Source organism: Emys orbicularis, chromosome 5 (assembly GCF_028017835.1).
Source record: "Emys orbicularis isolate rEmyOrb1 chromosome 5, rEmyOrb1.hap1, whole genome shotgun sequence".
NCBI lineage: Eukaryota > Metazoa > Chordata > Testudines > Emydidae > Emys > Emys orbicularis.
The window spans coordinates 28038798-28104197 of NC_088687.1; the positions used below are offsets into that span (position 1 = coordinate 28038798).

The following is a 65400-nucleotide window of genomic DNA, read 5'->3' on the forward strand; positions in this document are numbered from 1 at the left end:
TGGCGGGTACCAGCCTCCATCCCCAGCTCCTCTTTGGCCATTAGAACAGGTGCAGCAACTTCTTTGCATCCCCCATAAGAGAGTTTGTGGTCACGGTTTCAGCATGATTGTTGACTCAGTGGGCGGGATCCAGTTTGCTCCCCAGCTCTGCACACTTATGCTGAGTTCCGCGCCCAGTTCCACCATGCACTGGGTATGTAGAGTTCCCTTAAGTATCCTCTCCATAGTCACCCAGAACCATGCCAAAGAACCACCATGGTTCTGCTGCAGTAGGCAAGGGGAGGGGAAAATCTTCCATAGTCCTTAATCTGATGGGCAAATTTTACCCACAAAAAGCAAGGAATAATATAGCCTCTACATGGGAAGGGTGAGAAGGACTGCAGGGTGTCTGATTAAGAGTAGGTGTGTGAGGGAAATGTATCTATGAGGGGATATAGAAGAGAGTGGGTCTGTGTATTTCCTGTAAAATAATGGTGTGTATGTTGCATCCACAGCTCTAAAAAACAGAGCCTCAGTCTAAAAAGTAAAATTCAACTGAGCACATTGGGCCAGTAAGAAACAGGCCTGGACCCTAATGATTACTAAATAAGGACATAATTAATTATTTCTTCAACTGAATAGTCCTGAATCCTACCGCAAATCAATCAGCTCTTCTAGCCTAAGAAGCTCTGACTCTATTTTAGCTCAATGAAAACAAAATCAATGAAGACCAATTATAGCCCATCTCGTTAGAGTATGCAAATCATGCACCATACAAATGAGCAGCTATTGCCTTGGGGACTGCTGCAGCCAATATCACCAGTCAGATACAAACATGAGCTGGTGCTGGCCTCTAGCTGTGTGAGCTGTATAATGCCAGCTCAGTTTGGATTTATTTAAAGTGGATAAACAAGAAGCAGGTGATAGTTTGTCTTTGGAATCACATCTATTCTCAGGAGCAGTTGTTCTTGAACTTCATCGGGGGTGATGCAGTGGCTTGGTCCCTCAAACACATTTCAGGATACAGATTTAACATAGGTATACAAAAAATGTATATGCTAATGTACACACCAGAGAAAACAAACCAATCCTGTTGGAACAGCCAAAGCCTCCCTGCCATCGTGCTAGAATCTGGCAAGAGGGCACTTTAAGATGCACAGAATGACATGGCAAGCAAGGGATTTCAGCCAATTAGTGCCTAACCAATAGGCCTCAAAATGTAATTGTAAATGGGGAATCATTGAGCAGCTGTGTTTCTACTGGGGTTCCACAGGAATCTGTTTTTGTTCCCATATTATTTAATATTTTTAGTGATGACCTGAAAGAAAACATAAAATCATCACCGATAAAGTTTGCAAATGACACAAAAATTGGGGGAGTGGTAAATAATGAAGAGGACAGGTCACTAATACAGAGTGATCTGGATCGCTTAGTAAACTGGGTGCAAGCAAACTATGCAGTTTAATACAGCTAAATGTAAATGTATACATCTAGTAACGAAGAATGTAGGCCATACTGACATGATGGGGAACTCTATCTTGGGAAGCAGTGACTCTGAAAAAGATTTGGGGATCTTGGTAGATAATCAGCTGAACATGAGCTCCCATTACGAAGCTGTGGTCAAATGGGCTAATGCGATCCTTGGATATGTAAACAGGGGAATCTTGAATAGGAGTAGAGAGATTATTTGGCACTGGTGCTACCACTGCTGGAATGCCGTGTTCAGCTTTGGTGTCCACGATTTGGGAAGGATGCTGAAAATTGGGAGAGAGTTTAGAGAAGAGCCACAAGATTTATTAAAGCATTAGAAAACCTTCCTTACAATGGCAGACTCCAGGAGCTCAATCTATTTATTAATCTGACAACAATCTATAAATACCTACATGAGGAACAAATATTTAATCATTGGCTCTCCAGTCTAGCAGAGAAAGGTATAATATGATTCAATGGCTAGAAGTTGCAGCTAGACTAATTCAGACTGGAAATAAGGAATAAATTTGCGACAGTGAGAGTAATTAACAATTGGAACCATTTACCATGGGTCATGGTGGATTCTCCATCACTGACAATTTTTAAAGCAAGATTGGATGATTTTCTAAAAAATCTGCTCTAGGAATTATCTGGGGGGCAGGGGGGAGTTCTCTGGCCTGTGTTATATAGGAGATCAGACTAGGTGATCACAATGGTCCCATCTAGCCTTGGAATCTATGACACTATATGTGCACATTTTTCAGAGAGGAAGACTGGCCTTGTCATTTAGACATTGGACTGGGACTCAAGAGATCAGGATTCTTGGCTGTACCACAGTCTTCCTGTGGCACCTTGGGTATGTTACTTAACAAATCCAGAGAAGAGCAACAAAAATGATTAAAGATCTAGAACAGGGGTTCTCAAACTGGGGGTCGGGACCCCTCAGGGGGGTCACAAGGTTATTACATGGAGGGTTGTGAGATGTCAGCCTCCACCCCAAACACTGCTTTGCCTCCAGCATTTATAATGGTGTTAAATATGTACAAAAGTGTTTTTAATTTTTAAGGGGGGGCGCACACAGAGGCTTGATATGTGAAAGGGGTCACCAGTACAAAAGTTTGAGAACCACTGATCTAGAAAACATGACCTATGAGGAAAGATTGAAAAAACTGGGTTTGTTCAGTCTGGAGAAGAGAAGACTGAGAGGGGACATGACAACAGTTTTCAAGTACATAAAAAGTTGTTACAAGGAGGAGAGAGAAAAATTGTTCTCCTTAACCTCTGAGGCTAGGACAAGAAGCAATGGGCTTAAATTGCAGCAAAGGTGGTTTAGGATGGACATTAGGAAAAACTTCCTAACTGTCAGGGTAGTTAAGCACTGGAACAAATTGCCTGGGGAGGTTGTGGAATCTCCATTACTGGAGATTTTTAAGAGCAAGTTAGACAAACACCTGTCAGGGATGGTCTAGATAATACTTACCCCTGCCATGAGTGCAGGGCACTGGACTAGATGACCTCTCGAGGTCCCTTCCAGTCCTACGATTAGAATCATAGAATCATAGAAGATTAGGGTTGGAAGAAACCTCAGGAGGTCATCTAGTCCAACCCCCTGCTCAAAGCAGCACCAGCACCAACACCAACTAAATCATCCTAGCCAGGGCTTTGTCAAGCCGGCCTTAAAAACCTCTAAGGAAGGAGATTTCACCACCTCCCTAGGTAACCCATTCCAGTGCTTCACCACCCTCCTAGTGAAATAGTGTTTCCTAATATCCAACCTAGACCTCCCCACTGCAACTTGAGACCATTGCTCCTTGTTCTGTCATCTGCCACCACTGAGAACAGCCAAGCTCCATCCTCTTTAGAACCCCCTTTCAGGTAGTTGAAGGCTGCTATCAAATCCCCCCTCACTCTTCTCTTCTGCAGACTAAATAAGCCCAGTTCCCTCAGCCTCTCCTCATAAGTCATGTGCCCCAGCCCTCTAAATCATTTTAGTTGCCCTCCGCTGAATTCTCTCCAATTTGTCCACATCCTTTCTGTAGTGGGGGGCCCAAAACTGGATGCAATACTGGTGTGGCCTCACCAGTGCTGAATAGAGGGGAAGAATCACTTCCCTCGATCTGCTGGCAATGCTCCTACTAATGCAGCCCAGTACGCCATTAGCCTTCTTGGCAACAAGCAGGACCGGCTCCAGGTTTTTTGCCGCCCCAAGCAAGAAAAAAATAAAATAAAAAAAAAGCCGGAGTGCTGCCGCCCAAGCAAAAAAAACCCACCCAAACAAAAACAAAATGGAGTGCCGCCCCTTGAAAAGAACCGCCCCCAAAGGGCCGGAATGCCGCCCCTTGAGAAGTGCCGTCCCAAGCACTGGCAACAAGGGCACACTGTTGACTCATATCCAGCTTCTCATCCACTGTAATCCCCAGGTCCTTTTCTGCAGAACTGCCTCTTAGCCAGTTGGTCCCCAGCCTGTAGCGGTGCATGGGATTCTTCCATCCTAAGTGCAGGACTCTACACTTGTCCTTGTTGAACCTCATCAGATTTCTTTTGGCCCAATCCTCCAATTTGTCTAGGTCACTCTGGACCCTATCCCTACCCTCCAGCTTATCTACCTCTCCCCCCAGCTTAGTGTCATCTGAAAACTTGCTGAGGGTGCAATTCATCCCATCATCCAGATCATTAATGAAGATGTTGAACAAAACCGGCCCCAGGACTGACCCCTGGGGCACTCCGCTTGATTCTGGCTGCCAACTAGACATCGAGCCGTTGATCACTACCCATTGAGCCCGACAATCTAGCCAGCTTTCTATCCACCTTATAGTCCATTCATCCAATCCATACTTTTTTAACTTGCTGGCAAGAATACTGTGGGAGACCGTATCAAAAGCTTTGCTATGATTCTATATCAGGCCCTGATCCTCAAAGGTGTTTAGACACCTAACTCTCACTGATGGTGCTTAAATACCTGTGAGGATTTGGACCTCAGTGTCTTAGATTCCCATCTGTAAAAGGGGGATAATAGTCTTCCTGTTCTCCCACCTTTTGTCTGATTTGTCTATTTAGGCCTTGATACTGCAATTTGCTGCTTGTGAGTGCACCACTCTGTGTGCACCGAGCCCAGCTGGAGTTCGCAAAATGGCACAATCAGGACCTTAGACAGCAAGCAATTGGCAGCAAAGTCTGTCTGTTACTATGTGTATGTACAGCATCTAGCATAATGGGGTACCCATGTGCCAATATAATAATAACCAAAACCCTGAATCTGAACTCCAACCCCTTCCAATGTTGGAGTGCTCAAAATCTGGAGTCACCCCCAATTTAATCCTTTATTATTTTTTTTTATTGTGGTTTGTTTTTAAATCTTTTTAATAGGAATTATGCTGTTCTATATTCAGTAATGGAGTGAGGAGGACAAACTGTTACTGCTTGAAACAGTAAGAATACCTGATATGTGTACAGTAGAGATGGGACTAAAGCAAAACCCTGGATCCAAATGCACCTAACACACCAGACCCCAGATCCCACTATGAATTTGTAAATGGCCTCTAGTCCATCTTCATAAAGAACTAAACAAGCCAGGAAACTTACATTTATCTATTTACATCTCTGTTTAGCACTTTTCTCTGTGACATTATTCAAAATGCTATGCTACAAATAAAGGGCCAGAATATGATACTATTCAAGGTGAATAAGCAGTGCTTAATTTGTGCCAGGGCTGATCCCCAGCACCTCTAGGTGCTTGGCAGTTCATAGCCGCAGCACCTCTGGGCTTGCTGCATCAGTTATGAATGTAAAAAAATTGCTTGAGCCCTGGCACATCTTTCATTACAAATTAAGCACTGTGATTAAAGGCTACCTTACTCATGCATAGTCCTATTGAAGTCAATGGCTCTATTTGTGGAGGAAGGTATTGCTCATTGTGGGAGAGACCTTGTCTAGAGAAGTGCACCAGTTAAACTACATTGATATGGTTAGCCTACTTAAAACAGTACAACCCCAAAGTGGAGGCATTTAACCCTTGCTTATATCAATTTATTTTAAATTGATAATTTACAAATGCAAGATAACCAATTTAAGCATGGGATAATCTAGTGTAAGGTCCCAATTCAGCAAATATTTATATTCACCAAAGCTCTTATGCACCTGCCTAACTTTAAGCACATGATTAAATCTCATGCTTACCTGCTTTGCTGAACTAGGGCCTAAGTATAGAATACCAGGGTTAGAAGGGACCTCAGGAGGTCATCTAGTCCAACCCCCTACTCAAAGCAGGACCAATCCCCAGACAGATTTTTGTCCCAGATCCCTAAATGGCCCCCTCAAGGATTGAACTCACAACCTTGGGTTTAGCAGGCCAATGCTCAAACCACTGAGCTATCCCTCCCCCCTATGTATGTCAGTATAAGGAGTTTGCCCTGGTTTAACTACATCAAATTTTAAATAGAGTTAGCTAAATGGTGCCCTTTCCAGAAGAGGAAAGGCCTAAGAGTATCACAATCTGTTCCTAAAATTAAAAGTCTGTATCATGATTGACAGGAACCCATTGCACCATTGCTGCAAATCAAGGCCCTATTCCAGCAATGAGTTCCCACAGGAGAACTTCTTTGCCTGTGCAGAGATCACTGCAAGATGAGGGCTAAACATATACAGCTAACTACCAGGTATATAGTATAGACAGACAGATTTAAATAAATACATTAAAAATAGTCTAATATCTAGAGCTGGGATTTTCAAAGGCCTCTAAGGGAATTTGGCACACAAATCCTATTGAAATTTAATGGGATTTGGGCACCAAACTTCTTAATACGTTTTTGAAAACCCCAGCCTGTTTTTTTTGTTTTTTGGGGTTTTTTGCTGGACTCCCATTGAATCCTTCTCATTTATTATTTCTTTGTATTGTGATAGCTCTTAAAAGCCCCCTTCACAGACCACAACCCCATTGTGCCAGGCACTGTACAAATACAAAACTAAAAGTCAGTCCTTGTCCCAAAGACCTTGCCATCTAGGTATGTTTTCAATCTATCTTTCCCTTCATATTGATTACCAGGATATCTTTCTGTACACAAAAGCCATCTCCTTTGTCCTGAGCTTTTTCTTCATCCCCAATTCATACAATGATGCGGCAGTCTAGCATTTGTGAGATTGCAGTTTCTTACCATGGAAATTAATCTGATTACAACATTACAAAAGATGAATAGTGGTACCCTCCATCTCTGAATGAATTGGGTCAAGAAAAATAAGACAAATTTTATTGACATACAGTAACTGAACTCAGGGAAATATTTTCAGCTTTCATTGCAAAAATAGGGGAGTTTGGGTTGTTGAGTGTATTTGCATAAAAGGAGCTTAAATTGTGAATTATATATAAATCTCATGTTTTACAGGTCCCTCTCTCCTCCCAGCTCAATATTGGATTTTAAAAATATCTGTGGTTTATATTATTTTAAAGCCCAATAATCTGTGGTTTAACTGCTGAGCATTTTCTTGCATAGAAAGAATACTATGGCTGAAGAAACTTCTGGCTTTGGCTTAAACACTGTTTCACAGGAGTACCAGCATTCTTATTTACCATTACATATGCTAACCATGTTATACATACAATACAGCATATACAAAACAGTGTTATCTGTGAAAGAAAAACTGGTACTCTGGTTCTGTGAGCTAGATCTCAGTTTTTGCACAGTATCTACTCAGAGTTTTCTCTCCCCACCACTCAGCATGATTTTTAACATGTTTCTTTGTACTGCTTTAATTACTGCCAGAGAAACATAAAATTCCTTTTAGGTTTCCATTGTCCTTTCTAACTCCTCCAGTTTTTGTCTGTTTCTGTTTCCTGGGTCATAGTGAGCTCCTTGAAGTGGACCCATTAATGTAGTGGTAATAAAATGAGAGACGTGCCTTGAAAAGATTTGAGATGTGTAGGTTGGGGGAGGGGGCCTCACCATTGTATTTAATCGAATCCTAATTCTTTATTTTAAATACTTTGTTACCCCCTATTTCAAAGGCCTGGAAAAGCTCTCGCATGAAGAGAGATTTAAAAGATTGGGATTGTTCACCTTAGAAAGAAGATGAATAAGAAGGGACATGATAAAATAATGAGTGGCCTACAGAAGACAGATTGGGAGTGTTTGTTCTCCCTGGCCCATAACAGATGAACAAGGTGACATGCAGTGAAATTAACTGGTTGGAAGTTCAAAACTGATAAAAATACATACTTTTTCAATACAATGGATAATTCAACTATGGAACTAATTGCTACAGGAAGTTGTTGAGGCCAAAAAATTAATAAGATTCAAAAAGAGATTGGTTATTTATATGGATACCAAGAATATCCATCATTATCACAATTAATTACTTCAAATTTTGTTGAAGGAATATTAAACCTCATGTATCAAGTCTTGTACCAATCTCTAACTATTAGAGATCAGGATGAGTTCAAATGTGGGGAACAGATTATCCCACATCTGCTTACTGCAGGGTTTCTACACCTTCCTCTGAAGCATCTAGTAGTGTCCACTGTCAGAGACAGGATAATGGACTAGGTGGACCTTGGATCTGATCTAGTATGGCAGTTCCCCTATTCCTATTGTTCTTTCCTGCTTCAATAGGCTTTGAGATGGTATAGGTGGCTTGAAGAATAAATGCAACAGTGCTAAAATCGCACATGGCACTGAAGGATCATTGTGTAATGAAAGTCCCAACTTCAGGACACTCTTATTATACATTTCATTTATGATCCCTGCCTTGTGCACATGTCCTGATGAGATCCTGAACATTTATCAGTGTGGGGTTTTTTGGTTGGTTGGTTCGTTGGGGATTTTTTGTTAGAAATCTGAAAGACATGGTAACCCCAGGTATTAAAGTCTGAATTGTGTTTATTACAAAACAAAACAAAAGGTTCTTAGTTAAAAATAAATTCTGCTTTCATACCGTGTAACAATCGGAAGAACCTCACAGTGAAACATTGATGCTTAAAGCTTAAGTTCTATGACCTGTGTTATACAGGAGGTCAAACTATATGATCAGAATGGTTCCTTCTGGTCTTGGAATCTATGAATCTGAGTGGTAAAGGTCTTTCTTTTCTTTTTCTTTTTTTAAGAAAAGAACCAACATGCAAAGGAAACTTGCAATCTCTCTTCCACTGGGGCCCCATAGTGCCAGTGTCATAATGTCATCACTTTTTAGCAAAAGCCTGTGAGAATGAGTCATCTCTTTGGGAATAAGAAAATGAAGGCAGAACAGGAGTTAAAAGTATTACTACTACTTATAAACTAAAAATTAGGAAAATACAGCAAGTAGATATCAGGTAAAAAATGGCCACTCTAGGCCTGCAGCTGTTCCCCTTTTCCAAATTTAAAGGGCCAGTCCTAGAAAGGCATATTGGGAAAAAGTTCATTTCAACAAGCAATCCTAGTCTGAGAAGCATTAGTAAGGATCAGGCAGTTACAATGGAAAGTGGCTTTGGACGTCTGACTGTGCATCATAAAGCAATATTTTCAGATAAAACACAGAGCTTTGACTTACTGTAGAATGAATTTTTTCTCCGCACTGTTTCCTGTTGTGCTCTGGAGTAGAAGAAGTTCATTCAAATAATCCATCAGCTTTTCAAGAGGAGCTGTAAAGGTTAAAGACACATTTGTAAGATTTCAAGAGGAGGAAAAATGAACATGATTGTCCTTTACAAATGTTAGTGATGCATTATAATCACTTCAATGAAATCCTGAGAAAACTGATCTAAAGACTTCCTGGTTTCCTTGCCAGACCAAGTGGCATCACAGTAATATTAATAACCAAAGGGCTGAAAGGAGTTTAGAACAGGATGGTCTATTAAAACCAGGAAGTCTATAGCCACTACACAACCTAAATCCTCCAGATCAGAGACCTACAAGAGACCTGGCTGATCCTCTAGCCAGCTGGCTGTTGTGGTAGCAGCTGAGTAGCCTAACGGCAACCTCATACTAAGTAGCTGTGGTATGTCAAAGGGAGAATTTCTTCATCCAAACTGCCCCCAAATCCGCCTTGCAAAGCCTGTTGCTATAGGGCAGAGAGCAGCATTTGACTTTTTATGCTGGTGTCAGTCTCACAAGAAAGGGCAGCTCTCTCAAAATATTAACTTTCAGTAGCAAAAGGAGTGCAGTTCTCTTTAACCAGTACCATGTAAATACTGCTTGTGGAGATTATTGCCAGCCTGCCTGTACTCCATACAGCATGGGGTTAGACAGCAATATCTAGACATAAAAGGTTCTAGTTTTGTCTTTATCGATATTTCCCTGTTTGGCCTCAGTTTGTTTTGAGATATGTAGTTTACTTGCAGCATTTCTCAAAGTCTTACCCTCAAAATTAACTGAAATTGGCTGGAATATGAGCAGCGTTACCTGTACTGAAAACTGTCTGCAGAACATAATAACTGTTACTGCACAGGTTGGGGAGAGCCATCTAGTGGGGTACTACTGGGATCTGACTCTGATCTCATCTTAATTTCATTAATGATCTAGAATGGAGAGTAAACAGCACTTTAATTAGAATAGCATTTATTAAAATTCTCTCTCTGTCTTAGGTACTTATTTGGCCCCATCTACAATAATATCTGAGTGTCTCACAATCTTAAATGTATTTATCCTCACAACATACCTCCGGTGTAGGATAGTACAATTATCTCCCCACCTCTTCACTTTTTAAGTAGATGGGGGAACTGAGGCACAGAGAAACTAAGACCAGGTCTACACTGGGTGGGGGTGGGGGAGATTGATCTAAGATACGCAACTTCAGCTACGAGAATAGCATAGCTGAAGTTGACGTATCTTAGATCGAATTAAAATCTGCCTCTCGCACTGCTTGAGTTCAGCAGTTGACGGGAGAGCAATCGGGGATCTATTTATTGCGTCTACACTACACGCGATAAATTGATACCCGATAGATCAATCGCTACCCGCCGATCCGGCGGGTAGTGTAGACGTACCTTACGTCCCCAAGGAAGGCTGTGATGGAGCAATGAATTGAATCTGGGTCTCCTAAGTCTTAGACAAGCACCTTAATCACTGGACACACTTCCCCTTTATTATAAATAGTCCTTTCTCCCAGGATTGCCTTCTGCACCAAGAGCCGGGCGAGGCAGTGGCATAGGGGTTCTGTGCCATTCAGGGAGTTTTATTACACAACGGGAATCCTCAGCTTCCCAACTGCTGTGTGCTAGAGGAGTGGAAAGCAGCCAGAGCAGACTCAAGAATTGGGCCGAGTAATTTTACACCACTGTACAGGACTTTTCTGTATGTTGGCATGTTTGTTTCTCCCACGAACAAGGGAGGATTTAAAGCAGTAAAAATTCTGCCTTGTACTTCCTGGTCTGAGAATGTGCCAATCGATTTGACTTGTTAACCAGCTTTTTTTTTTTTTTTTTTTTGTTCATATGCACTCTAGGCTGCCTGGTGATGCTTCTTCATATGACATGGTTTATAACATTGCAATAATGTAAAAATCAATAAATAGCATTTGCAACTTTAAAAAAAAGGATGTAGGGAGCTCTCAACTTGCCAAGGTCCAGCTGGGAGATGCAATGTCTGATAAAGACCTTAAATGAGGGATATATGAAGTTTAAAATGATGTGGAATTAATTTAACAGAAATAATTTTTATAACCTCAGATTCAGCCTCTGGCATAAATACAGTAATTTACACTAATAAAAGGGAGTAACAGCAGGCCTTAGCTCAGCTAGTTTAGCAGGTGTTAAAGACAGTGCCCCTTGTCTACACAAGACTTCTAAAAATCATGTTAGGTAGCACGTTAGCTAACACATACTAACATCACACCTTTAATCCTAGTCTAAACAAGGCTTTTGTGTCACAATATGATAACAATATAGGTTTGAGTCTGTCTAACTTGAACCCATGATCTTCAGTTTAGTTCAACTGATGTGTGTGTATGTATCTTTTGCCAAGCCATTTTTTCAGTCCCACTTGTGTGAGCCACAAAAATGCTAGTCCCTATGATGTTCATATAGCTTCAGGACCAGGAACCAATACACCCACTGAAACCATAATAATAAATCCTAGTTCTTTATATAGCACTTTTCATCTGTAGATCTCAAAGCATTTTACAAAGGGCTCATTGCTTCACAAACTCATTCTGAATTTGGTTTTATTGGAGGATAGTACGACAGTCAGATCTTGAGTGTGGATGAAAAGTTGATCCTGCTTCTGTTGAAGCTCATAGCAAATCTTGCATTGACTTCAATGGGACTAGGATTGAGGACTGCCTGAAAGACATCAAGAAGAAGGAGGGTGAGCACAAAGTAAGCCTCATAACAAAGCACTAGGGCAGGGGTCAGCAACCTGCGGCTCCCTAGGCTGGCACCTGGCTGAGCGGGGCCGGCGGCCGCGACCCCGGCTGCCTGGAGCTGGTGGACGGAACCCCAGACCCGCAGTGGCCTGAGCCGCTCAGCCTGCCGCCGGTCTGGGGTTCAGTCCGCCGGCCCCACTCAGCCAGCTGACGGTCTGGAGTTCCGGCCGCCGGCCCCTTGCCAGCTGGGGTCCCGGCTGCCGGCCCCGCTCAGCCCACTGCCGGCCTGAGTGAACGGAACCCCTGGCTAGCAGCAGGCTGAGTGGGGCCAGCGGCCGGAACCCCAGACCAGCAGCGGGTGAGCCGCTGCCAGTCTGGGGTTCTGTCCTCCACCCCGCTCAGCCTGCTGACGGTCTGAGGTTCCAGCTGCCCGGCCCCCTGCCAGCCGGGGTCTGGGCCTCTGGCCCTGCTCAGCCCACTGCCGTCCTGGGGTACCAGCAGCCAGCCCAGGGCTCTGCTCCTGGCCGGGGCCCAGTGCTCTGCAGCCGCCCCCAGCTTCTAAAAAAATCTCGCATGTCTCACACCCCCCAGAAAGGGCATCTCGCACCCCCAGGGGGTGCGTGCACCCCAGATTAAGAACCACTGCACTAAACTGATAAGATCTGCATTTTAATTTAATTTTAATTGAAGCTTCTTAAACATTTTTAAAACCTTGTTTACTTTACATACAACAATAGTTTAGTTATATAATATAGACTTAGAGAGAGAGATCTTCTAAAAACGTTAAAATGTATTACTGGCACGCGAAACCTTAAATCAGAGTGAATAAATGAAGACTCGGCACACCACTTCTGAAAGGTTGCCGACCCCTGCACTAGGGTTTTTTCTGTACTTATGCAGGTGAGGGAAAGAGGAGCAAGTAGTGACATTGCTCCATGCTCTTCTGGAAGGTGCTGAGATACCACAGGGCTGGGTGCAATATAAGAAGTTGAATTGACTAGAATACTAGATCCGAAGAAGTGGGCTGTAGCCCACGAAAGCTTATGATCTAATAAATTTGTTAGTCTCTAAGGTGCCGCAAGTACTCCTGTTCTTTTTGTAGAATACTAGGAGATCTTTCAATTAGCAGTAGAATTCAGCAATGAACACTCCACCCTACCGATCATTAATTATTTTCTGACACAAGTGTGTGTTTGGGGCAGTTTTACATGTTTAGTTTTATTCTGCGTTCTCAAGAACCATATGAGATTGAAGAATTGTTAATGTTGAAAGCAATTTGAACTCCAGCCAATATCTTTCCAAAGATGCCTAAAGATGCAGATAGGTGCCTTGTGGGATTTTCAAAAATGTCAAAGCACCTAACTCACACAAGGCTCCTATCTGCATCTTAGTTATGTGCCTCGGTGCTTTTGAAAAAGCCACTAGGCACCTATCTACACATTAAAGTGTCCAAATAACTTTGAAATTCTGGCCCTAGCTCCAGCCTTAACTTTGACAGTAACTCAGCCAAGACAGATAGAACAGTTTGGCCTGGACCTACTGAATTTACTGCTGGCTTCTTTGCATATGACTAACTTGAGGGCTAATTAATACCTGTTGCTAAAGCCTTTTGAATGAGATTCTCTATTTCTCTGTCTCACTGACACGGTATAGTTCTTATTGTTAAGTGTGACATGGAGGAGATTTCTGTTGCCAATAGGAGTTCATGCTTCTGAATTCTTTTCCTCTCTCTTGAGCACAAACATAGCATTAAGAGCTGTGAGTACAAGTGCAAGTTTGATCATGGCTTGATCATTTGGAGAGGATTAAACTCTGCCCAGGCCGCTGACTTTACTGGGTGCAGAAATTAAGTGTAACCGTTGCATGCAGTGGAGCAAAAGAAAACAAATTACAGTACATTTGTACAAGAGCAGTTCTGTGTTAAAGCGATCCCAATATTGGTTTATATGCCATCATGTTCACTTTATGCTGTGGTGCTGTCAACCATCTAGTCTAATGCATTATCTGGGGATGAAGTGAGGATGACACACTGTTAACCTTCCTATTGTTCTGCTACCACACAATGAAACAAACTATAGGAGACAGTGCCTGGCTGGTCTATAGGAGAAATCCAGGCAGTATTAAATAAACCACACAATAGGCATAATTATTTATCAAGAAGGGTTGGACCTTATTTTTGAAAGATGTCAGGTTGTATACATCAATGTGTTTATTGAATTGCAAAGGCAATTGGGCATTTCTGAAAACGCTACACAAACATAAAAAGCACAATGAAACCGTATTAAATGGTCTGAGGCCCTGATTCAACCTAGCAGTTATTTAAGTCCATTCCCCTTCAGCAAAACACTTACTCATGCAACCAAGTCCCACTGAAGTAGAAAATGTTTAACATGCTTTAGTGTTTTGCTGAATTGGGGCTATAATCGATAGCTGACATGGGCAGTTTGATGCAAACCCAAATGCCATAGAGACTCTCTTATCTGAAAACCCTACTATCACAAATTGGGTTATGTCCCCTCATGTGCATAAGATATGAATTACTCCTCTTCTTCTATGAACTCCTGTTTATCTATCAAACATTCTCTGTCCCATGTTCCATTCAGATGAAGAAGGTTTTAGTGTCATGAAGGTGACTATTTAAAAACAGCCAGTGCAGCATATTTCACGTTGGATGTATTTGCAAAAAAGTTACAGATCGTGTGTTTTTTCTTTTCCTTTAATGCTATAAACAACAAAAATGTGCCACTATTTGGAAGACCAGTTGGCCTATTTTCCCACTAGGTGGTCAAAAAGCATGTGGAGTGAAATCCTGCCCTCACTGATTTCAGAGGGCAGAGTTTTCTCATAGACTTCAGTGGGGTCAGAGAGGTCACTCAAGATTCTGTAGAATCTTTGGAAACATCAGGTGCTTAACACTTCTCACAGTATTCAGCACTGACATCCCCAACTGTTCAAAATTATGAATCAGGCCCCTATAAGTCATGTGACTAGCTGAAAAATCATGTTGAGAAGTCAGGAATGTTATATTTTTCTAAAGCCATCAGTTACAAAAAAGGAACAAGGCAGTAGCCTTTGGAATGGAAATATTATGGTCACAAAAACATTCTGTCACAATCACGTCCACCATGGCCAGTTTTGTTTTGTTTTTAAAGAAAACCTTCCCACACAGAACGTAAACCTCTTAAACGTGTTTAAGATATAATATCAGTACATAGCTAACAAGACAGACAGGCCCTCTGCACTGAAGGTTCATCCCTTGAAATTGAATGTTACAATAAATGAGTGTTACAGTGATTCTCAATCTGTAACCAGGGTATAGGCAAGACCTCCCATCCCATTTAGCTGTATGGGAAGCGAACCCTGACACCTGTTTGCAACCCCAGCTTGAGAACTCCTGATCTGTTAAAAGATCTAAAAAGGCTTTATTTCATTGAATCACAGCCTATCATTGCAAGAAATGGTATAACCCATTAAATGTAGAACATAGGAGGGAGAGGGCCACAGTTAAAGTGAAAAACAAATAAGATCCCCAGCATGTGCAGTCATCCCTTGGAACAGTAATAGAATGTAAATTAAACGCTATCAGTGTAATTTTAGCAATGTATTGTGCACATGTTTAAAAAAAATCAATTTTTCTTAAGAGCCAAAGGGTAAGCAGAGGTCGCGTGCACAATCAGAGAGCCTAAAAGCCAGATATTATTTTTGAGAGACTGTAATAGCTTGGTGATCAGTTCAAGAAAATCACCGTCATTCAAGATGATGTCTAACATGTACTGGCTTCTCTGTAAAATGAATTTACCTTTTCATTATTATTTACTGAGTGAGCCTGTATTTCATTTGTATGGATTTTATCCAGCAAATAGAAAAAAAGAAAAACACAGAAAATCTAATAAAAATATGGAGACAGTGAACAATCATGGGAGTCTGTATCCTGCCTCTTGAGGTCACATTTCTGCCTTTTTTATTATGTTCATTTAGGGGGAAACAAAAAAATATTCAAGATGGTATCCGATTGAATCTGATAAAGGTGCAGACACATCGATCAGAGATGGCAGCGCCAAGCAGCACAACTGTGATAAAACCAGCATGGTAGCTTAAGTGTCTGGGGACAGTTTGTCATTTGAGTCATTCATAAGCCCAGTGGTCTGGTACAACCATTTAAACTTGGGTGTAGATGCATCACACAGGCTCTATGTAGTGTGCTGTGCCCCATATGAAAGGTTTAACCCTTCTCTGGCAGGTCATAAGCCTGGATTCCTTCTGTTCCGGAGAGCAGCAGCATGGATCTTTAGGCCATGATCCTGCAATGGAGTGATCTGTTGGCAAGTGGACCCTTAACTGCACACCCTATAGGGTCTGTGGGGGATGGAAGAATTGGGTTGAGGAGCGAGAGGACTTGGTGAAGAACTGGAAGAGGGATGGAGAAGAGTTCAGAAATTAATATTTAGCCTAGTGAAGGCTCTAAACCTCCTGAAAATTGTGCACACCCTTTCCCACCCTTGAACTGGGAGCTTGCTGTAGTTTTAGTGGTTGTGATTGGATTTATAGATAGTCCTGTGAAGAACTAGGCAAACAAAACAAAGCCCATCACACCATCTGCCTGCAAAGGAGGTTAACACCACATGTGAGATATTTAAAGGGGGATGGACTTGGTCAGAGACCTCTGTGGATCTGTTGAGTACTGAGGGCAAGTCTAACCGCAGTGACACTTAGACCCTGTCCTAGAGGCTTCTGCAGCACTACTGGATTATTCATAACAAATTTCTAAGGAGACTCTATTGTTTCAAGGATTTCCACAGTTCTGTTCATGCTGACTGAGTAAGTCAACTAGATGGCAATGGCCCAAGTTTATCTAGCAGTTGTCTGAATTTCATATACCCAGGACAAACCACATTAAGGGTCAAACTCCTTTAAATCTAGGACAAATTAATTAAAAACCCCCAAAGACCAACATTTTCAGCAATACTTACAGTGCACTAAGTAGTTGATTGAGAAGCTTTCATGTGACATGAAAATAATTACAGAACCCAATTTGACTGTCACTAAAGCAGGAGTATAAAGGCCCTTTGTCCAAAGCAAACTCAAAGCAATCCTCTGTTAGGTGCGTGTGGGGATGGCCCTGTGGTAAAACTATTGGCTGGGGATTCAGAAGATCTGGGTTAATTTCCTGGCTCTGCCAAAGTCACTAGCATTTGAGATGTTTAGGTACAGTGGTGAGAGAGGCTATAGAAGCAGTTAGAATGGAAAAGCTGAAACAATGAGAGAAGAAAAACCTCAAACATATGCGCCTTTAGACATCTAGATTCCAGCTGGACCCAGAGCCAGAAGTGTGAAATGCCATCCCAGTAGGGAGACCGTCCGTCTCCAGAAAACAGGCAGGATGTTGCCAGGGTCTGCCCCCAGATCATGCCATCTGTACAAAAATTAATGTTTTATCCTAGTTTCTACTGCTCCTTCTACCACCCCTGCAAAAGTTCTCAAGCCAGCTCCCCAGCCTGTATTAAAAAGAAGGAAGAGGGTTGAGCTAGGGAGGGGAAAAGGAGAAGTTGGGACCTTTCTCTCTATCCTACTTCAAAAACCCTCCTGTGCAAACCTCCCAACTGCAAGTGGTGGGTCCATCACAAGAGATGTCTTATATTTATGCTTTGAATTGGCCATGCTACAGGACAGGCACTTCTCACAGTATTCAGCACTGACATCCCCAACTGTTCAAAATTATGAATCAGGCCCCTATAAATCATGTGATTAGCTGAAAAATCATGTATTTTAACAAAATAAGTTTGTGGTACTTATTTGCCTTCTGGATTTTGAGCCGTTTGGGTTCACATTTTGAGCTTTTCCTCCACATCTATAGGGGCTAAAAAGATTGTTTTAAAGTGACTGCTGATATTCACATAATCATTCGAGTCCAGGAGCTAGGCCTGAGGCTTTAAATCCAAATATTGTACTGTTTGAGAGCTGACAGGACTGTTTCAAGCCCGATCAGATGCAGAATCACCTGAGACAGACTATTAGTTTGAGGAATGATGATATTGAATGGAAAGTTTCCTCAGAAGAATGAGTAGTTTACTAATAATGAGTTGAGGCATTTTACATTTACTGAAATAACACCCTCCAGAGAGTGCAGAGTACTTCCTACTAAAACCCCTGCCATTTATAAGATGACCACGCACATTTATCCTGCACAGACCTTTCTAGTAGGTGGTAGGCCTGGCCCTGACCATTCAACAGATCTTATCCCAATGCCACTACAGTATTAGATTTTGGACCCATAACCAGAGAATAAGAGAGTCTATGCATGTACACACACGCTTCCCCTCCCCTGGTAGTTCTTATAAGAGAAAGAAAAGGAGTTGATGGGTGTAGTATCAAGCATTCATTGCAACTCTTACCCTGCACAGTGAAAGAAAGAAAGAGAAAAAAGAAATTTAGTTTTAGAAAGGGGTTCTTGGGGGTGCTTCTAGCTCTGCATTATCTGCTTCCTAGTAGTGTCCTGCAGCCTTTGGTTCCTGGGTAGCAATAAAGAGCTGATTGCCACCTAGTGGCAAATAAGATACTTACATATTTTCAGTCTTTGCTATGGGGAGGTCTAATTTATATGTTTAATAAATGTGCTACTCTTGGCAAACTGTCTGATCAAGTACATTTCATGGAGGAAAAGAAAGAAAATGATTCAAACAGCAACTAGTTTACCCTAGAGGCTTTTCATGTTATAAATAGCAAAAAAAAAAAAAAAAAAAAACAACTGTATCAGGAGCCCTTGGTTTACCCCACATTCCTTCTGTACAATGTTCAGTTAAATTAGACATTAATGGACAAGGTATTTTTCCTTAGGAAAAATGTTAAGCTCCACAAAAAAGTCATACAAAAAATTTTCAGTAGCTTGTTTTCAGAGGCTCATAAATGCAGTTCTGTCCCATTTAATTGGTGTGTTGGCCAAGATGGAAGCCATCACAAACACTTACACATAGGAGCACTGCCATTGACTTCAGCAGGACTACTCACTCACATAAAGCTAGACAAATTTATGAGAGCAGGAGGGTGCAGAGGTGTAACTAGCCCCATAACCACAACAAAAATCACAGCCAGTTTCTCTCCAGGATTCTTAAATTTAACCCTCCTCTACCAGGACTACATCAATGCTAAATTTGAACTCTTAGCCCAACTTCCCTCTACAGCTGCAGCGATAGCATTTCTTTATTAAATAGAAGTTATTATCCCACCCCTCTTCCTCCACCCCCCCCCAAAAAAAAATCTACAAATTAAGAATGATCTTCAAGTAGATACCAAACCAGGAAAATTTCAGCCCATACAACATAAACGGCAGAAAGTTAGTAGCAAGAAGATAGGGGTTTACAAGGGACGCTATTATACAACCTTGGAGTGGTTGCTGCTTCTGCTGTCCTTGTAATAACAAAGCTTCAGGTTTACCAAACTGAGTTTTAAGATTCAAAATTGTTTAACAGTAATTACCACAACCTCAAAGATTTTCCTTTGCATCCCACATCCCCAAGTCAGCTCTCATTTATTGCTCCCTCTTTTTTCATATGCACCTAAGCTTTCCCGAGCACACTGCTTTTTGGGCTGATTTTTTTTTTTTTTTTTTTAAATGCTTGGTCTCTGCCCAAAGGTTCTTTTTACCTCAAGAGTTTGATTCAAATTTCTCTGCTGTTTTTGAGTTGAAATACCACATTCCTCCACTCAAAAAGACAAAAGCAACTTTTCCCATTCTGTTAATAAAGTCTATCAGCCATGTTTATTCCATATCCTAGGACCCACTCAGCCAAGTCTTAGGCCTAAATTTTCAAAGTTGATTAAGGAGTTTGGGTGCCAATTTAAGACACTTAGATTTTCAGCCCCAGGATGCTTAACACTTTCTGAAAAGTCATATCCACTTAAGGTATATTACCTTTGGCCCCTAAAAGTTACTAGTTACTTTTGAAAATGTAGGCTATAATCCAATATGCAATTAAGCTTATGGAAGACCTTCACTGAGTGTCAATGTGGACCCACAAAACTGCTCACGTCAGTAGCCCTGCTAACTTCAGTGGAAGGAATTCACCTGAGAGAGGTTCTCATGTACATATAGGTTTGGGCCCATAATTTTCAATTAAACAATAGCAGTTTTCATATTTAGGAGCATATGGGAAATCCCCAGGTTATAGTGACCTACTCAGAATTAAATAGGTTCTCTTGTGGCAGAGGGAAGAGGTTTTATTGTTTGTTTGTTTGTTTTTTTCCCCCTTTTAAAATAGTTCATAGTTTATTACAGGCTCTTGCGCTGAGGCTCATTGTTATTGGGGTTTAATTGTAAGTTAATTGGTCTAGTGTCTCTGGGGTTCCCTCCTGTTCTAGTTTTAAGTGTGCATTGTGTTGAAGCAATTTATTTGCCCTGGATACAAGGACCACAAAGTCATTTTGTTCCTTTATATCAAAGGCAAAAAGTGGGCCTATGTTAGCAGAAGTTAGATTAAAATTGTTGGACTCCAGAATTGTAACATGCCACTGTACTCCTCTGAGCCAGATCCAGCTTGCATTGAAGTCAATGTTGACTTCAGTGATTTATCTCCTACTATTTTCACTTTGTTTTCTGACAGTGCATTAAGTAGGAACATAGGTGCCTAAATCCTATTGCAGCTCTGGGCCTAGCTCATGCCTAAGGCCTAGTAGGAGCCTCAAATCAGGTATTGCCCCACCTATTGCACTGGCAGAGCCCAATCCAGGAGGCATGCTCAGAGCATACCTAACTCCATCCAAAAACGGCAGGAGAGAGGGGGATGAGTACCCCAAAAAGAAAAATAATAATAATAATCAGTGGACTATGGGATATTCAGATATAGGGGTTTCCTGCTGAAGCTGTTCCACTGTGTATAAATAAGTGGTGTTAGGCCACAGAGAGCACAAGAGTAATGCTTACTTAGCACTAGCTGTTAAGACACTCACCTGAGAGGTGGAAAATTCCCTATTCCTCATCAGGCGGGGAGGGACAGGGGAGAATTGAACCTAGGGAGTTCCCTAACGAGGGGAGGCTTCCTCTGTCATTGCCACCCTTGCAAGAAACTGCTTAGGCTCCTGACTCCCATCTGTGGATTCTGAGCAGAGATGGCTGCATAATGCCCTAAGAAGGGCAGGGCTTAGGCCACACCCCTTTCTTCAGCATCTGCCATTGACTAGCTTAGGTGGCTCCCAACCTAGCAGGCTGGCTTTTGTGGATCCCTTTCTTAGGCACCTGTTTCTCCCTAGGCATTGTCTAGGAATCCTGGGTGGCTAACTGAGTGTTTATGGATCCCACCAGGGGGCGAGGTGCTGCCATGCCCATGTCCCTTTGTGGATCTGAGCCACACTGCAAGCCATTGCCCAACAGAAGGAGAAATAGAAGCCAGAACAAACAAGTTAGAGGAAAAATACCACCACCAGAGACGCATTAGAAATATAGAATTTATTTCCCATTTACAATAAGGCTGCATTATACGTGCATTCCCAACAGGCCATTTCTTTTACTGCAAATGACACATGAATCCTGTTACGGTTTGTAATAGATATTGCTAGCCCAGCCAAGTATGAGCTGTGTTGTGGTTGCTGATCCCCACAGATTTTTGTTAAGCTGTTAGCATTCTGCACAAAAAAAAAGAATTACTGCACTTATAATAAAAATGCATCTGCTATAATACAGAGGTATCCATTTTCAGTTATGGAGCTCCCAATCATCTCTTCCCTTTACTGTTCCCAGTCTGAAGAAGCACAGTAGTTTAGGGAATAGTTCCAGTATGCAGAGATGTTTCTAGAGGAATCTCCTAAATATCTTCTCAGGTATCAGTTTCCATTAGAGGCAATTCTAGGTTTAGAGGCCATCCAAGGTCCTGGTTGTGTTTGAAGAGGATGTTGTTCTGATTGCCCACCTCTCTCCCCACTGTTTAGGGTCTGTCATTCTAGGTTATTCACCACCTCCCTGCTTCACATACATAGAAATACAAACAAATGGAGACAACAGACCTGCATCAGGACACCACTAAAACTGCAAGATTAGTTAAGAACCGTACAACCAAAAAGCCAGCCTACAAGCATGATGAGAGAGAAAGTAGCTGTTCAGGAAACAAATTTGTTTACAACTTCCAAGTGACTTTAGCAAGAAGAGTTATTTGCACACACAGTAACCTGACAGCGTCAGGCCAGACTCACTGTCCGTACTTCCCTTTCAGAGATTCAAGAGAATGTCGTGTACGGTTTTGAAAAACTGCACTTTTTCTCCCCCACCCAGTTTTAAATCAGGTTCTATTCCATCATACCTGGAGCTGCAATTCAGTGGAATAACATGCTTTCAAGAAAAATACATAACAAAATACTGCCCTGTGTGTATGTTCTGCCCCATCCACATAAAGGAGATACATGCACATTAGAATAGGTTTGGTTTTTCTAAATGAAAAACCCACAGTATTCCTGTAAGAGCTAGTCCTGGGAAGCTTAGTTGGAAAAGCTGGGATTCAGTCTGATTCTGCTCCCATTGATGGATTTCCTGTTGATCCATTTCCTACTATCATCTTGCTGTAGTTTTTCTGCTGCTGCTCCTTGAAAGTGTCTTTGACTTTGGCCCTTTTCAGACCTCCATCCCTGGAGCACAGAGGACAGAAAAGATGCAGTTAGATGTTAACTTCAACATTAGGGAAAAAATGAAGTCTGAGTTGAGCCACTAAATGCCTTTAATGATCTGGGCCAAAGCCCTTAAATATATGCACCCATGTAACTTCATATTGACTTCAGGGACAGTAGTGCTTGCATGAATAGTATCATTTGTCCCTTATGTTACTTAAATTCCATATCCCATCCTTCTTGGCTCTCTAGAGCACTGAATCCACTTGTGCTTTTTGACTGCTCTCATCAGGGCCTTGCTCTGGAGTTTTTTCAGCATGATCCACTTCTTTTATAGCACTACATGCTCTTGTGGTACTGTAAACCCATACTGAGGCAGGGTGTTCAATGGGTAGGAGCTCTGCAGACCTGGGTCCTAGTCTCAGCTCTGCTCCTGACCTGGTGTCTCTTCACTACAATAATGTCACCTCTACGTGCCTTAGTTTCTATTTGTCAAACAGGGAAGACTGTATTGTGCTTTGAAACTTTTAGCTGAAACCCACTGTTCAAGAGCTCTGTATTGTCATCATATAAATTATTAAGAAAACCTTCTTTCATATGGAAGTGCCTGAATAGCCAACTCCCTCATTATCTACCATATCCTGGCTAAGACCATTTAAATTAAAGAACACAAAGGTTGAGGCAGTCAAAGCTGTCTAGGGGATTAACACCTCTTCAAATTATATAGTGACAAAGTGTCTAAGTCCCCTAGACAGTTTAGAGAATCTGAACCACATTTTATAGCCATGAAGACTCAAAAGACATGTATGCAAAAATGTCACATTAAGCCCAAGCAGAATCACATCTCATACCAGGAAAGCTCAGTCAGTCCTCCTTGGTGAGCAATGGCTGACTTTACTCTGTTGGCAAACTGGACGGCATCTTCTCCTTCCTTCAAGGGATAGAAATTAGAGTCAATTGACCTATGGAATTTTTTGTTTTTTAAAAACACACAGCTGTGCTGCAAGTCCTACAGATTCTTTAGTTTGTGACCAGAAAGCTTTTGCTTTCAGAGCATTAGGCTTCGTCCTGTTTTGTTTGGGGGTTTTCGTTGGGTTTTTTTGTGGGGGGGAGAGAGGGGGGAGGTGTCAGAGAGGGAAGTGGAGCGGCTTTGACACATTAAGCTCATTCTCTGAATGTCTAGTTTTTAGCTTTCTTTTCCTCAAAGAATGTTAGTCCACTCCTTATCAGCAACCTGATACTAAATGGAAGATCACACACTTCCCAGGCAAATCTAGCACACATTTTAGGTCTGTTTTTGAAGTGATGGCAAGGTGGAGAAAGTTTCCCCTCAGACAGATTGATGACTTAATAATAAACCAATTTTCCAAACAGCAAGTGTTATTCTTAGCAGCACAGCTCACATTAGCATGAGTAATTGTGTAGCCATTGTGCCAGAGCATCACTACATGAAAAAGGAGGCTGTCCCTGTCCAACAGCTAATATACTGCAGGTACATTCCATACTTAAATACACTGGGAAATGCAAAATTGAAAAAAAGTTGAATCATGCTACCAAGAGCACTGAAGGAAGCTCAATTTAAGATTGATTCTCTGAGCCATACTTATTTTACATCCTATACAAATCAACAACCAACCACATGCAAAGATACCTCTCTGACCATCGGTGGCATGTACCAGACGTTGCACACAATGGCCCAACTGGTCATTATTCGCAACAGGTAGCTCACGATGTCATATTTGCTGCTGTTCCAGAATGCATCTCCAAACTGAGGGTCATACTGCAAAGGGGCAAAATAGTAAGTTTAAGTCATTTCCTCCAGCATAAATGAACATGCAAATAATATAGATCCAAAGTGTAAACACATGTTAGGGCGCTTAACTCGCAAGGCTGTATAGGAGGACATTAGTAACCATTACACATTGGCCTCCACTCCCCGAGGTACAGCATGGGGAGATGCTGTATATTTTTACAGTGGTGTCAGGTCTAGCCTCGATTACAAGCTTCATGTTCTTATTCCTTCAAATATTGACTTGTTAATTCATGGGCTGGCCAGACTGACCCCCTGCCTACCTTCTCTCCAGTCTTCCACGTTGTAAGGCAAACACCAACAGAACCCACCAACAGGTTTCCACTTATTTCAAGAGAGCAACTCTAAAGAGACTGAATTACTTTCATTCATGGGTATTCAGTTGTTCGCTTTCCAATGGCCAAGTACACCAGAGGGCCAGTTGTAGGGCATGTGCTTCTACTGGCAACAGTACTGAGACAAACTCTTGTCCATCTCCCACCCACCCACCACGCAGCCAGACCTTTCGACAGGTAAACAGCAGTGTCTGGAGACCTATTGCTATTGTATTTTACCTTGATTGCAACTGGATAAATGGTCCCTCCTATTTCAAAGCTTCCTTTCTTAAACATCATTACTGATGTGTTGTTTATACAAGTGCCTGGACAAAAGAGAAGTCAGAGTGTTGGCAATCAGGAAACCTTTGTTATATATTCTAATGGAGTCAGACAGCAGGATTATACCAGTTTGCAAAGCAAGCAACCACTGGGGAACAGTGAAAAGCACTTCCAAGAAGAATGAGTTCGTCTTTCCAATGTCTTTGCTTCGTCCAGGCCTAAAGATTGGAGGCCAGAGAATGGTGGGGCAGTGCTCCCCTCCCTGCAGTGCTAGAAGAGTAGGGTTGAGGTTTGGGGGAGAGGATGGAGGGGTAGGTAGAAGCAGGGAGGTCATGCATGATACACAACTGGCTGTCTCTGCATCAGAGAAGGATTAAGCCATTTGTGGGAAAAACCCTTTCAGCACTCTTCCCCTTCAGCACTCTTCCCCTTCATCCCACCATTTTTGGGAGGAGCCGGGGCATCCTGACACTTGATGTTTCCTATTATAAGGGTGGAACAACATCTGTTTGAGCAATCGGCGTCACAGCAGGACAATGAAGAGCGACATAAGCACTGAGAAGAGAACTAAGTCCAGTGGAATGAGACAGTTTCTTACCTTCTGGAAAAATTAAGATTGGCAGTTTGTTCTTATCTGCTATGTGTTCTCTCAGTCTGTAGAAGCAGAAAGAAGGATGTTTAAGCAATACATTTTGAAACGGGATTAATTTTCCCAGTCATGTATGTACATTCAACAGAAACCAAAAGCCAACATTTGATGCAACATATCACTTTGCATCTGTAATTCATAACAGGAATATCATTTGAGCCTAGATTCAGCTCTCTAGATCCTTTAATATTAATTTAGTCCTACCCAGTATTTCACCAATTATTCTTACTTCAAAGGGATATCCCCAGCTCTCTCTTGCCCACGGATGTATGAGAGAGAGTGCGCGCGAGCGAGCATGTGCGTGAGCACAAGTGCGTGTTCATGTTTAGCCTCTATTAACTGTTCTGGTTTTTTTTTTTTGTTAAGTTCAATAAGAGACTGCAAGATTTTCCCCCTTCCCCCCCATGAAAAATGGTGCTTTTGTGGCACGCTCTAGTAATAAGTAGTTAATATACTGTGGTAAGAAGAGGAAAGGATTCAACAAGGGAGTTTGTGAAAAAGCACCTCTATTGCAAGATTCACAAGCAACAACGGAGGGGTTAAAAACCAACAACAAGTATTTGAAGGGCTGATGCACTGAGAGGGAGTAGTGTTAACGCAAGAAATGAAAGGCATAAAGTTCAAGTTTTAGGCTGCCTATCTGGAAAAACTTCTTGTCTGTAAGATACTTTAGGCTGTGGCACACTCAAGTGGAAGCCCCACTGACTGCAATACTTAAACAGGCTGAGCAAAATATGCAAGTTTGGTACAGGCTACATAATCTTGGTTCTAGTTATTTAATCATAGGCCTTCTCCATTTCTGAAATATATATTATGCCCACAATTCTCACTCCTCGATCTTGGTTGAGTAGACTTTCTGGAATGCCCCTTCAATCTACCATTTAGAAGCCAGGAAGGTGAAAGTCAAGTTTATCCCCTATAAGACTATCCTGAAAAATTCTACACAAAATTTAAGATAGGATACGAACACCCGGCATTGGAATCCAGTCCCAACCAGCAGGTGCGCCTTTGATTGAATCAACTGGGGCAGAAACATAGTTTGAAAGTTTTTAGTTTGGAAGGTTATTATGATCAGGACAATTGGCTAAAGATTTCATCTCCTGTCTTCTCCTCCCCTCCCCCAAACACAAACACAAAACAAACAAAAAAAACCACCACACACAAAAAAACAAAAAAAAACAAAAAAAAAACCACACACCCCCTTCAGTTATCTTCTGTAAATGAAGTAGTTAGTGAAGGTATGCAAGAAGAGAAAGAGGGATGAGAGAACATGATTCTCCCCAGTTATTGAGAGCTTCCCTCCCTTGTTCCCTCCCATCATGGGAGGTCAGCTATACCAGACTCAGATCTTTAAGTAGGAACAACTCCATCCCTGATTATTGAGTCAGGAGAGTGATTCCCTTTACAACAAACCTGAAGCTAGACTACAAACTTCATAGATACTTGAAATATAGCACTACTATCTCTACTGTACTACGCGAAGGGAAAGTTCTTCTTTGCTGAAATCTTGCCCTTTCCAGGAGGAGCTCAGTACTGTAGGCAACTTCATCTAATACCAGCAAGTCTGTGGTTTTTAGAAGGCTCCAATTTAGAGGACATTTCAGAAAGAGCCACGGGTAATTCTATTTCATGGTAAAATTAATATTTTGTGAGTAATGTTAGGTTCCTACCTCCCAACAGTAAGTCCCAGTTCGGGATTTCATACGGCTTTTCCTTGACATTCATGTGGGAAAACAATTTAGATTATAATTGTGGAAAGAAACAGAAAGACACTTGGGTACCTGCTCACCAAGTGTCCCTGGCAGCAGAGTTATCAGATTAACCCCATATCAGAAGTTCTGAGCAGTCGCACCTGGAACACCTTCGTCACTGGAACCTTTTGTCTAAACTATTTTACTATAGGAAGAGATTCCAAGAGTGCTAAATGACTTTTCAAACCGTTGCCCCATTTCTGCAGTATCTCAGCACTCGTCTGCAAGCACACACTTGCCTATTCCCTCCCCATCTGTGGGTAACATCCAAGTTCCATTTCTGTTGCAAATTAGATGCATAGTAATATTCCCAAAGAAAAATAGTGTAGGATTGCTCCCACAACTGTAATTTTTCCATTCACTGCATGCATGTTGCAAATGACTACAATTCACATCACTCCAGACGATGGTAATACACAATCATAGAAGGAGGTTGAGTCCTGGTATTCCGAGTGTTTCTGCAAGGTGTTTAGCATTTAGAACAAGATGGCCAGATATATTCACTGCAGATAAAGTGCTTCTACAGTCTAGCCTTTCACCCTCCAGAAGAGGCAAGACTGTTTGGCTACTGGCATGCCAAGGCCACTGCCTATCATGCTGACCAATGACTTCCTGTTTCCTTATTGCCCCCCCATCCCCACCTGCCTGTATGTCTGTCTGTCTCTTGTGTAATACTTGGGTTGTAAGCCCTATGGAGCAAGGGCCATCTTTTTGTTCTGTGTTTGTACAATGCGGTTCTGGCCCATGACTAGGGCTCCAAGATGCTAGGATTGTTATGGTTAGAATAATGCCATTGTTCACAGCTACAGCAGCACTCAGCCGAGTGATTGCCCATTCCTTACCTTTTTGTCACTAGGTGGCGGTCTTTCATTTCTGAACGTTCAAACCAGACATGGGGACAGGCTTTGACGGTGGATCTCTGAATAAGTCCCATTAGACCCCCATGAGCCTGGCCAACCTGCAAGCCCAAATGAGACGGCTACTATACGAAACTCATGGCAAAATGAAAGTCCATCTGCTTCATGCCTATTTAAAATACAGTTATGTATCTCCTAAACTAGAGCTTTGCAATGTACAAAAAAAGGCCAGTAAAAGCATTAGTTTCCTAGACACCTAGAAAATACAGTATTGGAAAGTTGGGCTTTTAGCACTATATAAATATTACACATAGTTCAAACCCTGAATATATAGACAGTAGAAAGTCAAGAGGCAACTATTTTGTTATCATTTACTTTTGTGCATCTTCAGGAAATCACAAAAGACCCTCAAGATTGCATTTTTCTGATGCGTCAAGTTTCCACTCACCCCCGTGAAGTCTCTGCACACAGTTAGAAATTCCTTTAAGCACGTTCAAACCAATATGGTGGCTACTAAAGTCCCTTCTGAAGTTCTGCTTTTACAAAATAGTTTAGAGTTTGTACCATCTTGGTCTCTTCATTATTTTGCACTAGGTTATCTCATGCACATTAGGGTGGGCATATAGCTGTGAGTATTAACACACCTAAATTTTGGAAGTTTTACATGCTTTTGCATGCACACCAAGAACTGTGCACCAACTGCATGAACAGAAAGATGTTACTCACAATGCAATTAGCATCAATACTTAAGAGAAGTCTTCCTCTCTCCATGTCCTCTGCCTTTACTTTTATAACCTTTTAGGCAAAATATTTTGCAGTACTCTGATCTACCAGTGACTTGCACAGATTTTAGGTACTGTCAGTCACTGAAGTGTTACAATAGGAAAGTTAACATTTACTAAAGATGAAAGTTAGAGTTTCATACCACCTTTGTGCCATTACCACATCACAAGGTACACAGAGATGCCCCCATCTTAACCTGTTACTTCTTTTTTTTCTGGGCATTTCACAATCCCAATAATTATTTATTTTTATTTTTATATACACACACACACACACACACACACCCCTCTATCTCATAGAACTGGAAGGGACCCTGAAAGATCATTGAGTCCAGTCCCCTGCCTTCACTAGCAGGACCAAGTACCATTTTTTCCCCAGATCCCTAAGTGGCCCCCTCAAGGATTGAACTCACAACCCTGGGTTTAGCAGGCCAATGCTCAAACCACTTAGCTATCCCTCCCCCCACAAATTCAGCTACAAAGTAGATTTCTATTCTGCATCTCATCCCCAGAGCACTACCTGTAGCCATTCTTGAATTTCAGTCTTAAGCTGCATGATGGGCAGGCCACCACGAAAGATCAGCTACTGCCATTATTTGTGGGTGCCTTTTTACAGGTTGGACACACTGGGTACATTTACACTGCAATAGAACACCTGCGGCTGACTTGGGTTCACTGGGCTCAGGTTGTCGATTATAAAAATTGCAGTACAGACTTGTTGGGCTTGGTCTCCAGGAGGGTCTTCCCTCAGAACAAGTGTGTCGCAGCAGAATGTTACTGGGCTTGTTCTTTTGGATGACTAGCACCCAGTTTAGTTAACTTATGACCCTCACAGTGGGCAGCTATGGTAAACACACACAGAAGAGCCAACATCCCTCTCTCACAGCCTTCTTCACAGCTTCCACTACAACAGTAATAAGAAGATCTGCTAGACAGATCAGATGGTAGCAGGAGTTTTACTTGACAAGCCATTCCTGCAGCACTACACCTAAAATACACCTCCAGCACTCAGAGGGGCTGAAGGAGGCCTGCTGCTAGGCCCCTTCATGAAAGTCAGCAGTAGTCTGAATTCCTGAGAGTGACTAACTCCATTTTATCACTATATGCAACTAAACAGTTTAGCCTGTCTGCTCTATTGTAATGCAGAGTGTCTGCAGTCTGCATTTGAAGAGCGAGCCATTGCCGGTCAGGCACCTGTGCTGGCCGACTTATTCCCAGGTGCACTTTATGAACAGTGCATTCACAGCAATTCTACTGGCCACCAACTTCCAACCTTGACACCCGAGTCAACCTTGCTCAAGGACCAAACGCTAGGGTTATCATACGTCCGGTTTTTCCCGGACATGTCCGGCTTTTCGGCAATCAAACCCCCGTCCGGGGGGAATTGCCAAAAAGCCGAACATGTCCGGGAAAAATGCCGGCCGGGCACTTCCCCTCCCGCGGCTGCTCTGCTCCTCCCCTGACTCTTCGGCTCTGTTTAAGAGCCGAGCGCTACGGGCTTCGGGCAACCCCCATACCTCCGGACCCTGCGCCACCGGAGCCCGGGAGGGGAAGTGCCCGGCCGGGGGCGCAGGGTCCGGAGGCATGGGGGCTGCCCGAAGCCCGAGCGCTACCGGCTTCACGGTTTGCCGGGCAGCCTCCATACCCTGCGCCCCCGGCTGGGCGCTTCCCCTCCCGGGCTCCGCTGCGCTGGGGAAGCGCCGGCTGGGGGCGCAGGGTCTGGGGGCTGCCCGGCAAACCGTGAAGCCGGTAGCGCTAGGGCAGCCCTTTTCGCGTGGCTGGGAGTGGGAGGGAGGAGGGGGCGGGGAAGGGGCGGGGCCAGGGCCCCGTGGAGGGTCCTCTTTTTTTATTTGTTAAATATGGTAACCCTACCAAACGCCCCCTTCCTTCCTTACACTGAAAAAAGGATTCAGAGCAGAGGCTCACTTCTAGAGCACTGAGCAATAACTTCGGGTATGTCTACACCACAAATTTTGGTGAAGCTGTAGGATGGACAGGCTTTACTCTAGCTAGCATGAGTAACAGATGCAAAGATGCAGCGGGCATAGGCTCTAGCAACCTGAGTGTGTAGCCCATTGGGCTTATACTGGGGCTGCCAGCTTGTGGTGCCATATCTTCACTACTACTGTTACCTACATGAGCAAGATTAAAGCTAGTGTAGACATGCCTACCCATGCTACAATCACACCTTCATCTGCCATGTAGACATACCTGAAGCTTAACAATGCAGTATAAAGAAATGCATTTTTAATAAGTGATCCAACAGATTCCATTTCTGTGACTTCTGTAGTGGTTCAGATTCTCATTTACACATTGGTCTGAAGGGACCAAGTTCTCATAAACAACCTGGTAGAAGCCACGGAGTTTATCTGGGATCTCAGGATGCACGTTCCTTCTAGAAAATGCTGCGAGAAGTCAGAAATCCTTCCCATAGTCAGAAGCTGGTGATACACTGGGTTAGTACATAGTGTTTATTCTAGACATCTGGAGTCAGACCCTAGTTTAGGTCACAATCTTTAGTGGCCTCCTCCTGACCGCTACTGTGTAAATCAACATCACACGTTTTCACTTATCATACCATTGCATAGCATCCATCGTTAGTCAGGATTAAAACATCTATTGGAGACGTGTGGTTGGCAACACATATACCTCCTTTCTGTGGTCTGTTTTCCCTGCAATGACAGGAAGTATCATTCACTTAACTGTACAAAACATAAACTATGTTGCCTACTTAACAATATTTTCCTGGACTACTGGACAAGCCAGTGTTTGGTTCAACAGGTCAAACTGCAGCCAAAGGGTTAACAAACATTTTGTTGATTATATTCAGTTTCTCACTAGTTCATGGGAGCCTGCACTTCAGTGGAACAACAGCAGTTTACAATAATTTTGTAGGCACCCCCAAGCTACAATATGGTTGTGATTATTTTCTAACCTACAGAAAATTGTTGGTGAACATGTTGTCAATGTACAAACTAGACCTACTGTTCATGAAAATAGTGTTAAATAACATTTGAACCATGCTTTGAGAATAACTTCTGGTAAGAGATTTAGTTGTCACACTATCAGCTAATAAGTAAACACTGAGCAAACACTTTCATCATTCAGCTGCTCTACCTGTGTAGCAGTCATGTAAATTCCATATAGACTAATTAAAGATCATTAAAAGAGGTCCTCACTTTTAGACAGACAGTCATACCACCACTGACTCCCCCTGAAAAAAAATAAAAAAATTACCCCCTTAGTCCTATTTGCCTAGAGTTATGTATCCCCTTTACCAGGGCCATCCCTATAGGGGTGTGGGGCCTGGGACGGAAGTGATGGATTTGTCTCTTCCTGGACCGTCCATGCCAGCCAATCACACCAGCCCACGGGACACCCCCCCCCCCCCCCCAAAGCATTGGACCTGGAGCGGTCGCCCCAATTCATCCTACCCAAGGGACGGCTCTGCCCTTTACAGTAGTGGAGTGCAACACAGACTTACTCACTTGTTATGGTACGTGATGGTACCAGACAGAGCTCTGACGAGGATCCGGGAGCACGTCAGGTGGACCAGTTCACTTAGCCAATCTTTAGCGCTGAAAGACACGTACACTTACAAATAGGCTGACCAGATAGCAAGTGTGCAAAAAAATCGGGAAAGGGGGTGGGGGTAATAGGAGCCTATATAAGAAAAAGCCCAAATATCGGGACTGTCCCAATTTTATAGGGACATCTGGTCACCCTACTTACAAACAATCTTGGAAGGGAGCTATAATAGAAGTGGTTTTCCAGTTACAAGGACTAGGCCAAGACTTTATTGCAATAGTACTGTGTTTAGGGCAGTGGATTGGGATTCTAGGAACTTTGGTCTTATTCCCAGATCTACCACCAAGCTGCTGCAACACCTTGGGCAAGTCACGTCATCTCCCACTCTCTGTCTTGTCTATTTAGATAGGCTCGTTGAAGTAGAACTACCATCTCAGTGTGTTTATTTTATGTACACACACCCCAGCACAAAGGCAGCCCAACCAAGATTGATTCCCCAGAGGTGCTTCCATACTATAAAAAGTGGTGATGCCACTGGTAGACAACCTACATAGCAGAGACCTCCCAGGCTCCTCTGGATAGCTTGGGGAGAAACTACATAGAGGCATACCAGGGGAAACCAGTGAAGGAAGGAGTGTTTAGCTGCTGTTTCGAGTAGCACTGCACTTTAGAGTGGCATTGGGGTTTCATGTTTTCTTCTCAGTTATTTCCATAATGAGCATGCTCACTTCACAGGTAAGGAGAGGAGGTTTTGTTGTTGTTTGCCTCCCTGCAAACTCAACCTGGACCCTGACAAATCAAGCTGGACTCTGACAACCATCAGTAATGAGAGGCCCTCCAGGGCAAGATAGACTCTCAGTTACACAGGTGCTATCCCCTTAAAATGGTGGGTTAGCACAAGTGTCACAACTGGAACTTAGTTAACAGTTCCGCTGGTGCTGCAAAGGAGGAAGAGAATTCAGCTCATGGCCCAGAGCCAGGCTGGCCCTGCACATCCAAGGGAAATAAGACCACTTTTTAAAAGACAGCCTTGATCACTAACGAGAGAACTGGGAATATGCACAAGAAATATTTCCTTTCCCAGTCACTCTTTGGACTGGAATCACACTTCAGAGTTTCTCCATTGTAGCAAGTATTGTTTTCTTGTTTGTTGCCTCTTGCCTCTCCCCTGCCCCACCTGCTTTCCCCATTTTGCCTCTCACGCTTGTCTTTTGCTTTCCCATTCATCCTCCTCTGCTCCCAGGAACTCTGCCAGTCTCTCCTTTTACCAGCTCAGTGCCACATTTTTGCCCATTTTCACCACCATATCCTTCACATTCTCCTCATACACCAATGCTCCATATTTATTCTCTCCTTTCCCCTTCCCCATCATGCTGCCCTTTTGGAGTCTGCTCCAATCAACCTTACTCCAAGCCCTGGCACTCTTCTCCCCAACCCTGTTTCACCACCAAAAGACACAGTAAGGTCCAAACTGCTTCCCTGGTTAGTTTCCACCACCTCCCACGCAGCAGCCGGTCTCTTACAGAGACTCAGTAAATCACTGCTCTTCCCTGTCCAAGGTTGAGTGGAAGTAGGAGTGGACTCCTTCCCTCCCTGTCGTTACTTCCAGCTCCATCTTCTTCCCCCTCCTATAACTTCAAAAGGAGTTTACCCTCTAGGGCTCCTCTGTCCTTACAAGAGGCCAGCCTTTACTGACCTCATGTCTGGATGCCTTAGTTTTGAGCTTCATGTCCTCCACAAAGTAATCCTGATGAGCCTATATATCTGATCTCCTTTCTTCTCTACACACCTCCCAGTCTTTCAGCTTACTGGTTTTAGGACTCATGCTCAGCACATCTGAGGATTGGGAGAGGCAGAAAGCCACCTTTCCCAATTCCAAGGCTGGCTGGGAGCAGGGGTGAAAGTAAAGATAGGGGACTTACCAGTACAGGGCTGGGTTGGGGCTGGCTCTGGCCCGCGGAAGGGGTGGGGCCTCAGGCGGAAGGGGCGGGATCAGAGCCAGCCCCGCCCCGCCCCGCACCCCTCCCCCTCCGGCAGCCGGGGGCTCCGGCAGCAGTTTAAAGGGCCCGGGGTGATAGCGGCGGCCGAGCCCTGGGCCCTTTAAACTGCTGCCGGAGCCCCCGGCTGCCGCTGCTACCCCAGGGCTCCGGCGGCAATTTAAAGGGCCGGGGCTGAAGAGGCAGCAGGAGCCCTGGGCCCTTTAAACAACCCCTGGAGCCCCGCCACTACTCCAGAGCTCCGGCAGTGGGGCTCTGGCGGCAATTTAAAGGGCCTGGGGCTCCAGCCACAGCTGGGAGCCCCAGGCCCTTTAAATTGCTGCCTGGGGAAGCCAGGCCGCCCCAGTACGGCGCACCGCTCTTGCTGGTATGCCATACCGGGGCGTACCGGCTTACTTTCACCTCTGGCTGGGAGCCAAACAGACTTCAGTTCAAGTTAGACAGAGCAGACCATGACTGCTGTAAGTTGACTTGCTCTAATTCAACTGGAAGTTGCTGGGCTTAATTCAGGAATCAGGTGAAATTCCACAGCCTGCATTATGCAGGAACTCAGACTAAGTGATCATAATGGCCCTTAGCGTGTGGACAACTCAAGACTCCCCTCTTTCAGGCAGCTTCAAGTCACCTTTGTGCTGGGTTTTTCACAGTCTCAGCTTTGCAGTCTGTTACACTGCCCCCTAAACGTAGGTGTAGTTTCATAGAATATAAGGGTTGGAAGGGACCTCAGGAGGTCATCTAGTCCAACCCCCTGCTCAAAGCAGGACCAATCCCCAACACCTCTTTCCCCCTTAAAACTCTCCACACACATGCTTCTAGGAATCCTTTCCATGGTATCTCCACCTTCCCCTGCATATTTTTTTTTTTTTTTTTTTTTTTGGTATTCAAGTTCTTCAGGACACCGAACATCCTTGTAGAGCACCACATAAATTGGCAGTTTTAGAAGAGGACTAGAAAAGATCCACAGTATTAACTTTGCGTTCTTTCAGCACTGATGCCATATCATGGACATGGCAGGTTTGCCATGGGCAGAGTCAATCCCTAGTTCTCCACAAAATTCTTCCCAAACAGGTTAATTAAGGGGAAAAACACACACTTACCTGCTGTTTGGCAACTGCCCTACAAGTGTGGTTCCCACAATCATTGAAACAATCCCAATGGCAGCCAAGGTAACACTAAAAACGAAAAGGAAGAGACAAGACTGTTTGTCTGCAGCAAGAAGATCCCTATTGGAGGGGAATTATGGCAATTCATGTCACAAAAACATGTACTAGAGAACATTAGAATGCTGAAGAGTATCTGATGAATATCTGAGCCCCTACAATAGTTTCAATTTTAAGATGGGGGAAGGAGTAAAAGAAGCAGAGAGACACCACAGCGATGGGTGCAGGGAGAGAACTTAAAAAGCCCAGCTTGCATGTTCGTCATCATTTCTTGCAGGACTCAGTTACCTCAGAAACTGCAGAGTGATCATTTCACATTAGTGCGTACGTGACACAGAGGCCCATTGGTGGTTTACTGCTGTGTGTCAGAAACCTGACATGCCCACTTCACCTAACACATTGTTGTCATAATCTGTATCTAAAAGCTGTCATGTAATGTCATTGGAAAACAACTCACTGATGATTAATATTCTTGCATGATATACCTATGTCCAGTTAATCTACAACAAATTATACAGAGGTGCTGAAAATGCGACAAGCATGTTTAAACCAGGCACCTCAGGGGAAGTTGATAAACAGGGTTTTCCAGACAAAGGAAAGAGGCCAACACTTCAAGCCAGGCATGGCCAAGGACAGTGGGCTATTCATTTGTATCTGAGATTGCAGGAAGATCATTTGCATCGTAAGTCACCAGCAGGGAAGAAGCCAGTATGGCATCTACATGGATGTAACACCCAGCAGGGGAAAGGAACTGTATCTGGGGATACCCTTCAGAAGAATACATGTCCAAGGTTTACTGGACTATACAGAGCAGGGGAGAGAACACAAAAGTTATGCATTATTATCCAAGATGGCTAAAAGTCTCTGGAAATTGACTATAGGTGAGAAACCTGCTTAGACCAAGAATGTAACCTTCTGAAATTAAGTTATAATGTTAGAAGTGTATTTTTACTTGCGTTTGTAACCATTTCTAGCTTTATTTCTTACACTTGGTATGACTTAACTCTATGCCCTTTTGTTAAGGAACTTGTCTGCTTTTTACCATAAACCAACTCAATGCTTTGACTGAAATGGAAGGATTGTCAGCCCCAACTAAGTTAATAAGCTGCTCTCTGTACTATTTCTTTAAAGGAGCAGCAAACTTGATAAGGTTTTGTGGATGTTACAATAAAAGGGGCTGCAAAAAGATGTTCTGGGGGAAGAATTTGGGGCTGGAAAGGTTGGTGAGTTTCCCCTACAAGGAGTAAGTGGGTGGTGGGAGCCTGGGTGAGACCTCCACGCTTGTAGACTGGCAGTTGGTGTCAGGGCTGTGAGCTACAGCAGCAGAGCATTCTAGGTGCCTAGAGTTGCAAAAAGTGTTGGCTGAACCCCTTACAGGCCTGGGTGAACCCCAGTGCATCACCACATACATACACATGAGAACCATTCTCCCAGTACTTGGCTCACCGAAGAGGCAGCAGGAGACAGTAGCGGATGAGGACTCCAAGGACCCACACTACAGTCAGACGCAGGCTGATGTACTGGAAGTTGACATTAGTCCTTGTAAGAAGGTTCCAGGAGACTAGTTCCTCTGAAGAAAACCTTTGGGTGACTTCATCTTCCACAATAGCCTCAATCCCCTTCTTGGAGAAATAGAACACATCGGAGAGTTCAAAGTCTACTCGGTGCAGGCCCGCGATCTCCTTCTCCATAGTGGTTTCATCTCTCTGTATGATGCCTTAACAGAAATGTGAGGAAATTGAACAGAGAATGGATTTAAACAGCTGTTCTTTTGTCAAAGGATTTCTTGCTGCTCTGTGCCGCTCAGCTAGCGGCCTAACAATATCAGAGCCACGCATGTTTGACTGCCAGAACAGTGCATCATGGATTATTTGCAAATACTATGCAGCAGGCCAATTCATCACCCCCACCCCCAAAATGCAGACACTTGTCCAGTCTGTGGCAAATTGGAAGTTATGCAACAAGGCAGACTCTTTCCTTCCTGTCCACTCTCTCCCTGTGCGTTTCCTAAACCACGTATAGAATGAACATTAGAAACTAATCCATGTGTCCTCGCCACAGCTCCACAGTCACCCCACAGAGAAGATAGGATGAGAGCACCCACCTGTTTCTTCAATTATTCTGGAAGATACATATGCTTTGTCCCTTAGACAATAGCAGCTTAGGACTAGACGCAAGAAGTGCTCCACTTGGAAAAGTACAGACCAGAGACCCAATCTCATTTACATTAAGGTCCCTTTACACCACTCTGGCAATGCAATAGAGCCTTCCAGTGTAAATTACATTCACTCCAAGACCACTTTGCACTGCCAGAGAAGTGTAAGTGTGACTTGGGCACAGATTCTCCTCCCCCAATGCTGCAAACCCATATTTAAAGTGTTCATTCTCCACTCCTCAAAAATCTTTCCTACCCCTGGCACCGGTTTGTGTTGGACATCTTTGTTCACCACCACCCAAGACGCCAGGGCTTGGAGCACAGACTGTGGCTAAAACCTGAAGAGCTGCTGAAAATAGCTCATCTTTGGCCAGACTTGCAGCTAGCCTGCATTTGGCACCCCTGGTCAGCAGTGGCTCACAACTGAGAAAAATCCTGCAGGCAGTTGTGCCAACAGTTCCTGTAAGAAAGCAGAGCCCTACCCCCTACTATTTTATTTCACAAGACGATAAAAATTGAACTGCAACATTTGAACTTTGTCCATGTAATGCAAAGGAAGCCAAGAGAAACAGAAGGAGTTGTTCAGAAGGAGTTGTTGCATCAGAAGTGGCAATATTCATTGCCCAATGTTTTTTATTATGGTATAATAATAATAAAACAGATCTGTGCCATCGCTGGGTACCTCTTGGCGATCAGGGACAAAGTGTAAGTGCTGACTAGAGCTGAAGTCCTGCTTACTTAAGATGTTTTGAGGAAATCAGTAGTAGGTCTAGCCACACATGAGCTGTCTACTGATGTGATCTAGTATTTAACTTAGAGGTAGAATGACCTTGTGGTTGGGACACTGAACTGGGATTAATATCAGAGTTCAGTTCCCAGTTTGGCCACAGACTACATGGCCTGGGGCAAGTCACTTGACTTCTGAGCTTCAGGCTCTGTCTACACCACCACTTTGGTCAGTCAGGGGTGTGAAAAAAACCCACCTCCCTGACCAACGTAAGTTCCACCAACAAAAGTGCTGGTATGGACAGCGCTATATCGGCAGGAGTGAGTCTCCTGCCGACATCGCTAGCACCGCTTGTTGGGGATGGTTTAATTATGCTGGCAGGTTCCTGCCATCAAAGAGCGGCTACATAGGAGCCCTTACAGCAGCACAGTTTTAGTGGTGCAGCTGTGCTGCTATATAGTGTAGACATAGCCTCAGATCCCATCTGTGAAGTGCACAGATGCTCACTCCCACCCTTAGCCTCCATCTGTTAGCTAGGTTTTGCCCCCCTTCGCACTGAGCAATACCTTACATAAGTGGGCCTACTGAAATAAATGGAGCTATTCTTGGAGTACAGTACTATTCCATGTAAGTAAGGTTATATTTAGACCCAGCTCTGCAACCGAGTGCAGAGTGACTAAACCATTTAAAAGATGTCACAAATAAGAACGGCAGAATTGAACCTTTAGATTGCAAGCTCCTTGGGGGCAGAGCCTATATCTTACTAGATGCCTGACAGTGCTGGCCACAATGGGTCCCCGATCTTAGGCCTCTGGGCACTACAATAGTAATTTAAGATTAGTAGCTCCTTATTCCCCATTTTAAATAATCTGTTCCCCATTTTCCTCAGGTTAATATTACTGAGACATTCTTCATTCAGAATTCTTACCACTGGAAGAAGAGTTCTTAAGTGCCATTGCCTGCTCCTGTCTGACTCCTTTCTGGATTCGTCTTGTGGCCCACTGTTCAAGAGGAAAAAAAATGTGCATTTACGAGACAGCGTTTGATGTTTAACATTTGCTCACCATTAAAAGAGCTTCCTAGAGAGTAAGTGGTACTTCCCTTGAAAGCCATCTGCATTAAGTTCTCTTCACTAGACAAACCATCACACACACCACCTCCAATTTTGTTCCTGTTTTTAAGTGTCTTGGTACAGATAAAACCCTGCCAGCAAGAGTCAGTGGAAACAACCAGTAGTTCTAGACTCACTCTGCCAACTTTAATAGAACAGAATGCCAATTCATGAAGTGAAGAGTACACGTCACAGGATTTTTTTTAAAAAAAGGTTTCATTAGTGGTCCTCAGCATCCAAGCAGAGCAGAGACCAAGCAGCTATAAGTCATGCCCCAGCTGCCAGAGTCATTATTTCAGTAGAACCTCAGCTTATTACAGTGGGGGGGGGGGGGGGGGAAAGAGGGTGGGAGGGGCCGGTGTAGAGGGAATACTCTATCCCTTATGGCTACAGAAATAAGCTAGAAAGTGTGACCTGAGTGCACACTAAATGCTCAGATATCATAGAGCAAGTAAGAGAACCCACGGTTATTTTTCTAAAAATTAAAAAAAAAAAAAAAAAAGGGACATGATTTTTTATGCCAGTCATGATTTTTGAGCACAGGGTGTTGAAGACACTGCCTACAGGGTGAACATGGGGCTAGTGACCGACCTCCTCTAGTATAGGCCAAAGGCTCTCAAAGGAGGTCTAGCATAATGCCACTGAACAGCCTCCAGCACTTGTTTTGAGCAGTAAAGAGAAGTGAACTTTTGTGTGCCACATTTGCAGCTTCACAGAGAGGGAGAAATCCACCAGCAGCCTCTCCTAGACATCCTGTGGCAAGAAGGTATAGACTAGCAAAGAAGCCATGGTGGTGCATAGGGTTGCCAGGTGTCTGGTTTTCAACCAGAACGCCCAGTCGAAAACGGACCCTGGATGCTGACCGGGCTGTTAGAGGTCCGGTCGGCGGCGCAGCAGGGCTAAGGCCTGGCGCCGCTCCTGGAAGCAGCAGCATGTCCCCTTCCAGCTCCTAGGCACAGGGGCAACCGGGGGACTTCATGTGCTGCCCCTGCCCCAAGCCCCAGCTCCACAACTCCCATTGGCTGGGAACTGCAGCCAATGGGAGCTGTGGGGGCAGGACCTGTACACAGGGAAGTGCACAGAGCCACCTGGCTGTGCCTCCACATAGGAGCTGGAGGGGGGACATGCCGCTGCTTCTGGGAGCCAGCTGAGATAAATGCCATCTACAGCCTGCACCTGCTCCTGCGCCCCAACCCCCTACCCCAACCTTGATCCCCTCCTGCCCCGCAAACCCTTCGATCCCAGCCCAGAGCACCCTCCTGCACCCCAAACCCCTCCCCCCCAGCCCTACCCCAGAGCCTGCACCTCCAGCTGGAGCCCTCACCCCCTCCTGCACTGCAACCCCTTCACCCAGCCCAGTGAAAGTGAGCGAATGAGTGAGGGTGAGGAGAGCGAGTGACAGAGGGAGGGGCGGGGCCTCGCCTCAGAGGAGGGGCGGGGCCAGGGTATTCGGTTTTGTGCAAGTAGAAATTTGGCAACCCTAGAACATGCCGGCCCCAAAAAGAGCCTTACCTATTTTTAAGGGTCCAATCCACAGACCCACTGAAGTCACAGGAGTCTTAAATGACTTAGTTTGTGCTTTGGAATAGGCCCTAAAAGAAAGTATGGCATATTGAGGTCACCATGCTCTTCCAATAGAGTACGTTTTCAGGGGGTAAAGGAAAATGGCTTTGGGACGTTGCACCCCATAATGCTTTATGGAAATATGCTTATGAACGTAAATATTCCAGTTATGTCATATGTTTTATGCTACATATGCCATGTAACATATCTCTGTAAAGGTTATGATTACTGAATATATTCATCCTATTTGTATGCATGTAGGATTTTTGTATTTGAAGTTACGAATATTGGCTATGTACTTGTTTAATTTTAAATTAGCCTCAGTGAAGCAGCCACCCACAAGAGAGTCTGTTTAAGCCCCTGGGAGACCCCTCCATTTTGTCTTCAGCTGGTTCAAGAGATATCCTTTGGGGGTGGAGAGGCTACCTGAAAAACTGGAACAAAGGACAGTAACCACGGGGGTGTGAGTGATTGCTGGACCCAGACTAGGCGGCTAGTCTGTAAAAGAAGCTTACTGGAACATCTCTGAGGGTGAGATTTCATCTGTAATCACTTTCTTACAGTATTAGGTTTACACTTGCATGTTTTATTTTATTTTGTTTGGTAATTTACTTTGTTCTGTCTGTTATTACTTGGAACCACTTAAATCCTACTTTTTGTACTTATTATTAACTCAGAGTATTGGGGCACGGGGAGGCAAACAGCTGTGCACATCTCTCTATCAGTGTTACAGAGGGCGAACAATTTATGAGTTTACCTTGTGTAACCTTTATGCAGGGTAAAATGGATTTATTGGGGGTTTGGACCCCGTTGGGAGCTGGGCATCTGAGTGTTAGAGACAGGAACACTTCTTAAGCTGTTTTCAGTTAAGCCTGCAGCTTTTAGGGGACGTGGTTCAGACCTGGGTCTGGGTTTGCAGCAGGCTAGCATGCCTGGCTCAAACAAGGCAGGGCACTGAAGTCCCAAGCTGCCAGGGATAACAGGCTCAGGGGTCATCTCAGCACATCAGCTGGCAGTTTCCAAAGGGTTTTCTGTGATCTAACACGTCACAGGCTTGAAGTGAGAAGGAGCACCTGACCTGCAGATCAAGTTTGTCTTGTCAAAAAGTGTCAATTGAGATTCCACTGAGCTCTTCAGGAAGAGATTACAAGACACTATTTAAACCTTAAATTCCCTTTCAGAGAATATTAATTCCACTTTCATACTGAGACATATCCACCCATGGGACAGATCCTAGAAAAGAAGTTGTGACTATTCTTGCTAGCTAGTTCAAGAGTGACAACGGGGAGGTTGTTCTCTCAAATGACTAAATCTATCCTTATTCATGAATCAAAGCATTATCCTGCTCAGAAGCCTAGAACTTAAAAAGTCTTGGACCAACATCAAAGTGTTCGCTTATTATTTGTATTATAGGAGCACCTAAAGGGACCCCATTGTGCTAGATGCTGTACAGACAATCCCTTCCCTAAGAGCTTTGCAGTCTGAATAGACGAGACAGAAGGTGGAAGAGGAAAGTGAAAAAAAGTGCTTTGTCCAAGGTTTCATAACAAGGCAAAAACAGAGCAAGGAACAAAAAAGAGTGACGTCTGCCCACTCCCATACACACTAAACCAGGAGGCCGCCACCAATAGAAACACTGCTTGTTTCATAAAAATCAAAGAAGCGTAGGGCTGGAAGAGACCTTGAGAGGTCATCAAGTCCAGCCGCCTGCGCTGAAGCAAGACCAAGTAAACCTAGACCATCCCTGACAGGTGTTTGTCTAACCTGTTCTTTAAAACCTCCAGTGACAGGGATTCCACAACCTCCCTTGGAAGTTATTCCAGTACTTCACTATCCTTATAGTTAGAAAGTTTTTCCTAATATCGAACCTAAATTTCTCTTGCTACAGATTAAGCCAATTGCTTCTTGTCCTACCTTCAGTGGAGATGGAGAATAATTGATCACCGGCATCTTTTTAACAGCCCTTAACATATTTGAAAACTGTTGTCCAACCGCCCCCTTCCTCCCAGTCTTCTTTTCTCAAGACTAAACACGCCCAGTTTTTTTAACCTTTCCTCATAGGTCAGGTTTTCAAAGCCTTTTATCATTTGTTTCTCTCCTCTTGACCTCCTCCAGATTGTCCACATCCTTCTTAAAGCATGGTACCGTAAACTGAACACACTATTCAGCACAGGTCAGGCCTCATCTGGAGTAGAGCGAGATAATTATCTCCCATAGGACACTACTGTTAATACACCCCAGAATGATATTAGCTTTTATTGCAGCTGCACCACATTGTTGGCTCATATTCCATTTCTGATCCACTATCACCCCCAAATCCTTTCCAGCAGCATTGCCAGCTAGGCAGTTATTCCCTATTTTGTAGTCGTGCATTTGATTTTTCCCCCCTTAAGTGTAGTACTTTGCACTTACCTTTATTGAATTTCATCTTGTGGATTCCAGACCAATTGGAGAATTGGTCAAGATCATTTTGAGTTCTAATATGTCCCGGGTGCTTGCGACCCCACCCATCCTAATGTCATCTGCAAATTTTACATGGATACTCTCCATTCCAAGTCATTAGTGAAAATGTTGACTAGTACCAGTTCCAAGACAGACCCTGGGGGACCCCTCTATATACATACTCCCAGTTTGACAGCAGATAGCTACTCTGAGTACGATCTTTCAACCTGTTGTGCACACAGTTTATAGGAATTTAATCTGGACCACATTTCCCTAATTGCTTATGCCAATATGTTGGACTATGTCAAAAGCTTTACTAAAATCAAGATACATCACATCTACCGCATCCACTAGGCCAGTAAACCGGTCAAAGAAGGACATTAGGTTGGTTTAGCATGATTCATTCTTGCTAAATCCATGATGGCTATTCCTTATAACCCTATTATCCTCATTATTATTAAAAAGTGATTGTTTTAACAATTTGTTTCAATATCTTTTCAGATATCAGAGTTAGGTTGACTGGTCTAATTCCCCAGATGCTCTTGGTTTCACTTTTTAAAGACAATACTAGATTTGTCCTTCTCCAATCCTCTATGAACTCACCTGTCCTTCAAAGATAATTACCTCTGAGATTGCTTCAGCTAGTTCCTTAAGGACCCTAGGGTACCTAGGTCGTCAGGACCTGCCAACTTGAAAATATCTAACCTATTTTTTCCCCTCTATTCTGCAATGTGTTGCTTACCCCAGTTGTTAGTATTAACTGATCTGGTCCCAATCAGCCTTCTTAATGAAGTCTGACACAAAATAGACATTGAACACCTCAGCCTTCTTGATGTCATCAGTTATTAGCTCTCTTTCCCTACTAAGTAGAGGGCCTACACTTTCCTTCATCTTTCTCCTGCTCCTAACGGAGTTCTAGAGCTACATATAAACGACAAGCATTGTCTTTGGTGTCAGATCTAAAGTACAATTTACCTGGGGTAAGTGACTGGTCCTTTGGGACTGGATAGAACCTGAATATTGCTGTGATTTTTGCTGTGAGGGACTATCAAAGGCAAGCTTGCCTAAGTGGCAAGATAAACTGGAGTACCCAAAGAGATTGTCTGTGTCCCATGTTACAGTGCTTGAGAAGTTCACATTTCAGACTTGGTTGGTGAAATCTACATATGGAACTCACAACCAATTTGGGGTTTGTGCCCCGGTTCTTAACATTCTCCCCTGAGGTTGGTACTCATGCTCTTAAGCCACTCCAGACAGCTTGACACTCCTGATTTGGTGGTCTATAGTAGACCTCTACCATGTCATCATTTATTTCCCCCTCCCCCATTTTATGTTTCTCCAGAGACTTTCAACTGCTCTGCTGCTCACCTCCTTCCAGACCTCAGAACAAGTGTATATATGCAACACCTCAGAGACACACTGTCTCCCTCCCCCCCCCAGGGGCTGCAAAGATGTGCTAGCAGCTGACCGCTTACAGGAGCAACATGGGGCTATGGCAGGCAGGCAGCCTGCCTGAGCCCTGCTGCGCCACCGGCTGGGAGCCACCTGTGGTAAGTGCCTCCCTGCCGGAGTCTGCACCTCACAACCCCTCCTCCACCCCAACCCCTGCCCCAGATCAGAATCCCCCTCCCTCTATACTGAGTCATATACAAACTTCCCCCCAGACCCTGCACTCCAATCCCCTACCCCAGCCCCCTCCTGCACCAAACCCCCTCTCAGGAAAAAGACTTGTATACAGGGGCCCCACAAAATCGAATAGCCCTGGGCCCACAGGAGAGTTAATCCAGCCCTGGGGGCAGGAAATGTCTATTATATTTGCACAGTGCAGAGCAATAGGTCAGACCATGACCTGCTTTGGGCCTCTAGGTATTACCTTTTTCAAATAAATGGCAAAAATATGAATTACAATAAATTGCATCCATGATGTAAGGTTCCATCTTTCATTACTGGTCCAGGCTAGACACATTTTGGTAAATATCTTGTTTTTTTTTCCAGCCAATTGTCTAAGACTAGTGACCAGAGACAAGTTTTGATCCCTACCCATTTTGCATGAGAAAAGATAGGCATCTATAAAGTCACCCATTTAGAGTTTAGAAGGAGCAGGCAGCTTCTCTTTGGAATCATTCCTGATAAAAAAGTTTAATGTTATTGCTGCACTACTTTAGACACAGCTAAGTCCATATTAAAGGCAGAATCAAATAGGTCTGAACACAGCAGAAATCTGTAACAATCCTGAAAACACAGGATATTGAGACATGCATCTGTAGTATTTGCAAAGTTGCAACATCACAATGTACAGCAATGCTTTGCAAGAGAGGCAGTGATCTTCAAGGCAGATAAAAATTGAAGTGTGATGTAAAGTAAACCAGGCAACATCTACAGCTAAGATGTGCTTCTCTGTCCTTCTCAAAGGGTACATTTCATTCCTCAAAAATTGCTCTAAAATAGCCTGATCTGAGAGCTCCATAGTCATTTTTCCTACACAAGTTCTGCTACACCACAGCAGAGTCTGGATTAAATCAGATTGAAATGTGCTTGGTGAGGCACAAAAAAGGAAGGAATTTCATCACTTTCTTGAATTCATGCCTTGGTAGGAGGAGTATTTACGGGGGGGGGGTGGGAGGGGGGAGAGGGGGAAGTGCTACCATGTAACACGACCTAGTCACAAACATGGCACCAGAACCATGGTTAAAATATTCATTACAGTCTTTCAGTGTAAACTAGACCAAGCCACTTACAGCACATGAACTGAGCATAGGTTCTTTACAACAACAAAAAGCTACCATGTTGTAGCTTGACCTGAGGCACAAGGGGAAATATTCCACCTGGTCACTAGTTTCCAGGAAATGTTTTGTCCAGTAGTATTTCTTGAAACACGAGTAATATTGCAAGATTTTGGCAAGTTTGATATGGTTTTCTGGTGTTCTCCCCTCCGCCCTTTCTTGTGCTTGTTTCCCCTGAATTGGGAATGTGTAGCCTCAGGTAGCTAATATTTTAGAAGTCATCAGCTGTGAAACCTAAGGAAGGAAGTGTGACAGATATGGCAATTTCCTGCATTATCCTGGATATACCTTACTGAATCCAGTTAAGCCAGTTTAGGACATCATTGTATTAAAAATTAAAGTGTTTACATACAATCCCACAATGATACATAACATCTCTAGGCAGGAGACCTGACAATGTAATCCCTGGCAAGTGCTGCACTTCAAAGAACTATTTGAAATAATGTGAACTTTTAAACATAAATGCAGCCATATGAGGTCAGACCAATGGTCCACATAGCCCAGTTTTGTGTCTTAAATAGGTACTGCAACTAGGGATGCTGCTTCACCCACCAGTTTAAAGTAGTAAGAAACCCAAATACATGGTTTCCGCCTTCAGCTCCCCCACTATAAAAATTGCTCCAGCACCACTGCTGTCTTCCAACAGTGGCCAGTGCCTGATACTTCAGAGGGAGTGATCAGGGCAATTTATCAAATTATCCACCCCCTATGATCCAGTCCCAGCTTCTGGCAGTCAGAGGCTTGGGGACACCCAGAACATGGGGTTGCATTCCTGACCATCTTGACTAATAGCTATTGATGGAACTATCCTCCATGAACTTCTCTATCACGGGTTCAAAAAAGAATTACTTTTGGCCTTCATAACATCTCATGGCAATGAGTTCCACGGGTTGACTGTGCGTAGTGTGAAAGAGTACTTCCTTATGTCTGTTTTAAATCTACTACCTATTAATTTCGTTGGGTGACCAGGGTTCTTGTGGTTTGTGAAGGGATAAATAACTGTTCCTTATTCACTTTCTCCATACCATTCATAATTTTATAGATCTCTATCATATCTCACCCCTTTAGTCATCTCTTTTCCAAGCTAACAGCCACAGCCTTTTTAACCTCTCCTCATATGGAACTTTTTCCATATCCCTAATCATTTATGCCCTTTTCTGTACTTTTTCCAATTCTAATATAGCTTTGAGATGGGGCGACCAGAACCGCATGCAGTATTCAAAGTGTGGGTGTACCACATATTTATAGTGGCATAATGATATTGTCGGTCTTATTATTGATCCCTTTCCTAGTGGTTCCTAACATTGTTAGCTTTTTTTGATTGCTGCTGCACATTGAGAGCATGTTTTCAGGGAACTATCCAAACAGACATCAAGATTTCTTTCTTGGTGGTAACAGCTAATTTAGACCCAACCCATTTTGTATATATAGTTGGGATTTCCCCCCCTCCCCCAGTGTGCATTACTTGGCATTTATCAAGATTGAATTTCATATGCCATTTTGTTGCCCAGTCATGTAGTTTTGTGAAATCCCTTTGTAACTCTCCAGCCTGCTTTGTACTTAACTATCCCGAGTAATTTTGTATCAGCTGCAAACTTTGCCACCTCAATGTTGAGCAACACTGGTCCCAGTACAGATCCTTTGAGACCCTGCTATTTACCTCTCATCTGTGAAAACTGCCCATCTATTCCTACCCTTCTATAGCTAGGCTGCTATATACTTTTCGAGCTGTGCCTAAAGCATTAGCCAAACCAGAGCATTCCATTTCAGAAAGGTATTCTTCCTTCAGTTCATCCCGAACTATCCTTCATGCTATTGAAAGTCACATATGCACATTCCTGAGAGAATATATTGTACGTCACAAGACCAAGTAAATCTTAGTTGAGAAAAACTTGATAATGCCTTTTGTAAACAAAGTTTACTTCCTGACCTTTGTTACAAATGCCTTAGATCACTGACACTTAATAATAATAAAAAATAATACCACCTCATTACTTTTTACAATTCTTAGTGTGAACCAGTCAATTTCATTTTTGCATCCTTATAGCTTAGCACAACACTGTACACCTGTGAGTTTCCATAATCCCTGGGAAGCACACACTAAAAACCTGACATTAGAACTCAAAGTGGAAATCACAATTTGTCCTAGGTTTTGCAACCCCCCTATTCCCACCTCAAAATCTAGTTTTTAAGCTCAGTTTGACTTTGGCTTTCCTTAAGCACAGAGAGATGCTACAAAGCTAGACCACAAATTATTAGAAAGAGTTTAGAGGCTTTCCACACAGTGCTATTTGAAACTCTAGTAGAGCAAGCATAGGAAAAGTTTCAGAGTAGCAGCCATGTTAGTCTGTATCCGCAAAAAGAACAGGAGTACTTGTGACACCTTAGAGACTAACAAATTTATTAGAGCATAAGCTTTCGTGGGCTACAACCCACTTCTTCGGATGCATATAGAGTGAAACATATATTGAGGCGATATATATACACACACACACACACACAGAGAGCATGAACAGGTGGGAGTTGTCTTACCAACTCTGAGAGGCCAATTAAGTAAGAGGAAAAAAAAAAAACTTTTGAAGTGATAATCAAGATAGCTCAGTACAGACAGTTTGATAAGAAGCAAGTGTGAAAATACTTACAAGGGGAGATAGATTCAATGTTTGTAATGGCTCAGCCATTCCCAGTCCTTATTTAATCCTGAGTTGATTGTGTCTAGTTTGCATATCAATTCCAGCTCAGCAGTCTCTCGTTGGAGTCTGTTTTTGAAGTTTTTCTGTTGTAAGATAGCCACCCGCAGGTCTGTCATAGAATGGCCAGACAGGTTAAAGTGTTCTCCCACTGGTTTTTGAGTATTAAGATTCCTGATGGGATAATATATACCTTCAAGTCAGCGGCACTGCTATGGGTACCCGCATGGCCCCACAGTATGCCAACATTTTTATGGCTGACTTAGAACAACGCTTCCTTAGCTCTCGTCCCCTAACGCCCCTACTCTACTTGCGCTACATTGATGACATCATCATCTGGACCCATGGAAAAGAAGCCCTTGAGGAATTCCACCATGATTTCAATAATTTCCATCCCACCATCAACCTCAGCCTAGATCAATCCACACAAGCGGTCCATTTCCTGGACACTACTGTGCTAATAAGCGATGGTCACATAAATACCACCCTATACCGGAAACCTACTGACCGCTACACTTACCTACATGCCTCCAGCTTCCATCCAGGACACACCACACGATCCATTGTCTACAGCCAAGCTCTAAGATATAACCGCATTTGCTCCAATCCCTCAGATTGGGACAAGCACCTACAAGATCTCTATCAAGCATTCTTAAAACTACAATACCCACCTGCTGAAGTGAAAAAACAGATTGACAGAGCCAGACGAGTACCCAGAAGTCACCTCCTACAAGACAGGGCCAACAAAGAAAATAACAGAACACCACTAGCTGTCACCTTCAGCCCCCAACTAAAACCTCTCCAGCGCATCATCAGAGATCTACAACCTATCCTGAAAGAGGATCCTTTACTCTCACAGATCTTGGGAGACAGACCTGTCCTCGCTTACAGACAACCCCCCAACCTAAAGCAAATACTCACCAGCAACCACACATCACTGAACAAAAACACTGACCCAGGAACCTATCCTTGTAACAAAGCCTGATGCCAACTCTGTCCACATATCTATTCAAGTGACATCATCATAGGGCCTAATCACATCAGCCATACCATCAGGGGCTCGTTCACCTGCACATCTACCAATGTGATATATGCCATCATGTGCCAGCAATGCCCCTCTGCCATGTACATTGGCCAAACCGGACAGTCTCTACGCAAAAGAATTAATGGACACAAATCTGACATCAGGAATCAGAATACTCAAAAACCAGTGGGAGAACACTGTAACCTGTCTGGCCATTCTATGACAGACCTGCGGGTGGCTATCTTAAAACAGAAAAACTTCAAAAACAGACTCCAACGAGAGACTGCTGAGCTGGAATTGATATGCAAACTAGACACAATCAACTCAGGATTAAATAAAGACTGGGAATGGCTGAGCCATTACAAACATTGAATCTATCTCCCCTTGTAAGTATTTTCACACTTGCTTCTTATCAAACTGTCTGTACTGAGCTATCTTGATTATCACTTCAAAAGTTTTTTTTTCCTCTCTTACTTAATTGGCCTCTCAGAGTTGGTAAGACAACTCCCACCTGTTCATGCTCTCTGTATGTGTGTATATATATATATATATCGCCTCAATATACGTTTCACTCTATATGCATCCGAAGAAGTGGGTTGTAGCCCACGAAAGCTTATGCTCTAATAAATTTGTTAGTCTCTAAGGTGCCACAAGTACTCCTGTTCTTTTTTCATAGGAAAAGTGGGTCTTGTTGTTTGGTTAAAACTGAGCAAAGGACAAGAGCAGTGATTAGAAGCAAAGACCAGTCAAGTTCTCAGAAGTACAGCATTAGAAACATCAGTCCTTGTTTCAGCTATCTGTTCAGTGGTGCCATCCTAGAGGGATGCAGGCAGCTTAGGGTGACCAGATGTCCCAATTGTATAGGGACAGTCCCGATTTTTGGGTCTTTCTTATATAGGCTCTAATTACCCCCACGTCCCGATTTTTCACATTTGCTATCTGGTCACCCTAAGGCAGCTTGTATTTGGACCAGATGTTTCTATGCTACTTTTGTAAGTGTGGGGTGGGGGGAGGGGGGAAGAGGGTAGAGGAAGACCTCAAGATCAATAGATATGGCTCTTAAAAAGAGAGTTTCCCCTGCACTACAAAAAATGCAGTGTTGTTCATTGCAACAGAATCGGAAAGTGAAGTCAATTAGGGTTTTTTGCATTGGTCAGGGGAGGGCAGAAATCCACCATTAGCTCATGTCCCTTTAGTATATACAGTAAGGACAGGCACATTAGGACTTCTTCAAAAACATATTAATTAAACAATTAATTAAAGGCAGCTCTATTAGAAGCCCTCACAAGTGGGAGTTGTAGGGGAGCTTAAGGGTATTTTCTACATTTAAGAAGTTAACGGTTTTGAAATTTCAAACAAAGAAAATCGAAATAGAAGACACTTGGAACAATTTGTTAAACAGAGTAATCCTACATAGCTCTAAATTCCTACCTCTCTCTGCTAGAGAGCCGTGCAATGATAAAAACCAAGTAGTTAAAGACATTTGCTGATGCTGTCCAGCAGAGCTGTATGAATAACAGATTTTTGGTTTGCTGGCAATTCTCACATACACACACTTCTGGTCAAATGATACATTTTTGTTTTGATTTTGACTATTTAAATATTTTCAACAACACTAAATGAAATTTTAAAACAATAAGTGGTTTTAAACCAAACATTCAAAATGCTGGGTTTTGAACATACCAAAATATTCCATTTTGTTTTCTTTTGAGGGGCAGCGATTGTTTCCACTGAAACCATTTGGCAAAACTGACAGGAGTTCACAAAACGTTTTAGTGCTGAGGAAACAGCAGTTTTGTTTTGTTTTTTAAACAGCCGTTTTGGCCAAAAAAAGTGTCACTCAGTGATGATATTCACTAAAACCATGACTAGGGAAGCAAGATGTATTCATCCAGCAGTTTTGCTAGCCACAAAGATTCATATGTTTAGACCAGTTAGTTTATACAGCCTCCACTCCCTCTTACTCCAGTACAGAACGCATATTTGTTGTTTGTACCTTGCTGGGTTTCTGAGAGAGGAACTGGTGCAATTCACCTAGAATTTAAGGCCAGAAGATACCATTGTGATCTAGTCCTGCATGGCACAGGCCTTAGAATTTCATGAAGTGCTTCCTGCATCAAACCCATAGCTTCTGGTTGAGATTTTTTTTTTTGGGGGGGGGGGGGGGGGGGGAAATCAACCTAATCTTTAAAATATTAGGTGACAAAAACAAAAATGACCACATCGCTAGGCAAGTTGTTCTAATGATTATTACTCTCACTGTTAAAGGTTTGAGAGTTATTTCTAGTCGGAGTTCCTTTAACTTCAGCTTCTAGCCACTGGATAATGTCATGCCTTTGTCTGCTAGTAGCAGACTCTACTCCAGGGGTAGGCAACGTTCGGCACGTGGCTCGCCAGGGTAAGCACCCTGGCGGGCCGGGCCAGTTTTATTTACCACTGATGCGGCAGGTTCGGCCGATCGCGGCCTGCACTGGCCGCGGTTTGCCGTCCTGGGCCAATGGGGGCGGCGAGAAGCGGCGCGGGCGAGCGATGTGCTGGCCGCGGCTTTTTGCCGCCCCCATTGGCCCGGGACGGCGAACTGCGGCCAGTGGGGGCCGCGATCGGCCGAACCTGCCGAGTCAGCAGGTAAATAAAACTGGCACGGCCCGCCAGGGTGCTTACCCTGACGAGCCGAACATTGCCGACCCCTGCTCTACTCTAACTCTGTTAGAAGCTGTCCATGATCAAGTCACCTCCAAATGATCTATTTATTTATCCAAGAGTTTGAGCTGCTTAGTCTCTCACGCCAAGTCAGGTTTTCCAAATGCAAGATCATTTTTATAGCTCTTTTTTGAGCCTCATCTAATTTGTCAACATCCTTTTTAGGATGACACCAGAACTGGACACAGTATTCCAGTAATAATTTCACTAGTGCCATATACAGCAGTAATGTCTCCCTAGTTTTATTCAATATTCCCCTGTTTATACATACAAGGATAGCCTTTGCTCATCCCTAGCACAGCAAAGCCAGCCCACATTCAGCTGGTTATCCCTCACGCCCTTCCGTTAGCACCTTTTTTTTTTTTTAAGTGACTTTTTGGTCACTGATTTCCAAGCAACCATCCCTCATTCTATCAGCACAATGAACATTCTTAGCTTCTAAAAAGGCATCGTCTTGTAGCTTTAAATAGATAAAATTTGTATTACTCAAGTAAGGCCAGTTTACCAAGATATCCAGATTGCCCTGTATAACTGGTGGAGCGTTAAATGGCAGATCAACCTGTGTCATCTCAACAAAAACATTGAATGGCGTTGGGCCAAGAACAGATCCCAAGGGGAACCCCCCCACTAGCAATAACTCTTTTGGATCACTCATTTATTTAAAGTTACTCTAAGATCTATCAGCCAGTTTTTAAAAAGTCATTTAATAGGTGCTTCTTTTGGGCATAGCATTTAAAAAAAAAAAATTCAGAATGTTGTGTGATACCAAGTCCTGCTTCCGTAAGGCATCTGAATATATTATCTCAACCAAACTGGTAACCTCATAGACCACCACCACCAAGTTTAACAAGATCCACTTTCAATAAAACGCACGATGACTGGGATGAACAGAGGCAGCATGATTTACTGGTTGCTTCCCAGTATGTCATTCCACAATTTCACCCAGGACCAGTGTCGAGCTAAACAGCTTACAGTTACCCAGGTCATTCTGGTTAATGGCCTTTTTTTTTTTTTTTTTTTTTTTTTTTTTAAAGAGACAGGTACAACATTAGCTCCTCCTTTCCCTTTGCTCCTCTAGAACTTCACACACATTCCATCTTCAACCTACCCCTAACCAGCACTCTCCTGGAGAAGTAGATTTCTGTAGAGGAGGAAAATGGCAGGGGAAAAGAAGGAGATCAGCTCACATGCCCACCCCACTGAGAAGATGATGGGAAGCTGAATTGCTGCATAAGTTCAGCACTCAAGGAGCTGTGCATGTGACCATTGTTGCCAGTACAGTGAGAATTTATGTGCCAAGTGAATGAAGTACAGCACAGCAGGGACTGCCAGGAATTAACACCATGTGGAATCTGAACATTGACATCGTACTCAGGTCAAGGGGCCACATCAAATGCGAGGCATTACAAGTTAAGCACCTAACCCCAGTGAGATTCTTGCCTCACCTGAAGAAAGTGAGACAAGAGTGTTTTGTTAAGAATAGCCTTGAGAAAGTGCTCTATAGAGCACCAAAAATGGATTTTCCCCCGCAGCATCTGCTTGGGTAGCATTGCACAGGATTGGTTAGACAAGCTTCCTGTGATGTAGCACACACACGCCCAACGTTCCTGCTTGGCCTGAGCTATCGTTTGTGATATTCCCACACATTGTTTGGTCAAAACAATTTAAAAATAAGTTAATTTCAATGCTAATCAACAGGAGAAGGTTATTTAGAAAATACAGGCATTCAACAGGCATAAAGGTCAGCAGGACTGAGCTAGATAAAAGATTCATAGCTGGTCCCCTAAACTATAGTTCATAAGCAGTTTGGCACAGATGATTGTTGTCAGAGTCATTAAAAAGGAGAGGAAGGCAGAACGCTACTGCACTGTGCAGTGCAAGGTACATTATGTTCTTACCCTTCTCTGTCCAGAGATTGAATTTCAGCCTAGAATGTTATTACATGACAGAGGTACCAAGGTGTTAATACGTGGGATTTTAGAATAATCACTGGCTGTTTGGGGTTTTACATTCACAGTTTAGTATTATGCGATCACAAGTGTGGATGAGCACACAGCAGAACATTTTAGCAAGGAAACCGATTTTTGGTTCAAACTGGCATGAAATTAGTCTAAATTTATGGAGTTTCACGATAGTTTCTTTTAAAGCAGGCTCCTCCACTGTCTATACCTCATGTGGATGATCTCTTTATGCACAGCTTGACTATCAGGTCATTTATTCGTCCAGTAGAAAGGGAGACAGATTTAATGTCACCCCGGAGCAAAGTTAGTCCTGATTTAGGATCCTAAAGCATGTAGCATTTCCAGGAACTCAGTGTTTTCTAGTCTTGACTAGCCAGCCTTTGGCAGATGGCTAGACAGCTCATCCAGAGAGAGCACACACCCTCTTGCGTTAGAGAAACTGAATCACGCAAGGAGAATAAGTATTTATGCAGAAGTTACAACAGAATTACTGCTGCAGACTAGAAGCACCGTTAACACCACCAAAAACATGTCCCAGTCGCCCCCCTCCCTTGTATTAAGTATAAAGTTTTAAGGGCCACCAACTTACCTCCAGGGTTTTTACTAAAATTCTCATGTAGACTTCAGAAATCCCCAGCGACGCTCCGAACACCGATGGCAACACTATCAGTGTAAACCCCACAGTGAGCCAGACGGACATGACCTTAACTGCAACAAAGAGGAGGTCTTCCATGATCGCTGGAACCCCTGCTCTAGAGGAGAGCCTCTCCCGCTGCTTCCTGGATCGCTGCTGGCGACTGAGAGCCAAGCGAAAAAAATGGTCAGAAACCAAGGCCGATCCTTGCCTTCCTCCGCCCTCCCCTGCTCCGCCCCGTTAACTAATTCTGCTCAAGATCCAGTCAGCAGCTGCAAACCCTCTCTGTAGGGAAAGAACAAATGCGAGGGAGAGAGGGCAGATATGGGACCGTTTGGTGCAAGAAGCCAGAGATGAATAGCATGAAACTATAGCATGTGAGGGGAAATCCAGATGCATACCAAGATGAGAGAAGGTGGGGTCGGAGTAGGTGTTCCCCTTGAGTCCCATAAACTTGGAGGAGTTAAAATGGGTAACTGAAAAGGGAACCCAGTTTGCCTGTCACTCGCTTCCTCTCCCAGGTGTAACTGACTGGGGTTATGCAGAGACAAGGTGGATGAGATAATAGCAGTTTCAACTGCATACGGCTAGCGCACAATGCTTGGGGCACACGTATGCGCCTCTGATACTGGGGTAGGGTGACCAGACAGCAAGTGTGAAAAATCGGGACAGGGGGTGGGGGGTAATAGGCGCCTATAGAAGAAAAAGCCCCAAATATCGGGACTGTCCCTATAAAATAGGGACATCTGGTCACCCTATACTGGGGACACATCAAAAAGGAAAGCCCAGAAAAGAGACACCATGGTGGATCATCCCCACAAGGTTTCATTTCCTTTTTCCAGGGTCAGGTATTTTGCTTTCAACAGCAGCAGTGAAAAGGGGAAGAGTAAGAGGTCACTTAAAAAAAAAAACCTAAACAAAAACAAACACACATATCTTAAAAATCTAGCCAGTTTCAAAGAAATCCCCAGCACTTTAAAAGTAGTCTCAGGTACTACACCTACCCGTGTCTACCTGTTTTAATTATATTCTCTTCTTTACACGAGTTTTTCCACTTTCCCCTCAGCCCATAAACCCCAACAAAGGATGTCATTAGATGATATACAATTTTATCAACCGCAAGCGGTTGTTTGTTTGTTTTTAAAGACTTCCCTTATTTCATATTTTATCATTGCGGAGAGCATAGGGTTACTTCTCACTTAAAATGGTTCCTCTGGGATCCCTTCTCTCATCAGGTATTGGATGCAGGCAAGAAAAGTTTAAACAGCCACAGTAGAGCTACAGTTTGCTAAGACCAGCAAAATAAGACCAGGTTTCTAATTTAGAACACGAGTTGTAAATTCCCTGCTAAAAGTCTAGAAGGGGCTTCTCCCTCTTGAAAAATAACTGCCAACAATTCAGCCTCAGGCTTGAACAGTAACTTTGTTTAATTTTTTCTTTTAAGAACAAGCCTTTAGGCTACTTTGCCATTGTTAAAGGTAGAAACAAACTTATAGCAATGAGCAAACAGCACAAATGTCCTTAATACATTTTACTTTAGCTAGGCAATTAACACAACTTTTAAGTAAACCCTGTTTAAACCCTGCTAATAATTTTTAATTGTCATTACCCAGAGTAGTACAATAGCCACACAATTCTTACCCGACGCAGGGTTTCTTAAGCAAAGAGCACAAAGGAAAAACATGCCAGTCAAGGGCTAGCACATATATATTTCCTGCTGCAATCAAGAGACAGGAAAAGCTACCAATGTTTGTATACCATAATTCACTTAGCAGAGAGACAGTTTTACCATAAACTTTGTATTACTCCAACCCCCACCTGGCCTGACTTTTCTTTGCAATAGCGTTCTCCCTTGAAGAAAAGAGAAATGCAGTAGGAGACAGAACAGAGGAAAGGAACAGATTAAGGATAACTGCAGCTATTGGGATAATAATAAAAATAATGATTAATCAGAATGAATGAATCATAAACACTTCGTGTCTATACAGAGAGCTTTTCATTTGTACATATCAAAGCACATTATGAAGGTAAGTAAGGTAGCATTATTTCCAATTTACAGCTGGGGAAACTGAGACCTAGAGACATTATTAAGTGACATGCTCAAGGACACTCAGTGAATCTATGTCTCTGAGCCCATAACAGAGCCCAAGTCTCCTGACTCCAGCCCTGTAGCTGAGGAGGGGCCTGACAAGGCCATTTGTTTTCCTTGTTGATTGTACACACACCCTGGCAATGCTGATGGAATGGGAGCTACTATGGTTATTTTACCAAATCTGGATTTTGCAATTGGAAAAATGCACTTTCTCATGGCAAAGGTTTAATCAAACATGAAAACTGCTTAGTCCACTTGAATGCAATGGCTGACTAGACTGCAACAAGGAAAAGAGAAGCTTCAGGGTTTGGGGAGGGGGAGGGATTGTTCCCCCCCCCCAATTTCTACATTTCTGTGACAATCAGGGTCCAGACACCCCAAAGAGAGAACAAGGGGTGTGAACCCAAAAGAATATGCTATTCAATCAACTGGTTGTATACAATATTACTGTGTATAAATATATATCAAGTTCGATCCCTAATGAAAGCATGTAATATTCTGAACCTGATTATTGTTATGAGATATGTACACAAACTGTGGTTAGGAATTTATGCATTTGTGTATATAAAATTGTGCTCATAATTTGTCCTGCAACATTCAGCTCCACCTCACTACAAAATGGTGAAAACATCACCAGAGAGGGGCCACCTCACTAACCAGAGATTAGTTCCAAGTACCTAGTGTGACAGTGTACCCCATAAAGCTTTAGGGGGGGGTGCTCATAAATGTATGTATGATATAACTGGAATAGGGTTTTGCTACATATGCCATGTAACATATCTATGTAAAGGTTATGATCTACTGGTTATGTTCATCCTAGTTGTATGCAGGCACCATTCGTGTGTTCAAAGTTATGTATACTTGCTTGATTTCTAAGTAAGCTTTGTGAGGCATTTGGTCAGCTTCTTTAGGAAGGAATTCACAAGGTTAAGTACCCGATCAGGAAGCATTTGGGGAACAATGCATCTTAGAATGCTCCAATCCACATAAGAAGTCTTCCTGGAGACATACAAGATACCATGTGGACAATGGCTTCTGCCTATAAAGACTGAGTCATGCATGGACATGTGACTTGCCCAGGTGACTCCAGAACTCCATCTTGGAGCTGGACTTTGCATAGGAGTGAGGAGGGGGATCTCCACCCACAAGAGAAAGTCTATTTAAACCTGTGGGAGACCCCTCTATTGTGTCTTCAGTTGGCTAAAGAAGGAGCCTCTCCACCCCCCAGGTTACTTGAAGAAAAGTGGAACACAGGACAGTAACTACAGGGGGTGTGAATGATTGCTGGACCCAGGCTAAAAAGAGATTAGTCTGTAAAAGGGAGCATTCTGGAACTGGTGAGGATCTTATCTGTATTTAGGTTGATTAGACATAGATTTGTGCATTTTATTTTATTTTGCTTGGTGACTTACTTTGTTCTGTCTGTTATTACTTGGAACCACTTAAATCCTACTTTCTGTATTTAATAAAATCACTTTTTATTTATTTACTAATACCTGGGGGAGCAAACAACTGTGCATATCTCTCTATCGGTGTTATAGAGGGCGAACAATTTGTGAGTTTACCCTGCATAAGCTTTATACAGGGTAAAACAGATTTATTTGGGTTTAGACCCCATTGGGAGTTGGGCATCTGAGTGCTAAAGACAAGCACGCTTCTGTGAGCTGTTTTCAGGTAAACCTGCAGCTTTGGGGCAAGTAATTCAGACCCTGGGTCTGTGTTGGAGCAGACGGGAGTGTCTGGCTCAGCAAGACAGGGTGCTGGAGTCCTGAGCTGGCAGGGAAAACAGGGATAGAAGTAGTCTTGGCACATCAGGTGGCAGCTCTCAGGGGGGTTTCTGTGATCCAACCCGTCATACTTAGCATTGTACGAGCCAGAAAATATAATGGTGGACCATTAAAGTTAATGAGAAAACACAAACAATTTGAAACTGAAAAGAAAACTCCTCTCCCGGAAAACTAAGAAAGGAGAGAGAGAGAGAGAGAAGGCAGGAGGAGGGGTGCCTTTTAAAAAAAGGCTCTTCAGCACCTACACAAAAATCCCTTATCTTGAAGAAAGCTCCTAAATGTGATGTAGTAGATCCACCATACAAAATATTTACTAATTTTATTATTTCAGTTTATTCATGTGCTCAGTAACATTCCTGACTTATGAATCTGATTATGATATTTATTTTATCGTAACTTCCTTTATCAGGTGCCACAATTGTTGCTTTAGTGTCATCCTCACAAACTGAAAGAAACCGGTATTATTTAAAAACCTTTGCAAAAACATATCCAGTTTGCAATGATAAATGAGTTGTCTCTGAGAGAGATCTAGATATCATAAACTTCAAGGACTTACATCTTACTCTGAACAATTCATCAAGAATCTTTTTATCAACCTACTTTAATTTACTGCAGGACAAGATCCAAAATTCAAGGATGCTCTGAACCATTCTGAAAAATGCAAAGTACACTTCTGCTGAAATTCAGAATGAAGTAATTGATATTATGAAGAAGATGATACTGAGAAAAATAGTGATGTAGTGTCACATTTCAGGCAGAAGAACTTGACAGTGGATGCTGTGAATATTGAAAATGTGTCCACTGTTTTTTGCTACTCTGTTGATAGCAAAGCTAAGGAGAGACTTACCTGAGTAGCCCAACTGCATGGCTTCACTGCTGAAGATCTCACACAACATATTTTGAAAGATCTGGGTCTTGACCTTCAAAATTCTTTGTTCTTTCTTTGATGGTGCCAAAGTTATGTCAGAGTGCAAAGGAAGAGTACAAATGCTTTTGCAGCAGAAATTAAACAAGCAAATACCTTACACACACTGCTTGAGTCACCTATTACATATGGTGGTTACACATGTGTGTGAAAAGAGCTCAGCAGTGGCAGATATATTCTCAAATTGTAAGCCTATACAATTTTTTTCATAGGCATGAAGTGAGTGTGCTGTACCAAGGCCAGCACCTGCAAAGACTCATAGAAACAAGATGGACTGGTCACCTGAAAACCTTGGAAATAATCCTCAATAATTTGGAAGAGATTCAGAGTATTCTGTCAAACTTTGTGAATGGATATGGAGACTTGTCCGCTATTGGACGTTAAATAATCACCAAAAAAAAATTTGTTCTTAGCTGAGGTTATGAGAATGATTTTGAAAGATTTTGCTCCTCTGAACAATTACCTTCAAAAGGAATTAAGGCACCTTGCTAACGATGTTGAATTGATTACTGTTGGCTGTGAAGAAAATCAGGGGGGAAAAAAGAGAGATGCTTGAAGATATTTTTTTTCTTGGAGATTTCATCCAAGCACCCTGGTTTGAAAGATGTATGTGATGAAGCATCAACATTAAGATGTGCCACCAAAAGAGCAAAGGTATTGCCCCTAAAATTTCAAGATTACATAGTTACTGAGGACTTACCAGGATTCCAAAGTATAAATGAGCACCAGACGTCCCAGATTTATCATTAATTGTTTGATGATACCAGTAATGAATTGTAACGGAGATTTTCTGAGTTATACAAAAGCTTGTCAGCAATCTATTCCACCAGATCTCCGGACTTCTTGAAATTGGAATTACTGTGAGCTTTGATTTGCTTGGATTAGATATGGAGACAGTGAAAGCTGAAATGCCTGTATTTAAACCACTGATCGATCAGAGAAATTGCAAAGAATTTGAAGACGTTCTAGGTGCTGCCAGGGAAATAAAGAAGACTTCAACTTGAGTGTCATGAACAGTGTTTACATTACACAGCACTTTCATGTTAAGATCTATACTTTTGTTTCTGAATCTTTTAATTTTTTGAATGCTTGAATATTTGTTAGACTGAACAAGCATAGAAATATCTCTTATCTTTTCTCATTTCATAAATATAAATTTTAAAAGGCTTCTGACTGAGTCTGCATTTTTCACTAAGTACATGTGCTTCTGAAGGCAAGCACAACTGCCACTCTTGTTATGCAGTCTGCTCCCCCATGTCTGTGTCCTAGCTACGGGGCTGCCTGATTCCCATCCCTTAGGTCACACCCAGGAATTGTTAGTTATATACCTAGAACTGGCTCTGCTCACAGAGCTATCAGGAAAAAATCAGGAGGAGAAGGTGAGATGCTACCTAAGAAATGCAAAGCTTCTGGCAGCACAGCTCTGGGGCTGAGCTTTAGGAACGGGCATTTGGAGAGCTGGAGGGAGAAAAAAGGACTGAGGAGTATTAGCAATTCTCCCTCTAGTGATCTAATTCCACCAGTACTCGCAATGTGGGAGTATAGGGGCTGAAATCTACTAATATCTTTGAGATAGAAGAAAAATTCTGATGATCGATAGGTGTTTTTTTTTTAATTCGGCAGAAAACAACAATTAGTTGCGATAATGCATCACACAGAAATAACATGTTCCTTTTCTATTGTAATGACCTGGCTGTGTGTGCCACTGCCCTTGACATGATGGAACCAGAATTGCTCAAGTGCAAGTCATAGCCCCTATAACTGCTAGCAGCTAACAGAGATTCTCCTTTAGCTCAAGTGCCATACACCTTTGTTTTTCAGAATACAAGAAGTACTGGTTCTGTCCCCACTGTCAATGTAGTTCCAGTCAACGAAAGCATGATGACAGCCATGACATTTTTAGGTGGCCATAGACTTTTATTTTTTCTCCTGGACATCACATGCTCAAGCATGACCAGCCACTCTGTGCACATTTAACAGGATAGGTGCACTATAAGTAAGGTGGCGAAAATGCAAACACAAGCTGCTATTTTAGTACCTGGAGGGGTCTCCCTGCCCCTCACTCCCACACACTCCTTGATATTTCTTTTAAATGAGCAGATCAGCAGTATTGAAGTGGAGAGAAATCAATTCTGCTTTTGAATTTCTCTTGGAATCTTCTTTTTCTTCAGGTACAGCAGGGAAAAATATGCCTAGTCATTTGAGTGTCCTAATAATTACAGAGCTGCTGGCAAAGCCCTGCAATAAATTATGCTAAAGTTCACTCTTAGTGAATAGCTTGCATTCTGATCAAAGAATAACTGGCTGTTAACTACAAAAAATTGTTGACTTATAAAGAAACTGCTTTCCTTGCACTATGGCCTTTCTCTTAAAAAAAACCCAGCTGTTATAAACCTGAAGATGTGGTGATAAGTCATTTTCAAACTAGTTCCACCATTATGCTTTATTTGTCCCCACTGTAATCTGTGAGGGAATAAGGCACATTTATGTCACACAGTCCTGGATTAATTGCCATTTAGGCTAAGCATAGCTCGAATCAGCACACCTATTTTGCAAACAAGCAGGACTTTCTACTCTGAAACCCAATGGCTAGATCCTCGGCTTGAGTAAATCTACATAGCTCCATTGAAGTTAATCGGGCTATGCTAATTTTCACAAGCTGCAATTCTGGCCCCTAAATTAAACAGAGCTGGTATTCTCCATAAAACTTGTGACACTAGCAGCCCAGGTGGCACCTCATGCCAAGGACCCCATGTCTCAACTGAACACTGACAAATACATAGCTGGAATCAGTCTGGATCCCCTGTCAGTATTGTTACAATAGCTATTAGGATTAGAAGAAAATGTAATGTTTAGACTTTACGGAATGCTTGTGAGTTGCTGCATGCATTAATCTGTATCCTATATTGTAAGATAATATTTGAGTGGTTGTATTGTGAGCCTCTGTGACTGTGTAAATCACCAGATAGGAGAGAAACATTAACTAGTGTGAAGTGCTGATCTCCAACAGAAGGTGTCATGCCTGGCCAACAAGGAAGGCCCATTGACACCAGACAGAGACATTAAAGAGGATAAAAGGTATTGATTGTTCTACCTTCCCCTTGAAGATGAGTCATGCAAGTACATTCCTCTTGTTGGCTGAATTTGCTGCTCAGAGCACAAAGGAAGAGGACAATAAAAAACCCTTAACAAGAAGGAAATGGATCTCTATGCTGCTGGGACTTGGGGAGGGCCAGGTTTACCAGGCATAAGCAAGAGATCCCTAGTGCACATGTTCCCTTCCCAACTGCCAAACTATCTCATATGCTTTGTGCCCTTGGGCAACAATATCCCTGACACTGTCCCCTTCTGCTGCCCCCAGAGCTGCTTCTGCTGTAGTTCAGTAGTTAAAGCAAAACAATTGGGGGAGAGGACTCCTGCCTTCTATTCCTAGCTCCGTCATTGATTTGTTGTATGATCTTGAGTAAATCCCAAGAATGTTTCTCTGCCTCAATTTCTCCACATGTGAACTGGGGATAACAACACTTACCCATCTTACATGGATTTTGTAAGGCTTAAATTTATTAATGTTTGCTGACTCAGCCACAAAAGTGGACTAGTTAGCGTCTATTTTGTTTATAAATTCACAATAGAGAGTTCAAAACACATTTAAGAACTGTTTTGTGTGTAAAAATGCTCTTTAATTCATTATCTTGACACAGTAACATAAGACATGCAATGTATTGTTGAGACAGTGCTATCGGGCCAAATACTAAGATACTGAGTACGTAAAACTCCCATTGACTTCACCTTTCATGTTTTGGTTTTAATAAATCTATATAAATTATTTTGGATGTAGTTTTTTTTTTTAAGTATCCAAATAATTCTAGAGATGCTGCATGGGGGGACGGGGAGAAATTGCAATCTTTATTGCCAGAGTTAAGGAAATCTTCTTGAACTGACTCAGAAAAAAGATTTCATGCAACAGCCCCACTTTTATTTTATGGCAAGTGTTTTTTATATGTTATTGGTTTCTAGTACGTCAGATCTAAGAAAAAGTAGCATTTCATTTGTCTCTAGTCGGTTGGGCCACACAGGTCCAGAATATTAAGCAGTTTAATTTCATGTCAATATCACCTTTTTATTGCAAATAAATATGGTCTGATATATTATACTTATCACAGTATTTTTTTTTTTTTTATCTGCTGCCATTCAAGAATGGCAAGTGGCCAGTAAACCACTCAGTGGAATTCTCCATTCATTCATCTTTTGATTACATGTAGGCCATACTTTTCCTCTGCTATTGCATTGACTATAATTCATTGTAAAAATTGATATGTTTTATAGAGAGAGTCATCTGTTTTCAGCTTCACTTTGTATCTTTGAGCTGTACCTGGAATTTTACATTCTACTGCTCTGCTATCTTTGACCTCTAAACAATATTAAAATTCATGAGTTTTAAAATTTTAAAACTAAGGCTCATAATGTTAGCCTTAGTTTTAAAATTCCTTTTTATCTATTATTTATTCTTTGTATTACAATACTGTCGGCAGGGCCCAACCAAGATCAGGGCCCTATTGTACTAAGCACTGTACAAACACATAGTGAGTCATTCCCTGCCTCCAAAAACTTACTGTCTCAACAGATAAAGGGTGTGAGGGGCAGAGAGATAAAATGGCTTGCCCAAGGTCACAGAATGGCAGAGACAGGAATAGGACCCAGGTGTCTTGGTTCCCAGTCCAGTGTCCTATACAGACAACCATGTTCCTTCTCTGATCTATCCATGAGGTACGTACGTGGCCCTTATCACCATAGTATCTGAGTGTCTCACAAACATTAATGAACAAAAATATTGCAAAATGAAAAATTTAACAAGAAAAAAGTTTCAATATTTTCACATTTTTGTTTGTTTCAGAATTGCAGGGAAACATCCACCTGATCTAGTTATTTACTTGCCCCCCCTTAAAAATATGGGGTAAAGTTTTTTTTTTTTTTTATTTAAATATATTAAGAGTTAAATAAACATTTTCTCTTTTAAAGGTGTTGTTTGACACTTTCTATAGAAACATATTCACTTTACAGCAATCTTCCGCCCTCCCTGTCTCTCTGTGTGTGTCACACACACACACACACACACACCACTTGTCTATGCTTCAAAACTAAACAGGAATAAGGGAGGGTGCGAATTTAAAGTGGATTAACTATTCCTGATTAACTTCATGAAAAAGACCCCCCCCGTCCACACCGCACTATGTCGACAGGAGATGATCTCCTGCTGACATAGCTTCTGCCTCTTGTGGAGGTGAAGTAATTATGTCAATGGGAGAGCACTCTCCTGTCAGCACAGCAGATGCGCTAAAATGGCGCAGCTGTGCCGATGTAGCACAGTAGT

At 42.8% G+C, this 65400-nt stretch overlaps 1 protein-coding gene across 1 annotated transcript; it reads right to left on the bottom strand.

The window, feature by feature from the left end:
* Nucleotides 1–22199: 22199 nt before the first annotated feature.
* Nucleotides 22200–55396, bottom strand: GPAT3 (glycerol-3-phosphate acyltransferase 3). The gene is made up of 12 exons (XM_065405204.1): nucleotides 55181–55396; nucleotides 39246–39318; nucleotides 36882–37152; nucleotides 35373–35447; nucleotides 32239–32328; nucleotides 31329–31422; nucleotides 27954–28069; nucleotides 25310–25365; nucleotides 24670–24755; nucleotides 23957–24085; nucleotides 23157–23236; nucleotides 22200–22326 (listed from the first exon to the last, which is right to left on the bottom strand). The coding sequence occupies exons 1-12, from the start codon at nucleotides 55322–55324 to the stop codon at nucleotides 22200–22202; spliced, it is 1341 nt and encodes a 446-aa protein (XP_065261276.1). The 5' UTR covers nucleotides 55325–55396.
* Nucleotides 55397–65400: the final 10004 nt, after the last annotated feature.

What these genes read in the sequence shown, in the direction of transcription:
- GPAT3 (XM_065405204.1), bottom strand. Translation starts at nt 55,324, where the DNA reads ATGGAAGACCTCCTCTTTGTTGCAGTTAAGGTCATGTCCGTCTGGCTC. An exon ending in ACCATCACGTACCATAACAA is followed by an intron (nt 31,423 to 32,238) that starts GTGAGTAAGTCT and finishes CTGTCATTGCAG; the next exon opens with GGAAAACAGACCACAGAAAG. An exon ending in CGCCACCTAGTGACAAAAAG is followed by an intron (nt 25,366 to 27,953) that starts GTAAGGAATGGG and finishes CTGCTTCTACAG; the next exon opens with ACTGAGAGAACACATAGCAG.